The following is a 70987-nucleotide window of genomic DNA, read 5'->3' on the forward strand; positions in this document are numbered from 1 at the left end:
CATTTTAACCCTGCCCTTTGGCATTTCTCTTCTTTCTATTCTTCCATGTTTGTTTTGCAGGTGATCAATTGGAGAAGAAGATGATCAAGACTTACTTTAAACTTTTACTTTTCTTTTTTAAAACTTGTATTTATATTTGTAATATTCTTTTATTCATTTGTAAAGACATTGTATTATTGTGTGAATATCAATAAAGAAATATTTTCCTTGTTGTAGAATATCCTTAATCATGAATTACTTGTCTTTATAAACCTTGTAATATTGGATGATGTAATTAATGTTAAATACTTTATTTATTTTGAGTTTTATATTTTGTTTGATTAAACATGTTGTATGCTATATAATGGTCTAGAATCCAAATTCAAATTCCAATTTCAATTTGAATTCTTATCACTCATATTTGAATTGAATTCAAATTGTGTTCCCCAAAATCAAATAGTTCAACAAAGGTTATGTCGAAGTTTATTGCACTCACGTCGAGTACTAACTCAATTCCACCGACATAAGAGAAACCTCGATCACCTTGATGGGTTTAAGCAAAGATCACAGTGAAGTTTAAAACGCTTAACTTGATGATCTACTTCAATTCCAGCAAGTCAAGTGAAACTTCAGTTACCGTGACAAGTTTTATTTGAAAGCGCGAAAATTCCCTAGATTTTCTATGCATGAATGCAATGCACACATATGTTTCCTCTCTTTTTGTAACCCCAAATCCTGGGATATTACAACATTTTATTTCTCTCGTGTCATTTTGCTCGTAGTATATGGCATATTGTGCACATCAGATATAACTTACTGAAAGTACTAGATGTTTCCTAGAGGGGGGGGGGGGGTGAATAGGGGTTTAAAAACTCTTATGCTGTGTTTGGTTGCGTAGAAACTGGGCTCGAAATTGGAATTGGGACCAAATGGGCAAATTCAGCCGTTTGGTTTGCGCTTGGAATCGGGCCGTGGAAACTGGGCTCAATTCCGAGCCCCCCACCCGCGCGTGTAACGGTTCGCTCCAAACTTTCCGAGGTCGAGACCTCAGAAACGCTCGGAATCTACTCCCCGCTCGCGTACCCCTTCGTCCAGCGACGAAACGCGAGCTAGCTCGCTCGGGCCGCCGCCACCGCGAGCTGCAGAAGCCGGCGCTCCCGTCCCTGGCGCCTCTGGTCCCTGGCCCTGGCGCCTCTCCTCCCTGGCCTCCCTCCTCCACGCCCTCCCCTCCCTAGCCTCCCTCCTCCATGCCTTCCCAGTCCTAGCCTAACCCTAGATCGCAGGCAGAGTATGGCGGCGGGAGAGTCAACGCCAGCGGCGGCTCTCCGCCCCCTCCGAGCCTCTCTGTGGCGTCGTCCTCTCCCCATCTCCGCCCTCCTCCGAGCGTCTCCGATGGCGTCGACCTCTCCCCATCTCTGCCCTCCTCCGAGCGGCGCCGGCGGCGGCGATAAGGGGAACGGCGGGGGATGGTGGCGGGCGACACGGCGGTGGTAGAGGGAACGGCGGGGGCTGGCGGCGGGCGGAGGTAGGAGGAACGGCGGCCTCACCGGCTCCCTGCCTCTCCAAATCGTGAAGGCAGTGAACCTGCTTTTTTTTTAATGTTTGATTTCTTTTTTACCTAAACAAACCCAGAAAATTATTATGTGTGTTCTAGGTGTAGACATAAACTCAACATTAAAACACAAATTTAAATTGCCAAATTTAACGAAACATCAAATTCCATAGTTTGTACATCCAAATAGGATTTGGAATTGGTTACACCCTTTTGATTCCAAATGCAATTTCCATACACATCCAAACAATAGAATCGAATTAGAAGCCAATTCATTTCTATCTTGGATTTGGAATCTTTGTCAAATTCAATTCCATGCCAACTTTCTACGCAACCAAACACAGCATTACAGATTTGGCTTGTAAGAATGCTGAATTAAACTAACGTTTAGTTTACAAGCACAACCCCTAAATATGCTAGGCTCAACTAAGTGCAACAACACCTAGAGCTAAGCAAGATAGGCACAAGATATATGTAGCACAAGTGATAGCAAGATATATGTACTTCAAGCACGATGACTATTACAAGGAAAGAAAGCTCGGGTATAGAAATAACCGAGGCACGCGAAGACGAGGATGTATTCCCGTGTTCCCTTCCTTTGCAAGAAGGTACGTCACGTTTGGAGGAGTGGAGGTCCCACGAAGGATTCCCCAACTCCACGAAGGCTCACCCTATTCTCCGAGCCAAACCCACGAAGGATAATGGCTCTTTCCTTATGGTTAGCTTTTCCTCCACTCTGGAGATGGCAAGCTCCACAACCACTTCACAAGCTCCACGAAGGAGAAGCCCGGGCCTCTTTCACAATCTTCCTTGAAGAGATCACCGGAGCACCAACCGCCAAGCCAACTATGAGGTCTCCCTCCAAGAGTAACAAGCTCACGGTCTCTCACTCGAACTAATCGTGGTGGAGAGCTCAACACTATGCAATGATGCAAAGCAAGAACACTAGAGGTGTTCAAATCCTTCACACTCAAATCCCACCAAAGCAACAAATGCTAGGATGAGATTAGAGAGAAAGAACAAAGAGGAAATCAACAAATGACTCCAAGATCTAGATCTAAAGAGTTCCCCTCATTTAGAGGAGAGATGGATCGGTGGGGATTGTAGATCTAGATCTCCTCTCCTAGATCCCTCAAGAATGAGCAAGAATCATGGGGGGGGATCAAGAGAGAGGGCAAGTTCTTCAAACACAACAATGGAGGAGAAAGAGTGGAAGAACTTATATATCCCAAGGTGGAAGAAGGACTATTTATAGCCCAAGAGCAAATATAACCGTTGGGAAAAAATTGGGATGAGTCAACCGTCGAGGAGGCCGGTCAACCGGGCCTGGGACCGGCCGTCCGGTCCAGGGGCCGGTCAGACCGGGCCGCAGGCCGGACCATCCGGTCGGCACCGGATCGTGCGTCGGGGCGAGTTTTAGGACTTGCAGAACCTGCGTCGGGGAGGCCGGTCCACCGCCCGGTCAGACCGGACGAGGGGCGGGACCCGGCCGGTCCAAACCGGGCCTGTGACCGGGCCATGACCGGGACACTTCTATGTCTTACAGTACATGACCTGGTTGGCATCAGTCCACGGGCCGGTTTGAACCGGGCCGGCCGGTGGGACGGCCGGTCACGCCGGGTGAGAAACCGGGCCAGCAGGAAAAACATGTTATACAAAAACTGTGATAACTTTTGTGTTCGGACCCCGATTGACATGAAACCAATTTTGTTGGAAATATGGAGACTCCTCACAGGATATTTTTAGATGTTTTTATAGAGGGAGTCTCCCACCGTCAAGAAACGGTGAAGATGTCCAAACTCGAAAATGCAATAGAAGATGCATGCGGATTCCGTTTTTGATGAACTTGGGCTTGTTGAAAAGCTAGCAACAAGCTGAAGAACATCTCACAGAGAAACACCAAGAAGCAATAGGGATATGCAAAGTATTGAGCTCCCTAAGACGATGTGATCAAGTTACCCAACCGAAAGCCCCTCTTGATAGTGTGGCTATCTATCCTATAATCCGGTCTCCCATCAACCACCTTGAGACCGGTAAAAGGAAAACCTATCAAGGCCATACCTTTGCCTTGCGCATCTCGCTTGATCTTGATGATAACTCTTCAAGCTCCACTCAAGCCGGAATGCCTCACTTGATCATCGTTACTTCATGAAGACTCACAAATGCTCCCCCATACACTATGATGGGAAAGATCCATTGATGTACATCTTCACATGTCCATTATAACCAAATGGACGACAAGCTTCAAGCATATGATCCTCTCGAGATGCTCAACTTGAACTTGCCCAACTCAACCTTGATGACGATCACTGTGACGCCCCAAAACTGGTACCATGAGGACCCCAGCGACTCCGCCGAAATCCGCACGATATCGATTTTAGGAGACGCACCACCAAGCGCCTCGTACACGCCGAAGCATGCACGCGATGCGGGTGGAATCAATCACGAGCGGTAACATTACAACAGGATTACAATAGAGCCCACAAGAAACATATATATTACAACAACGACTCCAACGAGTCAAGATACAAATATACAATACAAAGATCCAAATCATACAGAAGATCAAATACGTCCGAGTACGGACAAGATACAAATTGGACTAAGAGTCCTGAAGATAACCAATGGCGTCCATAACCCTGCCCATGCCAAGCCGGAAGGGTAACCTTGCTACCGTCGTCATCTCGTACCTGCCAAAGTCGGGCCACCGGTTGCCGACAAGAGGGAGGAAATAGAAGAGAAAGAGAAAAGGCGAGAGTAAGTACCAAGGAACGAACTCCGGCACGTATTTAGCGAGACTAGAAATGGCTATGCTCGCCGGGCGAGTATAAATATATATCGCTTGGGGCTATATGGTAGGTTTAGCGGCAGCAAAACTATAACCAATAGAGACACGCTACCACATCCGTCTACTCAGAGAAGATAAGAGAGCGCACAAGGTAACAGATAAATACTACACAAACATAACCCAGCCGATTACACATATCCCCTTCAACAATTGCGAAGAGGCAATGTAAAAGGCACTCAACGGTGGACAAGTTTTAATAGGTATCGATTGTAGTAATGCTATATTACTATGCAAGTCATTAGCAAATTATTATCAGCAACATAAAGGTGTAAGTTGTTCTATGATCGAGTTAAACAGCTCCAAGTCGTCCATAACCGCGGACACGGCTTATCGATAAGATGTAACCCTGCAGGGGTGCCCAAATGTGCCCACACGCACGCTCAACCCACTTGCGACAGGTGGATATCACGACTCGCACTCTCCTTCACGACAACAATGTCCAGGAAGCCACCTAACCAAGTTGAACCCGAATCGAAGTCCGGCCGTATCTCCGAAACGGACCCAGCTATTGCGTGCACGGCTTTCGAGGGTCAAAACACACACAGGGGCGAATGACCCGCTTCAGCATGCGATAAACGCTCAGGCCGCAAACCTATACGTGCATACCAGTAACAAGGGTTACAAGGCTCACTGGGCTTCCCCAAAATAAATAAGTAACAGGCTGGCATGCACGCAAACAACAAATGGTAAAACATTGCAAACTAGTTGTGGCCACTGGACAAAGCTGTAGATTCCGGCAGTGGTCGAGGGGAGACCCAGAAGCATACCCACGTGTGGTTAGAGCGCTCAGTCTCAGAACAGATAACAAGAACTCGGGATCCTAGGGGACATTAGTGAGTCAAAGTTCCGATGCTTTCGCAAAGGGGCTCACAGATGCCTCTACTTACCATTTTAGTTGTTAACAAACAAGTAAAGCATGTGTATCTCCAACAACTGATATAGCATGTGATAACCTCCCAACAACCCAACATATCCCGATAACAGATCGAGATAAACAACAGATCCTAAACACGCCTACGACTCGCAAGGCTCAAACATCAAGCAACGGCTATGGATAAGGAATGGTGCATATAGGATTAATATGGTAAACAAGTGGAATAGGACACGTGACTCGATAAAGAATCGCAACATAAGGATAGCAGTGCGAGGGAGAGAGTTAAGTAGGTGAAGAGAGAGGGCTCGCCTGTGAAAAGCTGCAGAAGAACTTGTCGGAGAACTCGTCGTATCTCACATCAACACTTCGTGATCCTATCCGGGAAGAAGCAAATGCTGGAACACACAACGGATGCAAATCTTACTACTACGGAATAAGAACCAGCATGATGAAGATGATATGCATGACATGGCAACTATGATGCGGTGCAATGCAACTTATCAATATTAATCGGAGTCGGAACACCGGACAAACAAATTAGGTTGGAGTTTCATATCTATCGGCAAAGTTAAGTGGTTGTTGACATGGTATATCATGGCAAAGGTGCGCTACTTCAATATTAAACAGAGCGGGGAAAACCCTAGTTAGAAATCCGAAATACTCTGCATATATGTTAGGCATACAGGCACAACTATCAACGCGCGTCATGATGCGAGATGCAAACAGATGAATGGATGGCATATTAATGTTCCTTGCATTTTTCTGATCAAAATTGATATATAACACATTTCAATTGGAGTTACCAATTAAAAGTTATTAATAAAACAATTTTTATCAATTTAAAAATAGATTACAGGATTTAATTAATTGGGTAGGACCCAGAAATAATTTTTGTTTGGGGGGAAGGACCCCGGTTTCATTTACAAAACATGGCAGGGGGTTATCGGAAAAACATCCACGCCAGGGGCTGCGGGTTGACCAACGCAAAAGTGTAGGGGGTTAGATGCAAAGCGCCCCAGATCTGGACCTGAGAGACAGTTCTCACCGGGCGGGTTTCTACCCCAGTCGATGACGGGTGGGGCCCAGGGGGTCGACGTGGCGCGCTGAGCTGGCAAAGCTTGCACGACGCGGGGATGCCGCTCGCGTTCCAGGAGACGCGGTCACCGCGGCCGGCACGGATGCGCGCGGGCGAATGGGGGCGTCCCAGGAGGCGAGTGTGGGTGCGTTGGAACCGCCTCGACGAGGTGAACCTGAAGGTGGCGGCGCGCCGTCTTGGGGACCACCGGAGGGGCGCCGACGATGAGGATCTGTGAAGGAGGCGGCCGACATCAACGACGATAGGGGAAAAGGGGAAGCAACGGTGCAGGGGAGGATGTCCAGGAGGAAGGAGACCTCACCAGGAACACGGTGACGCGCTCAGGAGGGACGGAGGAGGTCCACGGTGGCCGGAATCGTCGTCGGAGCGCGGCCACCGTGGCGGAGAATCGGCGACCGTGTCGTCAGCACAGGGCGCCCGAGCTCGATTCCTTGCACGAGGACGTAGAGGAGAGCAAGGCGCGTTGATTGGCGGTGGCGGCGCTGCTTGGGGGGCGGAGATGATGGCACCGATGGGAATTCTGCGGGGCGGCCATGGGGTTTCTCCCCTCTCTCGATTTGGCTTGCAGCAGAAGAAAAAAGAGAGGCGAGAGAGACGTGAGGGAGGAGGAAAGGTGCGGTCCAGGCAGAGATAAAGAGAGGGGGAGGGAGCAGGTGAGGGGGAGAGAGAGGTGGAGGACCACGGCGTGGTGTGGCTGAGAGAGCACGTCTCTCTCGTGCTTGTGGGGAAGACGTCAAACAGAAAGAAAAGGGACGTACCCCTTCGTCCAGGAAAAGTGGGCCGAGTTGTTGGTGGGCTGAGGCAAGAGAGAAAGAGAGAAGAAGTTGGGCCGCCGGAGGGGAGAGGAAAAAGAGAGGGATGGGCCAGGGAGGAGAGAGTGGCCCAGGTTGAGGGGAAGGTGTTTTAGTTTTATTTAGCAAGTCCTTTTCTTTCATTTTTCCCAAACTGATTTGGAAATCAATTTGAAAACAAACCAAAATAGCACCACTTTATTTTGAAATATGAAAACATTGAAAATAATTTTGTTTGTTTGATACCTTTATAGATTAGGGTTTTATTTTAAGAAAAGGACAAGGGGGATGGTTTATTATAAAACCCATATGAGAGGGAAACCGAAATAGTTTGGGTTTGTAAAAATAATTTTATTTATTAAAATCATGGATGATATGATGCATGATGCATGATGATGCACAAAAGGAAAGCACAGACAAATCTAATGTGGGATACTACCCGGGGCCGTTACAATCACCACTTGCCATCATCCTCTCATGGGCATACCACATGACTTCTCGTGGCACATTCTTCATTCTTTGTATTGGTCAACCTTGTATCTTCTCATGCTCTATCATACTATCTTGAGGTGTATAAAGAATTCTTCACTTGAAATCAAGCTGTAAGGGTATATTGCCCCTATGTGTGGTTTTGGTAATTAATGACAACCCCTATGGACTAATGTTTTCATTGAGTTTATATGAAGGAATATTCCATAGGTACTACTTGCTCTCCATGTGTTGGATTCAAGTATGGATGCCATGTAAATAAAGATACATCTTGTGTGTTGGCATCAAGATCATCGATTTGAAGACATATATGTGATATGATCAAGAAGAAGAAATGAAGATGGAGTTATTATGTGGAACTCAATATTAGCCATGCTCTATCTTAAGTGAGTATGAGAAGATACAAGGTTGAGTTGGGTAAGTTCAAGATGAGCATCTTGAGTGGATCACACGCTTGAAGCTTGCCGTCCATTTGGTGATAATGGACATGTGAAGATGTGCATCAATGAAGCTTTCCCATCATAGTGTATGGGGGAGCATTTGTGAGTCTTCACTAAGCAACATTGATCAAGAGAGGCATTCCGGCTTGAGTGAAGCTTGAAGAGTTATCATCAAGATCGAGCGGGATGCGCAAGGCAAAGGTATGGCCTTGCTAGGTTTTCCTTTTACCGGTCTCAAGGTGGATGTTGGGAGACCGGATTATAGGATAGATAGCCGCACTATTAAGAGGGGCTTTCGGTTGGGTAACTTGATCACATCGTCTTAGGGAGCTCAATCCTTTGCATACTTTGCATATCCTTATTGCTTCTTGGTGTTTCTCCGTGTGAGGTTCTTGAGCTTGTTGCTAGCTTTACAACAAGCCCAAGTTCATCGAAAACGGAGTTCGCATGCATCTTCTATTGCGTTTTCGAGGTTGGGTGATTTTACCGATTATTCATGATATAAGGTTCTACCTTTTATATTCATGATAAAATTCCCTTCTACAGATTCTTGAGTTTGCACTTTCTATAAGATAGCATTTGTTGTTATCTTCCAAACAAAATTAGTTTCATTCGAATCGGAGTTCGGGAGCATTAGTTATTAAAGATTAAAGAAAAAGGGAAAAGAATAAAAAAAAAGGAAAAGGAAAAACAGGAGGAGGGGCTGCCGGTCGGCCGCCCGGCCTGCCAGGCCATGCGCCGGCCCAGCCGGCCAGGACCGGCGCTAACCGGACCGGCGCCAACCAGGCCGTGCGCCGGCCCACATCTCCCTAGCCCGGCTCCCTCCCCGGCCCGACCGGCGCCCCACCGGGCCGCCTCATCGCCGGATGGCCCACGCGGCCCGGCGCCCCGTGCGGCCCGGGGGATTCGATGCCCTGTGCGGCGCGCAGCCTTGCCCGGTTGCTAGGCCGGCCCGACCGGATCCCCTGCTGGGCTCCTCAGCGCCTGGGTCGGTCGGCCGGCCTGGCAGCCGGCTGGGCAGTGTTTTTCTGCCCGTTTTTCTTGCCTTTCTCTTGTCTTTTCCCCCCTAACGGTTTTATTTGCTCCTAGCTATAAATAGACCCTTCTTCCACCTTGAGCAAGTTACTTCTTCCCTTTCTCTCACCTCCATTGTTGCATTTGAAGAAGTTGCTCTCTCTCTTGTTCCCCCCCATGATTCTTGCTCATTCTTGAGGGATCTAAGAGAGGAGATCTAGATCTACACTTCCACCACACCATTTTTTCTCTAAGTGAGGGGAACTCTTGGGATCTAGATCTTGAAGTCTTTTGTTGACTTTCTCCATTGTTCTTCCTCTCCAATCTCATCCTAGCATCTGTTGTTTGGGTGGGATTTGAGAGTGAAGGATTTGAACACCTCTAGTGTTTTTGCTTTGCATCATTGCATAGTGTTGAGCTCTCCACCACGATTAGTTCGAGTGAGAGACCGTGAGCTTGTTACTCTTGGAGGTGACCTCCTAGTTGGCTTGGTGATTGGTGCTCCGGTGATCTCTTCAAGAAGATTGTGAAGAGGCCCGGGCTTCTCCTTCGTGGAGCTTGTGAAGTGGTTGTGGAGCTTGCCATCTCCGGAGCGGAGGAAAAGCTAACCATAAGGAAAGGGCCATTATCCTTCGTGGGTGTGGTTCGGAGAATAGGGTGAGCCTTCGTGGCGCGGGGAATCCTTCGTGGGACCTCCACTCCTCCAAACGTGACGTACCTTCTTGCAAAGGAAGGGAACACGGGAATACATCCTCGTCTCCGCGTGCCTCGGTTATTTCTATACCCGAGCTCTCTTTCCTTGTGATAGCCATCGTGCTTGAAGTTCATATATCTTGCTATCACTTGTGCTACATATATATTGTGCTTATCTTGCTTAGCTCTAGTTGCTATTGTTACACTTAGTTGAGCTTAGCATATTTAGGGTTTGTGCTTGTAAACTAAACGATAGTTTAATTCCGCATTCTTACAAGACAAATCGGCAAGAGTTTTTAATTGCCTATTCACCCCCCCTCTAGGCGACATCTCGATCTTACACAAGCACTCAAGATCTTGATCATCCATTGCTTATCACATAAGCTAGAGCATGGCTAATCTTGAGTTCCACATAAGAACTCCATCTTCATTTCTTCTTGATCATATCACATATATATCTTCAAATCGATGATCTTGATGCCAATACACAAGGTATATATTTATCTTCATGGCATCCATACTTGAATCCAACACATGGAGTACAAGTAGTACCTATGGAATATAACTTCATATAAACTCAATGAAAACATTAGTTCATAGGGGTTGTCACTTAATTACCAAAACCACACATAGGGGCAATATACCCTTACACTTACCCATTCCAACCAACATGACAAAGATTTGGTTGAACCAGACCGACATGAACATATAGGCTAGAATTCATATAGGAGTTTCAACTTTATGTTAATCAATTTGGAATTACAAAATTTATACAATGTTTAACAATACCGAAGATTTTTATTCCTGTAAGTAATCCATATGGCCACTTACTGTATTCAACCGTGGTCACATGCTCCGTAAGGATCACCGAGAGTTTTGTGTTTTTTTTGAATGCAATCGTCTGCTGACGTTCGGACATGATATCTACAACCATGGTGGCTCATGGTTCATTAATATACTACATAATGCAAAACCTCGGATGTTGTCAAATTATACATTATGCATTTCTCAGTCGTAAAAAGAATCATAGGATGGTTTAGTGATAGCTCAAGCATGTGTTGTATCGTTCTTATGTTGATTGTCCAAAATTATGGGATGTTTGGCAAGTACTTGTAAAGTTGTAATGGTACAATATAGTGTTTAGCATAGAGTTCATTAGCCTTTCGTAAAACTTTTCTTTTATGGATTAGCCTTTCATACATAAACTAACCAAGACCCATATGTGAGGACCCTAGATAAATTACTAAAGATAACTTGGCAAAGAGAAAGGAAAACCTTTTTTTAGAAACTTATTATCTTTTTTATATATAGAAACAACTAAGAAAACTTGAATATGTGAAAAAATTGTTTCTTTTTCTCCCCTTAGGGAATACTATTCAACATTTTTTCTCACATTTCATTTTGCTCGTAGTATATGGCATATTGTGCATATCATATACAACTTACCCACTTCAACCAATATGGCAAAGATTTGGTTGAACGGGATCGACAAGAACATATAGGCTAGAATTCAGATAGGAGTTTCAATTTTATGCTGGTCAATTTGGAATTCCTGAGATGATACAATGTGTAACAAGACTAAAGCTTTTTATTTCCTTCAAGTGTAATCCATATGGCCACTTAAAATAAGGAAAACGCTTTGGATCCGGCGACCGATCGCGCGCCAGCGATCGGTCGTCCGGCCTCGCTCCCGCGCCGGCTTAATGGACCTTCTTTTTTCGGCCCAACAATGGTTTCGCTGCAAAACACATAAGTGAGATGATGAACTATTTGTTGTAAACAATCCGTAATTTTTGTAGGATTTGTTGTTAACAATTGTTGTAAAGAGATAAAAAAAATTTATGCTAATAACAAAGTGATTTTTTATTTTGTTGTAATTATTTGTGACTTTGGATAAAATAGTAGGTGATTTTTGTTATAATTCTATCTGTAGCAAATTAAATAGTCTATGGTTTTTGTGGATGATGTTTGCGACTTTTGTTGTAAACACCCGAATTATTTGTGGCATGTGTTGCTAATTATTGTTGTAAATATTTTACTGGTTTGTTCTAAAGATATTTCTGAAATGAAAGCAGACTTTTATTGTAAACATCCTAATAAAATAATGTTGGTTTTTGTTATTAATTATTGTTGTAAGTATGTTTCCGATTTGTTGTAAAGATATTTATTGCATGGAAACTGACTATTATTGTAAACACCCAAATAAAAAATATTGTTTTTGTTGTTAATTATTATTGTAAATATATTAATAATTTGTTGTACATATATGTGAAGATTTACTGTGAAAATTTTGTTGTAATACTTTCTATTTTCTGTACACAAAGCGGCGGAATTTTGTTGCTATACTAAACAGCGGGTTTTGTTGTAAATATCTGAAAGTTTGGGGGCAAAGGGAAACACGTGTTCGGTTTAAACTGATAAACTTAGGACCGCGGGTTGATTTTCCAAAAACCAGGGGGTAAAATGCAAAAATGGAAATGCTGCTAATTCTAGCCGGTAGATCGCGATCGGACGGCCGGAACAGCAACCGATTTTCTCTGCCCGGATCGGTCGCCCGACGCTGAGCGCGCGCCTTAAAATAATCCTTTTCGGTTACCGCCTCGGCCCACCCGAAAGCAAAGCCCAACAGGCGTCGGTTACAGCCTCGGAAAAGAATCCTTGGCCGACGCAGAATCCAACTGGCCCGGTACGACAAAGAGTACAACGGAGCCCGCGCCGGCCTGGTGTGGTAGACGGCCATCGTCCCCACTTCCGTCGCAAATCCTCCGCACCGTCTCAAATCCCCAAACCCTAGCCAACCCCGACTCGCCGCGACGATGCCGTCGGCGGCCGCGGGCCCGACGGCGGTGGCTCCGCCGATGCCGAAGCCCTCCGCCCCCGCCGCCCTCCCGTTCGCCGGGATCTCGGCGGACCTCTACCCGACGGAGGACGACCTGCCCTACGAGGAGGAGATCCTGCGGGAGCCGTTCAAGCTCAAGGGGTGGTGGCGCTACCTCGTCGCCCGCGCCGCCGCGCCCTTCCCCAAGCGCGCCGTCATCTACGAGCGCGCGCTCAAGGCGCTGCCGGGCAGCTACAAGCTCTGGCACGCCTACCTCCGCGAGCGCCTCGACCACGCGCGCCCCCACCCGATCTCCCACCCGGCCTACGCCTCCCTCAACAACACCTTCGAGCGCGCGCTCGCCACCATGCACAAGATGCCGCGCGTCTGGGCGCTCTACCTCGCCTCGCTGCTCGACCAGCGCCTGCTCACGCGCGGCCGCCGCGCCTTCGACCGCGCCCTCCGCGCGCTGCCCGTCACGCAGCACGACCGCATCTGGCCGCTCTACCTGCGCCTCGCGTCCCTGCACGCCTGCCCCGTCGAGACCTCCTTCCGCGTCTTCCGCCGCTACCTCCAGTTCGACCCCTCCCACGCCGAGGACTTCATCGAGTTCCTTGTGTCATCTAACCGCTGGCAGGAGGCCGCCGACCGCCTCGCGTCCGTGCTCAACGACGACGGCTTCCGCTCCGTCAAGGGGAAGACCAGGCACCAGCTCTGGCTCGAGCTCTGCGACATCCTCACCAAGCACGCAGATGAGGTGGCCGGGCTCAAGGTGGACGCCATACTGCGGGGCGGGATCCGCAAGTTCACCGACGAGGTTGGCAAGCTCTGGACCTCGCTCGCGGATTACTACGTCAGGAGGACCCTCTATGAGAAGGCGAGGGACGTGTTCGAGGAAGGGGTTGCTTCGGTGATGACGGTGCAGGAGTTCAGTGTGGTGTTTGAGGCATATACGCAGTTTGAGCAGAGTATGCTTGCCGCAAAGCTCGAGGCAGCTGAAGAGGACGACGGGGGTGAGGGGAGCGACGAGGATGACAGGAAGAGTGGGATGGACAAGCTATCCAAGAAATTTCTTGCAGGGTGTTGGTTGACTGATGAAGATGATACTGATTTGAGGCTGGCAAGGTTTGAGCGGCTATTGGATCGCAGACCAGAGCTCCTTAGCAGTGTTCTCTTAAGACAGAATCCACATAATGTGGAGGAGTGGCACAGGTGAGACTTGATCTGGCACATCCATTATCAGTTAGTTCTCTAAAAATGAATACTGTTCAATCCATTCAATGCATTTATTCTCAAGGACAAGCTTAGTAATGCATTTTAGGCGGTCTTCAACTTGATGATGGAATTGGCTAACAGTGCAATAATATGTGCAGGAGGGTAAAACTTTTCGAGAAGGAGCCTGCAAGGCAAGTAGCGACATATGTTGAGGCTGTGAAAACTGTGGACCCAATGAAGGCTGTCGGGAAACCTCATACTCTATGGGTGGCATTTGCAAAGATGTATGAGCAACATAACCGTTTAGATAGTGCTGAAGATATCTTCAAAAAGGCTACACAAGTGAACTACAAGGTAGCGGACCACTTGGCTACAGTTTGGTGTGAATGGGCGGAGATGGAACTGCGCAACCAAAACTTTGACAAGGCGATTGAGCTGATGAGGTTAGCAACAGCAGAGCCCTCTGTCGAGGTGAAGAGGCGAGGTATAATTTATTTTCTTGAGTTGTGTTGATTTCTTGGGTACTCCCTCCTTTCTGATTTAGTCTACATTCTAGAAAAAATAAGACAAACTAGTATTGCATTTATTAGTACTACTTGGATATGTTAACAACCAATCCAAGCTACATTGAAAATAGCAACATCCAATAAAGAGAGCAAAACCACTTCGTTTTCAGTGTTATTATTGACTAAAACCTTAGATTATTTTAGAACAAATTTTGGGGCTAGAGTGTAGAGTACTTCAGAAAGGAGGGGCTGTTTGACAAATCATTTTTGCTAACAATTTGCATTTTCAGCTGCTGCTGAGGGAGATGAGCCAGTCCAGCTGAGATTACATAAATCTCTGAAACTATGGAGTTTCTATGTTGATCTGGAGGAGAGCCTTGGATCGCTGGAAACAACCCGTGCTGTTTACGAGAGAATATTAGATTTAAGAATTGCCACTCCTCAAATAATTCTTAATTACGCGTTTCTTCTTGAGGTAGGATCTTTGTGCGAAGCACACACTTTTGAAGTTTCAAGTAGACTTTATTATATGGATATACAATGGTTGTTTACTGTTTTCTTCCTCTGCAGGAGAACAAGTATTTCGAAGATGCATTCAAGGTGTTTGAAAGAGGTGTAAAAATATTCAAGTATCCTCATGTTAAGGATATTTGGGTTACCTACCTCACAAAGTTTGTAAAGAGGTACCAGCGAAGCAAGCTAGAGCGGGCAAGAGAGCTGTTCACTGAAGCTGTCCAAAAGGTTAATAGAAACTTAACCCTTCTTGAATTTTGTCATTAGTCTACTTGAACTGCCTGTAATTAATGCTATTACCAACTTATATTTGTCAAATTATGCTTCTAATTTATCACTAGTGACCTGATCACAAATTTTGTCTGTGCTTTGTTTCGCTACTTAAGAATATGCCATAGTAGTTCTTGATCAGTGATGCCATAAGAATATGCCTGTAATTAATGCTGTTACCAACTTATATTTGTCAAATTATTGTTCTAATTTATCACTAGTGACCTGATCACAAATTTTGTCTTTGCTTTGTTTCGCTACTTAAGAATATGCCATAGTAGTTCTTGATCAGTGATGTGATTTTATTGTTGCTGCGTGGATTTTGCTATTACCATTTGGCATTTGCACTCGTTGCTTTCTTGTTTTGCCTCGGAACCTTTTGTTGCCGCTTCTCGTTATGTACACTTGCTTATTTAAACATACCCCCTAGGTTCATTTAAACCTTTTTTTCCTGCATGGCATGATCTTCTAAACTATCATGTTCCATATATTGTCTTGTTACTTACATTTGCTTCTTTGTATCAGGCTCCACCGGATGAAAAGAAGGCCTTGTATTTGCAATATGCTAAACTGGAGGAAGACTATGGACTCGCAAAACGTGCAATGAATGTATACGATGAAGCTGTAAGAGCTGTTCCTAACGGTCAAAAGATGAGTATGTATGAAATATACATAGCACGTGCTGCCGAACTTTTCGGTGTTCCAAGGACCAGACAAATATATGAGGTAAGCTTATTATCCTCGTTTGTATTCTTCTTTTCTGTTTCATGCTTTATAGTTTTGGGAACGGTACTGTTAAGTCCCTGTTTCGAGACAATGCGGTATTTTAGCAAAATGAGTACATTTATAGTGATCCCAGCTTCTTAATTATGTTTCTTACTGTTTAGTTGCATTATTAGTTAGTAATGCATGAACCTTCTATGCCCGCTCTAATGACTAAATTGGGGTATAAAGAAATTCACCAGTCATTTATCTGTGCATCACACCCTAGATTTAGCCTGTCAGGCCCTTCAGTATCGGAAAATGTACTTACTTTATTCTGCTCTGCTTCTTGGCATCTTTGCAGCAAGCTATAGAATCTGGTCTCCCAGATAGAGATGTTATGACAATGTGCATGAAGTTTGCGGAACTTGAAAGAAATCTTGGAGAAATCGACCGTTCGCGTGCTATTTATATCCATGCCTCCAACTATGCCGATCCAAACTCTCATCCAGAGTTTTGGAAAAAGTGGAATGACTTCGAGATCCAACACGGTAATGAAGATACGTTCAGGGAGATGCTTCGTATCAAGCGTACAGTGGCAGCTAGCCGCAGTCAGGTATGTCACATGGATCAACTCTATAGACAGACGTCAAGAAGCATCCTTGTATCGTAAACTGATGTTGTAATTATGTGCCATGTGCAGACTCATTTCATCCTTCCTGAGTACTTGATGCAAAGGGACCAGAGGCTAACCATGGATGAGGCGGTGGACACTCTGACACGTGCTGGTGTTCCTCAGGATGAGATGGCGGCCCTAGAAAGGCAACTAGTTTCTGAACCATCCTCGGCGCCAGCTGCAGCTCCAAGCACCAGTACGACTCCCGCTAACAGAATGATGAACTTTGTTAGCGCCGGAGCAGAGGCGCGGGCTGAGAGCAGCACAGAACAGGCTGCTGCCAACAATGAGGACATCGAGCTGCCTGATGAAGAGAGTGATGAGGAGGCGGATGTCCAAATCGAAGAGAGGAGTGTTCCTGCTGCTGTGTTTGGAGAGCTTGGCAAGAGAGCTGCAGAGAACAGGGAGGAAAGCTCTTCTGCTCAAGAGAACGAGCAGCAGCTGGGCGCTCTTGAGAGAATTAAGCGAAGGCGTCAATAGGGTCTCACTATTAAGAATGTAATCCCAGTAACTGGCGCTGAGCTCAATGATGTTGTAGTTGTTACGTGTAATCATTTTCTTGTTGGCGTTTGCTCTTCTTGTACAAGAATTTTACAGGAGTCCAGTCTTGATCAACAACAGTTTTTTGTGTACAAACTAGAACTCTTGGGGTGTCATGCCCATTTTTTTAATGAAAATTTGTTGATTCCAAGGAATGAACATTGGAACTAGCAATGCTTCCGTTGGGCTTTGCAATGAGAAATATACTCATTTTTCTTTAGGAAAATTTAATATTTATTCCTCAAATTTGAATCCAATGAGTGAGCCACTTCGATGTAGCTCACAGATTAGTTAGTAGAAAGCACAAAAGAAATGAAAAGGTAGCTGTAAGAACTGTACAGTTTTCCCTACTACTTCCATCTCGATCCCTCCCATCTTCAGGCATTTTTCACTACTCATTTGCACTACAAACGAATCAATCCTGTTGAAATTACAACCCCCTTGCCAATGATCCTGAACTTGCATCAGAACCAAGAATGCATCACTTCAGGTAATCTGCGCCGTCCAGAAAGCGCGCATACTCTGTCCCGTTGAGTTTGCTGTTCACATCCTCCCAGTTCCTGACAAGGTCTGGAAGCGGACGTGTATGAATCTTCACCTGCCTGCTGACCAGTTTCCTCACTGGAACGCCCAGGAATTCTTGCACCTGGAGTAATGCCTGCACACACAGAGACGCTATTAAAGTAACCTGCAAAGTTATTGATCGGTCACTAGGGCATTCAAATGTGTTCAGTACATTTCTGTTGCTGATTATGTCCTCGTAGTAGAGGATCATGCGCCGTGTCGTGTTGAAGTAGTCCAGGCAATCTCCCATGTACTTCTCAACATCCCTGATGTTTGAAATCAGAGTTGACACGTCCAGTTCTGGTTTGAATTTCGCTAGTATCTCAGCCTGGCCCAGAACAAGATATATTGATCAGATGAATGCACTAGTCAATATGACCAACAGGTTGCATATCAGAAGACAGTTAAGAATGTTGCTCAAAAGAGAAAGGAGTGGATCAAAGCGCAGATCTCAACATTAGTTTTAACATTTGAGAGCGCAGTAAGTAGTTCAGAACCCAAGCAAGGAAACAAGGGTAGCGTTATTTATACGAAAGAACGCATGGCTCATTCCGATATTGCACATATCCATATTTACAAAATGGGCCGAGAGTAATACTAACCCAAATAGAAAAATGTGAGGGAACAGAGCAAAGTTTTATTGCAGTAAATTTATTTGAATTGTGAATAGAAGATACCTCTTCTTCCGAGTGAACATGAGATTTGTGGGTTCCATTCAGTTGCTTTGCATCTCTGTCATAGTTGTTGGCCAATACAGAGATAAGTCTGCGCAATGTGTTTCTCCTGAATAGAAATATCAGAGAGACACCCTTCTTGTTCAAATAACTAAGTATATCATCATGATAGTCCATAAACCCCTGGAGAACACCCTGATATCAGTTAATGGCACACATAATAAAATTATGCATTTGTTACCTGTAGGCACAATTTTGCTAAAGCTAATGGTACAGCCAACAATACGAACATCAACATCAATAATCTTCAATAACCACCCTGGGTTTTAGACAAGTTCAGTGTTGTTAACATGACAGGACGTAACATTGAGAAATGAGAACTACAGGCAAATTACGCTGTGATACATTAAAAAACAATTTAACTGCAGGCTTAGCAGAATCCGAATCCTTGGCCAGGAAACCAGATCATAAGACCACCCTGAACTAGACTAGAGTGCAGGATAAGTAACTACGGAAAGGCAAAGGCTCTGCTTCAAATTGTTCACTTTCTGAAATCATGGTCGACAAAGCAGCCAGACTACCAAAGAAAATCTGAACCTTCAATTTCACATTGAGCAAGAAAACGGTGGAGGTTAAAATACCTGATTTAGCATCCACTTGAACCCAAATGCAGCCGTGCACTCATTTTTTGCCGCACTCGTGAACCAGTCCAAGTTATACAGTTTGTCAAGTGCCTGTATGACAGATGATATATTTTCTCTCCTATCCATTCTGTTAAATATTTCGCCGTTCGAGCTGATGTTAGGGTGGCTATTTAGCAGTGTCTCAAACCATCCACTTCCTGATCTCTGCATCGACACGATCACAAAAAACCGAACAGGAGTACACGAGCATTCCGCCCTACATCAGGAAACAGGACGCGCAGCATGTGTCAGACGAAAATCTGCATATACAATAAGCTGGGAGTGCCAGTAGAGAGTTCATCCATCCAAAGAGGAAACCAACCTGTTATAACCCTCTGGTTTTGGGAAGTGCACATACGGCAGCTCCTCATCAGGAATAACAGGCCTTGTGCAAACATGCCCTGTCTGTTCTTCTGCACCGCTTTCCTCTCCTTTGTTCTCTAGCCTTATCTGGTTGAAGGAGAGGTAGCATACGTAGAGACCGAAGAGCGCGATGAGGAACACGAGACTCTGCCGCGGCGGTAGTGGTGCCACCTTGGCACCCTTAAGCGAGTATGGGTGCTGCAAGTAGCGAAACTAAGTTCAGATATTGTTAGTAACAATGCACAGATACGAAATTCAAAATTCAGAAGCAGCACCTGTACCATTTTGTGCTTGTAGGTTGCAACACAAGAACCTACTGCCGGTTTCTGGTCCTCCTTCTTGCCCAAAGTAAATTAACATGTTGAGTGCTCATGGATACCAGCGACCCGCCATGTGCGTCCTGGTAAATCACAGAGATCCTGCAGTCAGCAACCCTCCGTAGAAAATACAGTCCAGCAGCAAGAACCAGTTCAAAAGGCGCGCTTCAGAAACTTACCAAACTGCAATTGGATGGGGGGTAAGGAAGACTAGAGAACCCTAGGCAGAGAGGAGAGGAGAGAAACCCTGGAACAGGATTTAGCAGCGGCGAGGAATGGCGGAAAAACGAGAAGACGGAGCCGGGCGCTCCACGAAATGCTGGCACGAATCGCCCACCGAGATTCTTGGGGGCGCCGGGAAACCACGAATCCCCTGGTTGGATTTGAGCTCCGGAATGGCGGAGAATCCCACCAGAAAGGAAGAAGCGAAGAAATACCCAAAGCCGGCTGGCTCGCTGGAGCAAGGCGAGGAGAACCCAGGTGAGATTTAGCACAAGACCAACCTCACCAGCTAGGGATATCCGAGAAAGGGGGCAAGATCCTGGCGAAAGGGTCGCATGAACAACCCTTGCCTGGTTCGTCAGCAAATACCGACAGCTTCTTCCTCTCTGTGATTTCTTGGTTTATAATAATGGGAGACGACAGAGCAGGAACGAGTTTGGTTTAGAAGAATGAGCAAGAGATAATCCAAGGAAATGAGTTTGGAATTTAATTATCCCCAGAGGTTTGCAAGATTCGGAAGAGTTGATTGACGACAGCAAGATTGGGAGATTTAGTTATAACGCTGAAGGATTAGTAGGTAAGCAAAAGGGAGCTGCTCCGAAACTCCAAAGTGCAGACGGAGTAAAAGAAGCCAGCGAGAGAAGAGGGGTTCTGACCCCATCGATTAGCTGGACTTGGTCTTTGGTGGACCATCAATTTAAAACACAAGGAGAGATGATGTTGATAATTTGAAACTTTGGATCTGGCTGGTGGTGGAACCTATTACCTATGCATCCAAGGGTTCCCTTTCCCCTTCCCTATCACCCGCCGAGGTTAGGGATTAGAGAGGGTGTGATCTCGATTCATAATGAACTCTATACGAAAAAGATGCACATCGACGATTATTCACGCGATAGATTTCAAGCTTTGTTAATTGTAACTCCTAATTTTTGTGTGTTTATGCTACGAGTATTTTTAGATCAATTTCGGGTGGATCTTTTCGAAATTGGTTTGGCCACTAGTTTCATCTTGTTGTTTCACATAACTCTTATGTTTTAAGCATCAAATAAAGCAAAGTAGTTACAAGTTCTTTGTGGGAGTACATCAACTCAACTAACCGTATAACATGAACTCAACTAACCTATAGCATGAACTCAACTAACCGTATAACACAAACTAAACTGACCGAACTTTTCTCGGTATCATCTCCATGTATGTGTTCATCTCTTTCACCCTACTCTTTCTTGATCCTATTCTCTTTTTGTGTAGATCTCTACGTGGAAAATATGATTAAGTCAGATCAGTGATCAATTCCTTTCCAACCTTGTGTTAAAGAGTTTGTTTGAATGTGTAGTGCATCTCTATGTTCCTCTCTCACATAGGCTCTAAATAATCTTCCTTTTTATCGGTTCATGATAATCTCTACACGAAAAAAGATGCACATTGACAATGCGTCACCAATCGATTTCAAGTTTCGTTAACTGTAACTCTTTGATTTCACGTTTATGTTTTTTTTATCAATTTGTCAAATTCATCACACATGGACAATATTTTAAATTCCTTTGACCACTAGCTTCATCTCGTCATTTCACACAATTCTCACGTTGTGAATTTTTAATTTTAAAGGTCATAGGCAAAGAGATATGAGAACAACAATAATGATGCGTACAACCAAACGTCCCAATTTTGCACCACGTGAGCACACATATGAAACCAAAAAACCTTCTGCTCTCATGGGAGGCAGGTCTAAACTGCCAGCAAAACAAGTTGCATGACATGAATCTTAGCCTGTATGTGTCAGGCATATCAGGCTCCCATAGGCCAAGTTGCTGAAATACCCAAAAATTAGCCGTCGTTGCACCTAGTCTGGGTGGACCATCAATTTAAGCAAGGAGGTGCTGGTATATTCAGTCTTGAATCTGGCCCTTCCGAACTTTAAAAATCACACATTGCTAGATTTCACCATAAGCGTTGCGGTTGTTTTATGGCTATAGTTTGTTGGTTGTTGTCACTGCCATTGATGTGGCAATACTTCACATCTCATAGAGGTGTAGCTTTGCAAAAGTCTGCTGTGATAAAAGAAAATCGCCTCACTTTCCATGGCATGCTACCGTTTAACAATAAAAGAGTGGCAATCAGACAAATATGCCACAAAGCTATGTCCCACTACATTTTAGCAATTTGTGCGTCCAAAGACACCTGGTCCCATGTTTTGCAAAAAAAAAAAGACACCTGGTCCCATATTTGCTCCTGTGTCGGTCGAAAAAAAAAACAAAAAAAACGCAAAGGCAAACTTCCTATGTTTCTTTTATTTTTAAAGATGAGCATAATACCCGTTGCTATGACGGAGAACCATGTGAAACAGGAACGAACACTTCAATGGTGTTGTCGGCGGTGATTTCGTGCGCGCCTTCCTTGGTCATGGCGGACTCCCATGGGACAACATCCAAGAATACAACTTCCTGTCAAGAAATGGAATAACAAACCTCATGATCGTTAAGCTCTATCCCTAGCTAGCTAAAACTCAAGTTCAACTTGATTTGTTACATTCTCTGTCAATGCTCGTTGTGCACTCGTAATAAACCCGAACAATATTTAACAATACCACTATATCATCCCTTATAATTAAATTATTTCACTATATATTCATGTATTTTTTATGCCGTAGCAGAACACACGGGTTCTTTGCTAGTATATCCCTAAGCTTTGAAAACAATAGTCTGTGACCTGAACCTGCCTTTTCTCACATAAACATACCGACAAAGCAGTTCCTGGCTCATACCAACCAGCAGACAAATATAAATAAAAACAAAAACCGCATGGAACAGGGGTCACACCAGTAGGTGGTGGAATCCCAATCACCAACGGATCTCACCATCCATTCTTGTGCCCGTACAAAAGGCGAACATGCATGTGCTAGAGCTAGAGTGCTAGACCAAGGACAAGCTCTGGTGGGTAGTGAGAGCACATATCAGTTGGAGGGTCCAAATCGAAACTAAATGTCCTTCGCAATGGCTGTTTAGCGTCTTTATAGTGGAGACAAAGTGGGCAAACATCCTATAGCAAGCAACATGATCCGCTTCAGGGAAGCCATACTAGAGTCCTTTGCATGGATGGGTAAGAGCAACAGTGGATGGATCAGATTTATGATGATGACATGAAATCGTTTGGATCGGGATGAAAATTTCCTCAACCCCATTATCTGATGAAAGAAACGGATGTTACAGTCAGTAAGTTTGAAGATGTAGCAGCTATAATTAGGAAGCACCATCTTTTTCATTAGTAGAGTAGATACATAGCATTGTTCTAGGGAACACGAAGTCTGAAGGCTCTGTGACCACCATGACATAGTAGAAAAAAGTTATCAGTAGTTTTATTTTGGCACGGTATTTGTTACAGGAAGATAATTCTGATGTCTTTCAGGTTGCATTTCATTTTAAATGTTTTTAACTTTAAATGGAAGAGAGTAATCATATGTTAATAGAGATCCAGAAACCATCAATAATACAAAAATAAATTCAAATTACTGAACCTACATTTTATAAAACATATCGCACTGGTGACTGAAGAATGATGATCTATGGTGTACAACAACAAAAAAATCTTGATAAAGACACTTTCTACAAAACAAGCGGTTGGTGGCAACAACCATTGCTACAAAAATGATAACTATGACAGGTTGCTACAAAGCTGATATAGCACCAGAACAGAAGAACACAAACCAATAACCCCAAAACAGACAGCAAAAAAAAAACATTGAGTACAGAAGTGTCAAATATTTAGGCAGGTGACATTAGAGCAGAACCTTTTTTCAATGTCAAAGCAAAAAATGGCGTCATTCTCCACCTGTCAAGTATCAAAATCAATTTAAGCATTGGAACTGAAAATGAGTTAAACTGGATCAGAGTTTTGATCTCGAAATGAATTTAATTAAACTAAGGCTTCACGAATAAAATTGTACAGTGCCTATTAACATAATTCCTTCCATGAATAGAAGACAAATGTGCTCTCCTACAACTAATTTTTGGGACCTTTTGATCAGACAGCGTCTTCAAGTCATCCAATATATTGTTGGTAGCCAACAAGATCAACTTCTGATTATTAGGAGGTTGGTCTATTATTGAATGCAACTTCTGTTTGATATGAAGTAGTAGGTACTCTTGTTCCGCTTGGCTCGAATGTACATTTTTTTTCTCCAACTGGGCTTCTAACTCCTTTCCACTGCAATAACGGAAATAACCAATCTGTTTACAAAACGGAAGAGGGGAGGAAAACTAGAAGCGAGCTGGGGCAGTAACAGGATGTGCTACACTTCGCCGTCAAAGTGTCCACTATGGGACGAAAACCTGTTGCCACCATCTACACTAAGCCAACTAAACTAAAAGTTCAGAGGAGCAAATCCACATAACAAACACTCACAGGGGGTATCCAACCTTAAAGAAGACAAAAAAAAAAGATAACCAAACACCAGAAGGAAGATAAACATCCATATGTTTAGGATCTGATCTCCCGCACCCAGGAATCAACACAGCCGCCTTGTCAAGCTCCGGACAAAGCCACCCCTGGAAGGATCACCATTTTCCCTTTCCCAGTGGCGAAGCTAGGAGAATTAAGCATTGGGTTCATTTTCATAGAACTATGAGGTCACATTAAGTGATATATGGTGCTGCGTACCAATTTAGCCTGGATTATCATACATTTAATGGGTTCATTTGCACCCATCTCTTACATGCCAGCTCCGCCACTGCCCGTTCCTGGGTCTTTGATCCCGCATCAATGTAGCTGTCGTCTCCATCATCTTTGATGCTCCGAACTGAATTAGCTCCTTGCTCCTTGCTCCTTCTGCAAACCTGCCCAATACATCAACAAAGATGAGGCTAAAAGACTAACTTCACAGGTATTCCTCATTCTATGTTTATCGAAAGTCACTTTGTTTCTTGTTTTCCATATAGCCCAGCATATAGCTGCGATCCCAATCATAAAGTAAGTGTCGCCAAAAGGGAGAAAAGCATGAAACCAGGCCCATGCCTGCCAGACATTATTAGGACACAAATTTGTTCTCAAAATTTTACCAACCACACCCCATGCAATGCACATCTAGCGACTTTACACTGAAAAAGAGATGGTTAGAAGTTTCAACTTGGTTACAAAACGAACAAATAGGAGAGCCCATCCATTTCCTCTTTCTCATATTCTCCCTTGTTAGGACCGCATCCTGAAACAATTGCCATAAGAAGATTTTCATTTTCAGAGGTAACTTAGAGGACCAAATCCACCTGAAGTTTGATCCAACCACAGTTCTCTCCACTGATAGACAGATTTCGTTGAGAACACACCATTCTTGTTCAACTTCCAGGAAATCCTATCTTTTTTGGTTAGACAGAGAAATAGTTCTCACCGCCTCACGGATAGTATTCCACTGTATCAAAGTCTGACCAACCAAATTCCTCCGAAACGACAAATCAAAATCTCTCTCGGCCGCCCATTAACCGTGCACTCCTGATCATTGCAAATTTCAAAACCAAAGGGAAGCAGTGTTTCTTTATAAATCTAGCATTACCTTGCCAGGCATCAAGTTTCTTTATAAATCTAGCATCAATAAACTCCAAATCCTTGTTTCTCAACTTTCTGACAGTCACAGGCATCCCCAAATACATCATAGGCAACACCCCAACTTTGCAACCAAACATAGAAGAATATATATCAGCAATATTATTGTCCCCACCAATCATATATATATATCACTTTTCGAGTAATTAATTTTTAGACCTGACATTAGCTCAAACATGTACAGGAGGAGCTTCAAATTTAAATCTTTTGCATGATCATGACTAATGCATATAGCAATATCATCTGCAAATTGTAACACAGCAACCCCATTTTCAATGAGATCAGGAGCCAAACCAACCAACAAACCATTTTTTTGTGCATTAATAATCATTTTAGTCAAACATTCCCCAGCTAGGTTGAAAAGAGCAGACTCGAATATACATGCTTGGAACCCTACATCAGAGAGACTATAATCATCAGCAAATGGGAACACCATGCATATCACCTAAAACAAATTTCAAAACTCCATGGGTCTGTCAGAACACCAATTTCCTCTCTATCTCACTATCACGGTGGCCACTCTGGAATTCAATTACACTACACACGCAGGAATTGGATCGGAAATTTGTTGAACACTTAATGGGCACAAAGAACAAGAGCAGAGGAATAAAACAGAGGAGACAAATCGAAGGTTCCAGCCCCATCAGTGAGCCACTGGCGTGTGCGGAATGTAGATATGAAGAATTCCACAAAAGGACTGGATCACATTTTTCATTTTTTCGGAGTTTTTTCTTGCAAAATAAGTGTGAAAAGATGACTTGTAGAAAGTTAGGTTACTATCAATCTCTTGCAATGAATGCTTATGAATATACAAACCATGATAAATAATACTCCCTTTCTGTAAGACCACCACACATTTTAAGATAGAACTTTAACTAACAATTTAACCAACATAACATGAGTTATATGTTATAAAAAACAAATAATTGGATTCATATTTGAAAGATGTTTCCAATAATATGTTTTTGATGTTATATAACTTATTTTTTACCGATTAAATTGTTAATTAAAGTTTTTGCACAAAATACCTAGTGGCCTTATATATCAAAACAGAGGAAGTAATTAAAGATACAGAATAATTTAAATGTCATCATGTACAACATAGAGGATTGTGATACTCCTTATTTGGAAAACCATGATTTTTTCTGCTTATCATGCTCACATTGGAGGCCATTGTATTTGGCATTGCGAAGATCATAGCAACATATGTGTGGTAAAGAACATGTTTTGAATGCTAACCAAATTCCAACACACTTTGCCACATCTTAGACAAATTTAGTTAAAAGTGACAAGATAAATAAATTGTTGTTGACAACAATAATACTCTACACGATTAAAGCAGACAAACTTCCATGTAAGGTAATGAACTGTGATTTTAACTGCAACTCTATCCACATAGACAGTACATTAGCTCTCAGGAAAAATTCATGTCCTGTTAATCGATATAACTTGAACAAATACTATGGTGAAAATCCAGTTCACAGATGGGGGCTATGGTTTTTGAAGGGCAGGACGCATGAGTAAGTGACATACTTTACACTGTCAATCAGGACTACAACAAATATACGCGACAATGACTTCGAAGAGATCCTCCCATCAGCGTCCTCTCTTGGGTCAGCCAAGACAGACACCACCACAGATGAAGCTGGCTTATTTCCCGCAAAGCTCTCGTTCTCGGGGTGCGCTTTAAGGTGATCGGTATGGTTAGATGTTGAACCTTGTACAGGAATGGCCATGGAGTGTAAAATCCTCCTGGTCTTGACCTTCTGAGATGGAACATTTTCAGTGAAGTTATGTGATGAGTTGGACATAGCACTGGAGTAGACAGGAACAATGCCATTTGGATCAGCCGACGTCGGAGATGTATCAAACTGGAACACTTCAGTGCACATTCCAGAGCTCAACATAGGACCTGCAGAAGAATCATGAATAAACACTTCAGACAACAGCGGTTAATTACATGAGAGTAATTAAATTGAACTGCACCAAAATAGCATACAGTACTTTCCCTACACGAAAACCCCCCAATGTGAAGCTACAAGTAAATTTTCTAGAAATATATATGCATAACTGTACAATGGTAACCAAGATAAGATAGCACATCACATATGGCCAATTCAAACATTTTAGACACATGTCATGATACCCAATTAGATGTCACAAAGACATACACAGAACGGCTGGAACTTCAGCAAACCAAGGAAAAACATGGGTCTACCAAGTTCAACGAATCACTTTCCATTGTGTTATTCAATTTTTTCTAGAGCAATGAAGTTCTTCGGGACAAGTGAAACGTATATATGTTGATCAAGTCCATAACAAAGTAAAACCACATGTTAACACAAGTACCAAAACTGTGTAACTGATTCAAGATGTCATATGTACCCAATTAGCAATTGTTCCAATAACACAAGTCGATGACACGAAGAAGTTACACCTTTGGACAAGTCACCTAACCATATTAGCTCATGATTGCTTAGCTGTGCACACTTCAATGGGTAACTATTTTCCAAATTGTATACTGACCCGAAAAGAGGCATATATTAACTAGAATATTAGAAAATAAAGTAATATATGCAAATTGACCACTCCTAAGCGCACGCTTAAGCGCGCCTAGGCAGAACCCCTAGCTCTTAATTGCGCTTAAGTGTGCACTTAGCGCTTTAGACCTTCAGAAAAGGGAAAAGTGGAGGCAAAACGCTTGCTCAGCGCTTAATAGAAGCTTGGTTTCATTCAAATTACTCCATATTTTTAATTATTCACAAAGCACTTCATAATATCTCCAAGGAATCGTCACCCTTATATTAGCCAAGTTATTTGCAAAAATGAAAATTATATAGTATTAGCAAGGTATAGCAGCTAGGTATTGCTATGTTCATGTTCACACCACCAAATGTCACAGTATCAGAAACAGACATTGATTCGACGTGGCACAAACAAAAACATTTCTATTTCAAATCAACTGGAGTATGTAGCTTTTTTATGTAGCATTCTTACCAGACATTGCTTCGCTAAACCATTGTGGCAGCAACTCATCATCCTCCCTGTATATGCTGCTTCCATCTCCAGGAGGCAAAGCAATCAGTTCATTTGTTATTCTCTTAGCAGACTCCACGACTTCCACAGAACCCAATTTAGCCACATGGCGAGGAATCGCCAAACCAGTCTCGTCATTCCCTTGGTTAACCGGACTCTTCCCGTCAGAATGAGGTATACGCGAAGAAGCTTTCTCACTGGCAACAACGGACTTGATAACCAGATTCCCATTGATCTTGACATGCTTCCCATTCCTCGGAATATACAGCAGTGCCGGGAGCGTCTCACTTGCATTCGGTTGTAGGTTTGTATCAATGCCTTGGGATACACCGCTCCGAGGCCCGTCGACAGCCAGAATCCTCCCATGATGGGATTGACCAAGAACAACTGCTTCTCCGGAATCAGCCGTACCATACATCCTATTTACCGCAGGAAGCAAACACCCGCAGAGCATCGTCAGAAGCAGCAGTCCAAGGAGGCTAACACTCGCAACCTTCTTGGTCTTCTTAGCCTTCTTGGCCGGTGGCTCTGCGCCGGCAGGAGGAGCAGGCTGGCGGGTTTTGAGCCGGGGTATCGGCATAAGTGGGACTTGAGACCCCCGCATGGCGTACGCGGGGTGGATCCACGGTGGCGGCAGAGGGTACAACCCCGGGTACATCGGCAGCGGGGGCGGGGTGCCGGTACTGGTGGCGAGCTGGTGCTTGAGGGCGGCGTTCTCGGCGGTGACGCAGGAGATCCGGGCGGAGAGGTCCGCGATGGTGGCCTGCATGGCCTTGACCTTGGCCTCCAGCTCGTCCAGGTACTGCTTCTTCCGCTGCCGCGACAGGTGCGCGCTCTCCCTGTTGCGCACCAGCCGCGCGCGCCGCTTGTCGTCCCCGTCCGGCGTGGGCTTGCCGTCGTTCCCGGCACTCGCGCTCCTGGAAGAGGACTCGGAGGACTCGTCGTTCTTCGGGCTGGTTTCGACGGCGGAGGAGGAGGAGCCCCCGGGAGGGGATCCGGCCGAGGAGGAGGAGCCCCCGGCGGGGGATCCGGCCGAGGAGGAGGACGGTGGCGGCGGGGACGGGTGCTGCACGTCGTCCGTGGGGAAGAGGTCGAGGTCGAGGTCGAAGTCTAGGTCGTCGAGGTCGAAATCGTCCAGCGCGAAGGCGTCGTCGACGGAGTGCGGGAACTCCGGGAGGTCGTCGGGGAAGGGGAGGTCGGCGAAGAGGGCCGCCTCCGCCGCCATGTTGTGGGCCGCCGATCCGGTCACGGCGAGCGCATGCGCGGCGGCGGTCGCCGTAGCGTGAAGAGTTTGCGATGCGATGCGATGGAGGGGAAAGTCAGAAACTGATTTGGTCGGAGTCGTCGTTGGTTGCCTTTGCCGTGGTGGAGACGAACGAACCGACCCCGCCGTGCCCGGCCGCGTGCGTGACGTGGCGCGCCGGACGCGTCTGGAACGTTCCCGTGCCGCCGTAGTGGGCCTGGGCCTGTTTGGGCCGGTTTGGGCCGAAGGCTGGACGTACTTTTGTAGGGTACTAGTGAGGCGCGAGGCAGGCCCAACTGAAGCGGCGACCAGTCCAGGGATGGCGACGACGCTCGCAGCCCGCCGCCTGCTCCTGCTACAGCGATGCGCGGCCGGCCGCCGGCTGCTCGGCACGGCGGCGGAGGCCTCGGACGCGATCTACGTGGGGAAGCCGTCGCCCGTGGCGACGCGGGACGAGACCTCGGTGGCGATGCCCATGTCCTTCATGACGGGGTCCGTCGTGGGGAAGCGCTTCTACCGCGACGCCACCGTGCGGCGCGCCGACGACGGCAACGGCTGGACCGTCATGCTCGACTACCGCACCCTCAAGACGCCCGCCAAGCGCCAGCTCAAGCTGCACTCGCGCGCGCTCGCCATGGCCGTCGCCGCCGAGTGGGAGTTCCAGGTCCGGATCCCCCATTGCTCCTCTCCTCCTCCTCCGTTCGCATTCTTGTTCTGTGCTTTGGTTTCACCCCGACTGTGACTTCAACCGAGTTCTGAATTATGGTTCGTGTGGCTGTATGCTAGCAACTTAGCAATTTTTGAAAATCGTTCGAATGGAAATGATTAGCGCTTAGTTTGACCTTGATCTCGCAGATTTAGTTTGTCCACTTGCTCTAATTTCGTTCTAGTTTACATTTCGTTCGAATGGAAATGATTAGAGCAGTAGTGAATTATGAGAGGATATCATGATCGTTTCGTTCTACTTTACATTTCAAATGGAATGTATTGAATCTAGGTTTTTATCATATGATTTGGTGCCGCTGATGCGCTGACGATGTCTAATTAGGTTGTAACATTCTTGTTTCTGTATTGTTAATTGTGTTATGGCAGTTCTAATTTACCAGAATGGCTGTTTGGCTGTGAGTAACCAAAACGTAGTCCAGGTATGTCATCCTCGAGTGAAAGTTACGCCAACTAATTTGGAACGGAGCGGAGGCAGTATAAACTAGCAGTCGCATTTGTTCAGGCCAGTTAGTTCATTGCCATCTGTCAAGAATAGAGCACCTTAGACTTGAATTTTCGCTTCTAATCTCTAGAGAGACAAGAGAGTCTGAAATGAAAATAAAGCAAAACTCAATACGGCTGATGGACAGTGGCGGAGAACTCGGTAGGGCGACCACCCTAACTTGAAATTTTTCAATCCCGCCATACACACAACATATATACTGCAGATCTGCCGGTTGCCGTGAACGGAAGGTTCCCGAGCAGTAGTGAATTATGAGAGGATGTCATGATCATTTTGTTCTACTTTACATTTCAAATGGAATGTATTGAATCTAGGTTTTCATCATATGATTTGGTGTAGCTGATGCGCTGATGACGTGAATCGCATGACTAAACATTCTTGTTTCTTTATTCTTAATTGTGTCATGAGAAGTTAGAATGGTTGTCTGGCTGTACGTAGAAGGAAACAAATAAAGGGTAACCAAAACGTAGTCCAGATATGTTCTTGAGTGAAAGTTATGCAGATGGGTCAAGGCTGTTCTAGCCCATTTTAGTCTAGTACTCTGTCCATTACAAATTAGTTGACGCAGCTTTTTCCAAAATAAGCGAACATACACACTAAAACGCGTCAAGATACATTTGTAACTAGAGCAAAGCTGTGTCAACTAATTTGGAATGGAGGCAGTATAAACTAGCGTTGTCCCTGGTGTAGATCTGTTCCATTTGTGCAGACAGTTAGTTCATTGCCATCTGTGGAGAATAGAGCATTTTAGACATGAATTTTCGCTTCTGATCTCTAGAGACAAGAGAGGCTGGAAATGAAAATAATGCAAAACTCAATATGGCCGATGCACTGTGGCAGAGGACCTTGAAATTTTTCAATCCCGCCATACACACAGCACATAGGCTGCAGATTTGCCGGTCTCCATGAACGGAAGGTTCAGTCTGTCGCCCTGTCGAGAGAAAGAAGACGAGACATAGGCTGATCGAAGGAACCGATCCATGTGCTGGTATTGCTGTAGCGAAGGGGTACATCGGTCCTCTTTTCATTTTTTTTTCTGAACTTTGCCTGACTCAACCAAGTCAAGTGAGTTGAGTCGTAAGAGCTCAGCTGTGTCCAACTAAAGCAACTAGTGACAGTCATACGATTGCGACCCAACAGTACTAGCCTGTTTCAATCTCCAATAGAAATAAAATCAAGAAATGAGAATTGGTATCCCTAAAAATAAAAGAAGAATGGTACGCAACTGCCATTGTGTGGGTGACGCCATTAAAGCTACATTTTGGGGAGTAGTTTTCTTGCTATCGCTTGAATATTATATGCTTTATATCCATCAGTATGTTTCTCAAGTTAATTTTCATTGAAGTGGTGAGATTTTATGATTTTGTACTTGTATACAAAAAATATTTGTGATTAATTGTATATATATTTTTTGTATATACTAGTAATCTTGCACGTGCAATGTACGTGTTTTGCAATATTTCACAAATTGAATATAGATTTGTGTTCTCTATGAAAAATTATATAGTCGTAGTACGATATAGAAGAGGTAAATCCCAATTACAGTAGGGAGCAATTAGCTCTAAGATTGAATTGATTATTTGACCATTTTATTGCCAGGTGTCTATCATTAAAAGTGAAAATGTTATGCTGGTTATGTCATTGCAGCAAGGTGAAAATTTTCTAATTGTGAAGATAACTGAAAAAGACATGACTTTATTCAAACTTTTATGCAGTTTGCCAAAATTTGCCTACTCTTGGTTCTCTATTAGAAAAATTATGTTTATGACATTGCAATTTTACTATAATAATTTGCTTGCCGTAACTTAGCACCACAAGTGCTCCCCTAATATCTCCGTCTGATCAAACCAACACACATATGGCGGAAATACTTTGTTAGCTCATGGGCGTCATCATCCGGAACTTTGGAGTTCTTCCGTCCACATTCACCTTCTCAGCGATGACTTCAAACCAAACAATAAAGTCAACACCATGCGTTTTGAGAGAATAGTTCAGAATGAAACTGCTCTGCAAACAAAAACAAACAAAAATGTCTAGACATTAGTTAAGACCTAAACAAAAAATCAGAAGAAATACATAGGAATATTTAGCCAGTAACTACATCGTGTTTCCTTCTGTAGATTTTTTTTTTAAATGTGTTTCCTTCTGTAGATGATTTAACAGGCCAAACAAGATCACATGAACCATTGGATATTTGGATTCAATTCAACTTTAGCAGTTGGTCTACACGGTGACTTAGTGTGGAGTAGTGCAAACGTATACAGTGATGAAACTGTAGACAAAACATAGCACAACCACGATCACCTTAGTATGCACAAACCAATATGCATGTGAGGTCAGAAAATTAGAAAAATCTTAGGATTAGACTACTCCCAGTACGTTGATCTTTGGGATTGTGAAATAACTCCTTCACATGACCTTCCAGAGGCAGACTTTTGGTTTCCTTGCCTCAACTGTAGAGAACATTTGTTAAGTCAACATAATCTTTTGAAATGATTGAAATATGTATATTCCAATATTGATGACCTCACAATATAGCTAAGAGGTTTTTTCTATGGATAGATACATCAACCAATATTAAAGAGTGAACAATAAGAAAGAGGAATGGTGTGGAGTACCACTATATTCCAATTCCAAAGACACAGTAACATACAGAAATTTGATCTGCAATGGAAAAACAAAACAAGGTACTTTTTGAAGAAGGTAGAAATCTGAATCTCTTCAACTTTGGCAACATGTATTAAAGCAATTTGTAACTCAAGCATCGAGATTATGGATGATTACACTAAAAATCCAGTCTGACTCCCCATGTCCAGAGAAATAACTCATGTCGTACATCTAATGCATTCTCGACATCCAGCAATTATGAGTTCCACTCTGGTGCATGCTTGTTTCCATCTTGTGCAGGTGATAAGGAATCATAACCAAAAGAATGTAAAAAAGGATAAATCTGGTGTGTGTGTCTGTACTTTGCATGTGGCAAATATATAGCCAGGATTTGAAACTGAACTTAATGAAATATTGTCTGTTGGTACCAAAATCCCAAAGTTGTTTCAGGGGAAAAAAAAAATCGCTAGCAGAGCATAATATGTAAGAAGCGTTGTTTGATCTGAAAGCTAGAGACAAGAGAAACTCTATTTTCTACAATGTTTCTATTTTTATACATGCAGCAAGCATTTTAAGTAAAATATCAAAACAAAAGAATTCATCATATGGTTCGTCGGCTATTTTCCCGCTGGAATTTGTGAGAGCAGAGGATGTCAGTGCAATACACTGGAAATTCACATCACCTAAATATGCGCACTTTACATCAGGGAGTAGAAATTCACCTAGAGAGTGAACGCCGCATGCACCAACTGCCCTTCGTGCTGTCGGGGCCGTCACCGCGACGAAAGGCAGTGCTTCCCGCTGCCATGACGGGCATCCTACAGGGCGGCTTTTCCGAAGATCCGACCTGCTGCCGAGCTCCAACTCTACATGTTATTCGATGCGCTCGTCACGCTCGCGCGTGCGTCGGCGCTGCGGGAACGCGCCCACTTCTCTGTGCTTGTGGCGGGCAGTCCGGCAGCGGTGGACACAGTCGCGTGGTGCCCTGCAGGACGCCGGCAGCGTGCGGCGTGGCAGCGGCTGAGGGCGAGGCGGTGGCAGCGAGCAGCGCAACGGCAGCGGAGGGCAGTGCTCTGTGCTCGCGAGATTGGTTGGTCGAAAAAATGAGGGGAATTGATTAGCTCGGTGCGGTTCAGAGTTCAGACTTGATGAGGCGCAATTTGTGCGAGGGCCCGTGACGGAACGGGACGGACACTGTTTTACCACGAAACTCGGGAGTGTCAGTCACCGTTGGATATTCGTTGAACGGTCAGGATCTGTTGGATCTGCCCCCTCTGTGTCTTTTTATATTGGTATAGATGGACTATTCGATTTTGCATCAAACCTTTTCTATTCTATTGACTCCGCCCTACCTCAAAAAAATTCCGTCCTCCGCCACTGCCGGTGGACCCTCATATGCTGCAATGGATGAATCTAAAGAGTACTAGTAATTAGATGGTACTTAATTAGTTATGCAAATCTATGTTTTTTTTTGCATGGCTGAGTTGTTGCCTTCAAATGCTCTCTACTGTATTAAAACTTGCTAGCTACATCAACTTGCTTTATTTGGTCTGCTGCTCATCTACCACTATTCAGGACTGCAGTATTTTATCTGAATTAACTTCTATGAAAAAGAAGGCTTCCTATATTTCTTTCTTAGTTTCTCGATCAATGAGCACTGGTACTGAAAGTTCCGTATTGTCATAGGAACAAGATGGAATCCGGCCTTTTACAATGCCTCTTATGAAGCTTGCTTGTACTGCACTGGAGAGAGTTCCGTTGACACGAGCTAAGATAATTAACAATTTAATGCAAAGATTCCATCAAGATTTGGTATTTTGCCGCTCACCTGCCGATGATGAACTTACCAAAGGAGTTTATGGTAATGTGTCAATTGTTTCCCTCATAAGTTGGTTCATTTATTGTGGTCCAACAAGAAATGATCTGGTTTCAGGCTACTTAGGTCCATATAATTACATTACCAATGCCTTGTGTTATCACCTCCAACATTATGATTTCTCATATTTTCTTATTATTACGTGCAGAAAAACAGAAGGAGAAAATCGACCCAATACTGGACTGGGTCAACACAGAGTTTGGGGTGAAGCCTGTTGTATACACAAGTTTTCTAGGGGGGAAGCAAGATGAGCGGCTAGCCAAGGCTGTAGAAACCGTTTTGAAGGATGCAAATGATCGTGAATTGGCATCTATTGATGCTATGGCTTCAGCAGCCCATTCCCTGGTCATCCCTCTTGCAATATTTAGAGGAAGGTTGGGAATTGAGGAGTCCATTGAACTGATCAGGCTTGAAGAAGATCACCAGGTGTGATACTGCAACTGTTTATTTTTGTTAATTTTGGTCATTTTTCTTGGGATATTCACTTTGGCTCATAGGAGCATTTACTCCCATTGTGTGAATCAACATTTCGAAGTGTCAAAAAAAATTTAAACTAAAAAATTTCACGTACATCTACACATTTTATGTTCGTACACAAGTTTTCAAAAAAAACTATAAAAAATTGTGGCTCCAGTAAAAAAGACAAATTTTGATGCTATAACACGACTACGTACAGGACATTTTTTTATCTTTTTTGTACACGCCACATAAAATGTTGTTTCTTCATGAAAACTTGTGCACTAACATAGAATGTCACGATGTACAACAAAAAAATTATGTCAGAATTTTTTGACATTTTTAAAATTGTTTTAAAATTATTTTGTATAATAGGAGCATTTGCTCCTATGAGCCAAAACGCCACCTCCATTTTTCTTTCCTTTTTGTATCTTATGATCTTTATTCCTCAATATCTCCAGGTCGATAAATGGGGCTTGGTTGAAGGAGGCCATGATGTTGATATTGCTGATCTTAAAGTGCAGATGTCATCGGCTGTTGTGTTTCTTCATCTCTCACGACGACAGTAAAAACCTTTCGATCGATGATCTATGAAATGTTTTCTGTTTGTTGTTTATTTTTTAGCTTGTCTAAACTTGTATGAAGGGTTGTAGAATAATAATAGCCCACGATGGTTAAGATAAAACAAAGCACCAGTATGTGCGGATGTTGAGTTTTGGCTTCAATTTAGCTTAACATGTTACCAAGGGGGCATAGAAACCCCGAGTCAATGTGGGTCCCAGTGATTTCTGGTTTTCTGTGCAATAGCAGATTGATGAAGAGTGTCATAGCAGAACATTTTTGTGGTAACTAGTTTTTGGGTGATTTTGTGGTTCAGGATGATGAAGAGTGTCATAGCGGAGCCTTTTTGTGGTAACTTTTTTTTCCGGTGATTCTGTGCTTCAGTACGGTGAATTGTCATATCAGAGCAGTTGTGTGGTAACTAGTTCTGCAGTGATTTTGTGGTTTGATGATGAAGAGTGTCATAGCATAACCATTTTTGTGGTAACTAGTTTTTTGATGATTTTGTGCTTCAGTAGGTGAAGAGTGTCATTTGTGGTAACTAGTTTTTTGATGATTTTGTGGTTCTGTAGGTGAAGAGTGACATATCAGAGCATTTTTGTGGTTGCTAGTTTTGCAGTGATTTTGTGGTTTGGTAGAATGAAGAGCGTCACAGTTGAACTTTTTGTGGTAACCAAATAGAGATTAGTATGTTGCTAAGGGGGTATAGAAACCCAAAATACATCTAGTGACTAGTGATTTCTGGTTTGTTATGAACTTATGATACTGCAATAGCAGATTTTGGTATGACACTCTTCATCACTATGAACCAGAAAATCACCCAAAAAAACTAGCCGCCGCTATTAGCAGTAGGTGCTTGAATGCTTCACTATCATAAAGAAACTCTATGTTAAAAAAAAAAGAAACTGGTCCGATCCTTCAGCCCCTATTAGCAGTAGGTACTTGAATGCTTCACTATCAACGTGTCCGTCGTGAACAGTTGAGTTCGGCGGGAAATCTTCATGGCCGGTCGCGTAGCGTGTCATGCTAGGCAACTCTGTTACTGGAGCTGCCCACATGTCTGCACGATTCCAAACCAAAACTTCAGAGCGGTCTTCACGACGGCGATCGGCCAAGGATCGGAGTTCACATAGTTGCAGATAATACACTCCACGTACGTATCTGATCAGGTCAGTCAAAATGAGCCAAATGCAGCAAGCGCGGGTAAATGATGGAGACGGGGAGCACGAGCCAAGAAATGGAAGCTCGCGCCAGCCTCCCGCGGCCCTCGCCGCCGGTGCTACCGTGCGCGGTGCAGCTGCAGGTCACCGCGTTCTCCGCCGGCATCGACGCCCTCAACCGCCGCGACGGCACCGTCAACCGCGGCGTCTACTCCGTCGCCGACCGCCTCCTCCGCGTGCGCGCGAATCCCCGGCCGGACTCCTCCAGCGTCCGTTCCGCCGACTTCGTCGTCGACGCGTCCCGGGGTCTCTGGGCGCGCGTCTTCTCTCCTGCCGGAGCTGCCGCCTGGGCCCGGCCGTCGCTCCCGGTCGTCGTCTATTTCCATGGCGGCGGCTTCGCGCTGTTCTCCGCGGCCCAATGCTACTTCGACCGCCTTTGCCGCCGACTCTGCCGCGGCATCGGTGCCGTCGTGGTCTCCGTCGAGTACCGCCTCGCTCCCGAGCACCCCTACCCCGCCGCATACGACGACGCCATGGACACGCTCCTCTTCATCGACGCCAACGGCGTCCCGGGCCTGGACGACGGCGTCTCCGTGGACCTCTCCAGCTGCTTCCTCGCTGGGGAGAGCGCCGGTGGCAACATAATCCACCACGTGGCCAACCGCTGGGCTGCAACCAGCACTACCTCCAAGTCCGTTCGCCTAGCCGGCCTACTGTCTGTGCAGCCATACTTTGGTGGCGAGGAACGGACGGAGTCGGAGCTGCGGCTGGACGGCGTGGCGCCGATCGTGAACCTCCGGCGGTCGGACTTCTGGTGGAAGGCGTTCCTCCCGGCGGGCGCAACCCGCGACCACCCGGCGGCGCACGTGACCGACGAGAACGCCGTGCTAGGGACGGCGTTCCCGCCGGCGTTGGTAGTCGTCAGCGGCTTCGACCCGCTGCAGGACTGGCAGCGGCGGTACACCGACGTGCTGCGGCGGAAGGGGAAGCAGGTGCAGGTGGTGGAGTTCCCGGAGGGCATCCACGCGTTCTACCTCTTCCCGCAGCTCGCCGCCAGCGCCGAGGTCATTGAGGACATAAGGGCGTTCGTGGAGAGCAACAGGGCGTCGTCGTCGACGCCGGAATCCTCCACGCGGTGAACAGAGGCGACCAAGTTGCATTCTGCGAAGAGAACGAAAATGTGTGGAGATGTACGTCGAAAATATATTTGCTCAATGCGTGGAGCTGTCGAAAATATATCATCCACACGACCAAGGAAATACAACAAAACTTACGCAGTTTAATTGCACACAACTTAAATTGTACTCCGATCCGACCCGTACATGAGGACTTGGGGCTCTTTGATTTATAGAATTTATGTAGATTTTATAGGAAAATTTCGTATACAAGTTGTTTGATTCGTAGGATAATCTTGTAGTAGTGTAATTCTTATAGAAAAAAACATTAGGTCATATCGCACGGAAAAAATTCATTTGCTACAATCAAACCCACTTCATCTTCTAATAAAATTAAAGTATCAATAATATCCCAAAGCTATGATTTTCCTATTTCTATGTTTTTTCTATCCTACGAACCAAAAAAACCCCTTATTTCAGCGAGTAGAAAACTGTAGGTTTAAAAACTCAAGTATACTTCAAAACTGTATTTTTCTGCATTATTAAAAACTTCAGTCCTAATCATTTTTCTCTAAACTGAAGTATTTGTGCTATTGTACTGAAATACTTTGATTTTGGAATACTGTGGTTTTAAAAAACACTGAAACAAAGTGAGTTTTAAATCTCGTTGAGTAAACCATCTGTTGCTTGCTGACGATAGTCTTATTTTCATCGGTGCAAATGTTAAAGTGTGGTTAGACTCAACGAAATTATGAGGATCGGGGAGTGTTTTGGTCGACGGGTGAATAGGGAAAAGAGTGCCATATTTTTTCACCCCAAATACTTCAGAGACTTCTATGCTGGGTATGAAAAATACCTTGGGCATTGTTGTGGAGGCTTTCAGTGAGTGATACCTTGGGTTTACTTGTGCGTAGAATCAAAAGTGGTACTTCCCATCATATTGGTGATAGATCGAGAAGTAAAATGCAAGGCTGGTCAGAGAAGTATCTAGCGTGTGATAAGAGAGAAGTTCTACTGAAATCATACATACAATCAATTCCAATTTTTAGCATGATGTATTTTCTTTTGACAAGGAAGGTGTGTAAAAGCCTAGTGATGTCTACGCACGCTTCTATTCCTGTAGATAGTGTTGGGCCTCCAAGAGCAGAGGTTTGTAGAACAGCAACAAGTTTTCCTTAAGTGAATCACCCAAGGTTTATCGAACTCAGGGAGGTAGAGGTCAAAGATATATCTCTCAAGCAACCCTGCAATTAAGATACAAGAAGTCTCTTGTGTCCCCAACACACCTAAAACACTTGTCAGATGTATAGGTGAACTAGTTCGGCGAAGAGATAGTGAAATACAAGTAATATGGATGATTATAAGTAGTAATTGCAATCTGAAATAAAAATGGCAGCAAGCAAACATGTAGCAGAACTTGTTGGAAACGGTGTTTCAATGCTTAGAAACAAGGCCTAGGGATCATACTTTCACTAGTGGACACTCTCAACAATGATCACATAATTGAATAAATAAATGTTACTCTCAAACACTCTCTTGTTGGATAACAAACACCATTCATTGTGTAGGGCTGCAAAAGCACACCTCAAGCCGGAGTAAACAAGCTCCACAACGTCATAAAGGAATCACACACGATGCGCACACTGTCACCATCACACCATGGAGAGTAACTCCGGAGTTCATATTAAAGTAACCTCTAGAGTGCATAATAGACAAGAGCAACATCTACATATTCAACTAGATTACAAAGCTCATGATCACATAAAGATCACACCATGGGAGAGAGAGATGAACCACATAGCTACCGGTAGAGCCCTCAGCCTCGGGGGAGAACTACTCCCTCCTCATCATGGGAGACAACAACGGCGATGAAGATGGCGATGGAGTCGATGGAGATGGCTCCGGGGGCACTTCCCCGTCCCAGCAGGGTGCCGAAACAGAGACTTCTGTCCCCCGAATTAGGGTTTTTGGTGGCGGCGGAGCTACGGAACTCTTCTGGAGAAATCGTCGATCGTCCTAGGGTTTTCGCAGCAGGAGCTTTATATAGGCGAAAGGGCGATTGAAAGGACACAGATGTCGCCTAGAGGGGGGGGGGGGGTGAATAGGCGATTTAAAACTTTTACGAGATGGGCTTAACAAATGCGGAATAAAACTAGCGTTTACTTTGTCAAGCCCAAAGCCTATATACTATGGTTCACCTATGTGCACCAACAACTTATGCTAAGCAATACAAGTAAGTATGTGATAGCAAGATATATATAACTTCAAGCACGATGGCTATCACAAGGTAAAGTGCATAAGTAAAGAGCTCGGGTATAGAGATAACCGAGGCACGCGGGAGACGACGATGTAGCCCGAAGTTCACACTCTTGCGAGTGCTACTCTCCGTTGGAGCGGTGTGGAGGACAAGTCACTCCAAATGCACGAGGGCCACCGTATTCTCCTCGAGAATTCCCACCAAGAGGGATGTCCTCGATCCACTATGTAACCTTAGGGAGGTTACCGAACCCGCACAAAGATTGGGGCTATCTCCACAACTTAATTGGAGGCTCCCAACAAATTGCCACAAAGGCATTGCCCTTGAAGAATCTCCACAACTTAATTGGAGTCCCCAAGAACACCACTAAGATGCCACAAAGGCCTTGCCCTTGAAGATTCTCCACAACTTAATTGGAGTCCCCAAGAACACCACAAAGATGCCACAAAGGCCTAGAATCCGTCTAGGGTTCCAAGAACCCAAGAGTAACAACTTTCTTGCTTTCACCTCCACGAATCACCGTGGAGAACTCAAACCGATGCACCAAATGCAATGGCAAGAACACCACAAAGATGCTCAAGTCCTTCTCTCTCAAATTCCAACAAAGCTACAAAAGCTATTGGGGGAATAAGAGAGGAAGAACAAAGGAATTCACAAAGAACACCAAGATCAAGATCTAGAGAGTTCCACTCACAAAGAGATGGATTTGATTGGTAGAAATGTAGATCTAGATCTCCTCTCTCTTTTCCCTCAAATGGGGGCAAGAATCATGGAGGGATTGAGAGATAGTGCAAGCTTCTCTAGTTCAACAATGGAGGAGAGAGAGAGTAAGAGAAGCCCAAGCCCAAGGAGGAAGAAGGGGGTATAAATACCCCTCTCCAAAATCCAGCCGTTGGAGCTTCCGGGGGGCCGGATAATCCAGCCTAAGTTAGGGCCGGATAATCCCCTCCCCCCGGAAAATCCGGCCTCAGGGACAAAACCTGGCAAAAATCCGGCCAAAAGTCCGGCCCCTATACAGAGCTGCTTTTCTTCAAGTCCTTAGCCGATTTCGAGGGGGCCGGATATTTTGGAAATATCCGGCCCGGAATATCCGGCCCTGGGACAAATCCGGGCAAATGTCCGGCCAATAATCCGGCCCCTGTCCAGGGAAGTACTGATCCGAATGGACTTGAGTCCTTAGCCAAAAACAAGGGCCGGATATTTGGCAAATATCCGGCCCGGAAAATCCGGCCTAGCAAACTTGTAAAATCAATATCTCAAGATTGGTAGCTCCGAATGGAGTGAAACCAATTTTGTTGGAAAGAGAACGACCAAGAGCTACCCAACACCTCAATATGATTTTTAGAGGTGCAACACCTCAATATGAGAAATCGAGAAAAACACCAAACTCGAAAACGCAACAAGAGATCTATGCAAAATCCGTTTTCGATGAACTAGAGCTTGTCATGGGAATAAGCACAAGCTCTAAAACATCACATGGATGAGATCCAAATAACAACCAAGATAGATGATGCAAGGATGCAAAGGTTTGAGCTCTCTCCGAACGATACGATCGAGTTACTCACTCGAGAGCCCTCTTGATAGTACGACAACTAAACTATAAACCGGTCTCCAACTACACCATGAGACCGGTGAGAAAGAAACCCTATCAAGATCAAACCTTAACCTTGCGCATTCCACTTGAGCTTGATGACGACGGTCTTGACCTCAACAAGATGGAACGCCTTTCTTGCTTGTGCTTGCTTGGCGAAGTCTTGTGGATTGCTCCCCCATAATCCACCATGGGAGAGCTACTTCTTCGGCGCATCTTCACATAACCATGACCACCATGTGGATTGCTCCCCCATAATCCACCATGGGAGAGCTTCTTCTTCGGCGCATCTTCACATATCCATGATCACCATATGGATGGCAAGACTCAAGCAAAGGATCTCTTCGAGATGGCTCATCTTGAACTTGCACTTCATTTCTTCATTCTTCATCATGTTGATGTCTTGAAGTAACTTGAGGGCTCACTTCATCTTCATCTTCAAGACATACTTGACACTTGATATCCTTCATCAATGTCTTCTTATTGCAACCTTGAAGCCAACAAATGGTTCAAGAATTGCCTATGGATAACTCCTACAAATATAACTCAATGCAAACATTAGTCCATAGAGATTGTCATTAATTACCAAAACCACACATGGGGGCTCCATGCACTTTCAATGTCCCCCATTTTGGTAATTGATGACAATCTCTTTGAGAGGGTTTATATAAGGAATTTAAGTAACAAATAAGTTAAATATATAGAGCAAACTCCCCCATAATATATGCATGTGTGAATGATCTTGACTTTCATTGCATATATTGGCATTCAAAGCCTAGTGGAGTTTCCTCTAAATATTCAACTATGCAAAGCAACAAGATGCAATGCAATAAAGGCACATGCTTAAGCACAAAGCAAAGACATAACCAAATTCCCTTAAACCCTCCAAACTTCTCCCCCATTGGCACCAATTGCCGAAATGGGTGAAAAATTTAGAAGGCCAATATAGTGAGAGTTCCTCCATAGCGTGTGCATTTCTCATAATTTGAGTGGAATCAAATGCACATATCCAATGACGAATATTCGGAAGGAATCACACTATAGATAGGATCAAAGATTGCAAAAAGATAACAAAGTCAAGAAGCTTCAACAAATGAAGCAAGCAACCAAATGAACCACAAGGAAGATACCAAAAGAAAGATAGATATTATGATAAGATCAAGAAGATTGCTCTAAATAATATGAGTAAGCTCCCCAAGGTTTGTGCACAAAACTAGACAATTTGCATTGGAGTATAAAGTGCACAAACATGGAATCATCACTCCCATAATATCATTCAAAAACAAAAGATACCAAGTGAATTAAACTCTAATGATCACCACAAGATAGTGTTCTAAAACAAATGAGGAAGCTCCCCAAGGTACATGCATAAAATAAAATGTTGCATTTGAATACAATATGCATAACATGGAATCCTCACTCCCTCATTTAAAACACAAACATTTGTAATATATCATAGATAGAAAAGTAAGCTAAACACTTGCAACAAACAAATAGTTGAGCAACAAGTAAGAGGCACCATAATAAAAAGGCTCAACCAAGAGGATATGTGAAAGGCAAGATAAAGCATATTATAAGACTATTACAAGGATGAGCAAAAAGCATCATCATAGTCTTCAATGAATTATATTGCTTAGCATGACCAATCAAACACGCAATAAATAAATAAGATATGAAAAGGAGATGTATCATCTCTTATGTGTATAAGTTTCTCTAAGTGGGCAATATCACAAAGATATTTATCCACAAAGAAACAGGCACACATAAAATAGATACGCAAGAAAAATAGTATGATATCCAAGGCGAAGTCATGCAATATACCAATAAGAATTTTTGCTTAATAGCATGGCCAAAGGCTCAATTTTATCTTATTGTACATTCATGAACTTCAACCACAAACAACTAAAATACATCACAAATATCAACAAGGGATAGAAGATAGTTGGGATGCATTTGAGAAAGGCAACAAGTATCACAAACGGGGATACCAAAAGAAGTAACTAAATTTGCACTTTCATCTATATTGCACATGTGAGAGCCTTGAGGAATTGATATGCAACAAAATTGCTAGATAGGCATAGTTGGGATGGATGAATCATGAGCATGATTTAAAATACTTCCCAACAAATGCACTCATCTCAAATTACTCACATTCACAATAAAGAGGTTTCATTAAGACTTTTGCAAGAAGCACAACATTTTCAAATCAAGAGATTCATGCCAAAAAGCAACCATAAGGTTGGATACAAGAAAAGTATGCATGAGAAGATACTTGTTACCAAGATAGCATTGGTGTGGATGTAGTAGATATGTGTTTGTTGACCATCCTAGCTTGCCTCAAGTTACCATTGAGTCACCACTTCTTTCCAAGAGTGAGACAAGCATTCAATGCATATCCATGTACCTAACACAAATGTAAGTACAAAATGGTCCCCAAACTAATTGGGTCCGAAGTAGTTAGACACACTACAACATAAAGGACAAACTCCACAATTCTATGTGCATATAGATATGAAATTGAATTTCATGCACATCTTAGCCAAATTAGGATTTGATGGAGTTTACCCTATATATTGGATCAAAGAAAGTGACACATGCCATAAGATATACATATATTAAATATGCATGCACAATACTTTCAAGAACCAAAGGAAGATACAATTTGGAAAAAACACCAAATAAACCAAGAGACAATGGTTGTCCAAATTATATTCAAAGAATCAAATCAACACAAGATTGACTCCAAAGACTTATCTCATTATAAGAAGCTAATTAAACCTAAACACAAAGGAATGAGATAACCAACTCCCAAGAGAGCAAGGTTCCAACAAATAAACCAAACCCTCGACACTTTTTATGATGGCACAATGTACCAAAAAGAAAATTTATGTCTCCCAAAACCAAATTTTTGATAATGATCAAGAGAAGTTTAAGCATTATAACAAATATAGGAGAGCTCCCCAAGATTAGTGCATTATCTAGGATTTAGAATATGGATACAAAATGCACAAAACTAGGATCATCACGCTACCTATATCTACTAAAAATGCTAAGAAAGTTTGAATAGACAAATTAGATCCATGAGATGCAAGGAAGACACATGGGAGTCAAAGAACAACAAATTCATGGCAATAAATAAGGCAATTTTAAACACAAGAGCCAATGTAGATATGATCAATAAATATCTACCTCATAATTGATTACCAATTGTCCTAAGACAAGAGGTATTAGGAAATATTTCCCGGTGGTAGTTTGTAAGTATAAATAATATCATATTTACAACGAACAAAGCATATGGTAAAAGATAAGAGTTAACCATCATTCAAAGATAGTTTCTTGATAGCTTCATTTAGTCATACCAACATGCAAGGCAATTAATAGTATTCATACCAACATGCAAAGCAATTAATAGTATTCATACCAACATGCAAAGCAATTAATAGTATGACTTGAAGCACATGGTTTTCCAAAAATTGTATTGAGGGACATGTTGTGAAAAACCATGCCAAGAAAACTTTCACAAATAAGATCCACAAAGATATTAGCAATGAAGCCATTTAAGCAAATTGGAGCTTGTTTGAGCAAACATGCCACATAGGAGAGAGATAATTTACGGTATCAATTCTAAGTGACACAACCTCAAATGTTCACATTTTCTAGGCTTGTAATATGCACAAAGCTTATTACTCCCCCATAATGTGATAAGGAATTTATTTTTACAAGAGGCAAATAAGATCCAAGTAGAGATATTAATGGACATTAGAATTTGAATTTCTCATGAATATGACATACCACATAGAGACTAGATAATCTTGCAATATCAATTCTAAGTGATATTCCTCATGTACACACATTGTTAGGATCATGAAATTCCCAAAGGAATATCACTTCCCCAAAATGGGATAGTCCATTAATTGCTCATAAGAGCCATATAAGATACAACAAGATGCAAAGAGGCTCCAACACAAACACAAATACATGGTGTGCAACCCAACATGCATAGACTTGATTTCTCAAGAAAAGCAAGTAGGAAGCACAACATATACAAACACATGTTAGGAACAAAACTAACACATGCAAAGGGGTGAGTAACTTTCAATATAAATGAGTTGAGAACATGTTACCGCAAGGAGGAACATTGGATATATGATAGTAGCAAGATAATCAAAAGACTTGGCTTGATATAATATAAATGATGAAGATCCCTTAATTCTTCATGATGTAGCCAAGTCTCCAATGCCCTCCAACAAGCACCTATTGATCAAGTTGTGGATTGTTGGTCCCCAACTAAGTTGGGTCCTAAGAGGTTAGTCACAATAGGCTTGGCAACCCAAATGGTTCTTTTCTTGACACCACTTTGAGCACCAACATATTTGGCAAACAAATTGCCACCCTCATCCTTACGAAGAGAATAAACATCATGGTGATAGAGTTGGATGAGGTACCAATAGTGCAAAAGGAGGAGATGTGGCCCTTCTCACGGCATATGTAGCAAGTTCTTTTCTTCTCCTTCTTCTCACTAGATTTCTCCACAATGAGAGCATTGGCTTGATTCTTCTTGGGAAATGGCATTTCTTCAACTTGAGGTTGAATATGAGTTTGAGCTTGAGGCCGCTTCCCTTTTTGCTTCTTCTTCAAAGGGCAAGATCTAACATGATGCCCTTCAATTTTGCACTTGAAGCAAACAATCTTGGCTGGGTCTTTGACTTGTACTTGGCCCTTCTTCTTATTGTTGTTCTTGGACTTGTTCTTGTTGTGGGAGTTGAATCCAAGTCCACTCTTGTCATTGGGGGATTGTTGCACACTCAACATCTTGTCAAGTTTGCATTTCCCTTCATGACTCTTTACCAAGTTGTTCTTCAAAGAAGAGACTTGGGCCTTGAGCTCTTTGATTTCCTCTACATGGTTAGTAACAACACAAGTACTAGAGGAAGTAGAACCTTCATTGTTAGAGCAACAAGGCAAGGAAGATAATTCATCACAAGATTTAGCAATATTATGAGTGGATGAATTACTAGGACTAGCACATGGCAATATAACATTTTGAGTAGTGGTGCTAGTACCCACATGAGGCTCATAAGGTGTTGCCTTAGATATTATAGCCTCATGAGCTAACTTTAGCCTATCATGAGAGGCTAGAAGATCCTCATAGGAGCTAGAAAGCTTTCCATGATTTTCTTCCAATTTCCCATAATTGCTAGTTAGCAATTTAAGTTGAGCCCTTAGCTCAACATTCTCCTTCAAGATAGATGCTTCACAAGAAGTAGAGTTAGTAGCACAAGCATCATTATTAATAGAAATGGGAGAAGGCAAGTTGTCATGCTCTTTTAGATAAGAAGCTTTAAGTTGCTCATGCGACTCGGTGAGTTTGGTGAGCGCACTCTCAATAACCCTTGAGCCCTTTTTGAGTTGCTCAAAATCCTCAAGGAGTTTAGCATTAACAAACACAAGCTTATCATTTTTTAGCTTTAGTTCATTTGCCACCTCAAGAGCTCTATCATGGTTTTCCTTTTCTCTAGACAATTCTAGAGCAAAGGTTTCCTCAAGAGCTTCCTTGGTGGTTTGTTCTTCTTCAAGTTCATCCTTTAGAGATGCCACATCATTGGCATACTCTCGTTCAAGAGCACCCATTTTATCAATGGTGTTCTCATGCATCCAAATAAGTTTTTGGCTCTCAATAGCGGTAGTCAAGATTTCAAAGAAGTGAGTGCTAGCAATTTTATCTTTGCAAATAACCTTGAATACGCTCTTACCCTTATCGCGTAGAGAGACAACCCAATCCTCTTCTTCATATTCATCCTCATCCTTATCACCACGAGACATATTAGGTTCCATGGTAGGAGGTACCGTGGAACCCTTGCCCATAAGGCATATATGAGGACCGTGAGATAAATATGAGGAGTTACTTGAGGCTCCTTTCAAGATCTTGTCTTGACCAATAGAATCTTTGGTTTCCTCTACATTGTTAGACACACAACAACTAGAGGAAATAGAAGCATTTTTATCATGGCCACAAGACAATGCAAGCATATCGTCATTAGATTTATTCAAGCAACTTACACATGATATGCAAGGACTATCAACACAAGCATGTAAATCATTTCTAGTGCTAGATGTGTTTGAGTCCGTAGATGAAGCATTGCAATGAGATAGAGATGAAGAATCATCAATAGTAAGCTCAATATCAACATTGCAATTTTCATCACCACTCACCATATCATTACCTTGTGTCTTGACACACTTTGGTGAAGTGGATGAAGATGAGAACTCATCACGGCCGGAAGTGGAAGCAATACAATCATCCTCAATAATATTGGACACATCATATTTATATTGAAGCTTTGTCCATAATTCATGAGAGCTCCCAAAAGGCATGATTGACGAAGTAACTACATTGCTCATAACAATGGAAAACACATGAGAAGCAAGAGCATCGAGGCAAGAGTTTTTCTCCTCCTCAAGAGATAAATTTTGAGCATCCTTAGGAGAAGAAAAACCCATGCCATGATATCGCTCCATGTCCGGGGACATCCCTCGTAAGATTTTAAGCACATAAATTTTCCATAGATTATAATTTGTGCCATCAAATATAAACAAGTTATTGTGCGCTAATCCCCTAACCGACATCTTTACTCTCAAGGCGGTGAAGCCTAAGAATGAGAGACCTTGCTCTGATACCAATTGAAAGGACACAGATGTCGCCTAGAGGGGGGGGGGGGGTGAATAGGCGATTTAAAACTTTTACGAGATGGGCTTAACAAATGCGGAATAAAACTAGCGTTTACTTTGTCAAGCCCAAAGCCTATATACTATGGTTCACCTATGTGCACCAACAACTTATGCTAAGCAATACAAGTAAGTATGTGATAGCAAGATATATATAACTTCCAGCACGATGGCTATCACAAGGTAAAGTGCATAAGTAAAGAGCTCGGGTATAGAGATAACCGAGGCACGCGGGAGATGACGATGTAGCCCGAAGTTCACACTCTTGCGAGTGCTACTCTCCGTTGGAGCGGTGTGGAGGACAAGTCACTCCAAATGCACGAGGGCCACCGTATTCTCCTCGAGAATTCCCACCAAGAGGGATGTCCTCGATCCACTATGTAACCTTAGGGAGGTTACCGAACCCGCACAAAGATTGGGGCTATCTCCACAACTTAATTGGAGGCTCCCAACAAATTGCCACAAAGGCCTTGCCCTTGAAGAATCTCCACAACTTAATTGGAGTCCCCAAGAACACCACTAAGATGCCACAAAGGCCTTGCCCTTGAAGATTCTCCACAACTTAATTGGAGTCCCCAAGAACACCACAAAGATGCCACAAAGGCCTAGAATCCGTCTAGGGTTCCAAGAACCCAAGAGTAACAACTTTCTTGCTTTCACCTCCACGAATCACCGTGGAGAACTCAAACCGATGCACCAAATGCAATGGCAAGAACACCACAAAGATGCTCAAGTCCTTCTCTCTCAAATTCCAACAAAGCTACAAAAGCTATTGGGGGAATAAGAGAGGAAGAACAAAGGAATTCACAAAGAACACCAAGATCAAGATCTAGAGAGTTCCACTCACAAAGAGATGGATTTGATTGGTAGAAATGTAGATCTAGATCTCCTCTCTCTTTTCCCTCAAATGGGGGCAAGAATCATGGAGGGATTGAGAGATAGTGCAAGCTTCTCTAGTTCAACAATGGAGGAGAGAGAGAGAGAGTAAGAGAAGCCCAAGCCCAAGGAGGAAGAAGGGGGTATAAATACCCCTCTCCAAAATCCAGCCGTTGGAGCTTCCGGGGGGCCGGATAATCCGGCCTAAGTTAGGGCCGGATAATCCGTCCCCCCGGAAAATCCGGCCTCAGGGACAAAACCTGGCAAAAATCCGGCCAAAAGTCCGGCCCCTATACAGAGCTGCTTTTCTTCAAGTCCTTAGCCGATTTCGAGGGGGCCGGATATTTTGGAAATATCTGGCCCGGAATATCCGGCCCTGGGACAAATCCGGGAAAATGTCCGGCCAATAATCCGGCCCCTGTCCAGGGAAGTACTGAGCCGAATGGACTTGAGTCCTTAGCCAAAAAACAAGGGCCGGATATTTGGCAAATATCTGGCCCGGAAAATCCGGCCTAGCAAACTTGTAAAATCAATATCTCAAGATTGGTAGCTCCGAATGGAGTGAAACCAATTTTGTTGGAAAGAGAACGACCAAGAGCTACCCAACACCTCAATATGATTTTTAGAGGTGCAACACCTCAATATGAGAAACCGAGAAAAACACCAAACTCGAAAACGCAACAAGAGATCTATGCAAAATCCGTTTTCGATGAACTAGAGCTTGTCATGGGAATAAGCACAAGCTCTAAAACATCACATGGATAAGATCCAAATAACAACCAAGAAAGATGATGCAAGGATGCAAAGGTTTGAGCTCTCTCCGAACAATACGATTGAGTTACTCACTCGAGAGCCCTCTTGATAGTACGGCAACTAAACTATAAACCAGTCTCCAACTACACTATGAGACCAGTGAGAAAGAAACCCTATCAAGATCAAACCTTAACCTTGCGCATTCCACTTGAGCTTGATGACGACGGTCTTGACCTCAACAAGATGGAACGCCTTTCTTGCTTGTGCTTGCTTGGCGAAGTCTTGTGGATTGCTCCCCCATAATCCACCATGGGAGAGCTACTTCTTCGGCGCATCTTCACATAACCATGACCACCATGTGGATTGCTCCCCCATAATCCACCATGGGAGAGCTTCTTCTTCGGCGCATCTTCACATATCCATGATCACCATATGGATGGCAAGACTCAAGCAAAGGATCTCTTCGAGATGGCTCATCTTGAACTTGCACTTCATTTCTTCATTCTTCATCATGTTGATGTCTTGAAGTAACTTGAGGGCTCACTTCATCTTCATCTTCAAGACATACTTGACACTTGACATCCTTCATCAATGTCTTCTTATTGCAACCTTGAATCCAACAAATGGTTCAAGAATTTCCTATGGACAACTCCTACAAATATAACTCAATGCAAACATTAGTCCATAGGGATTGTCATTAATTACCAAAACCACACATGGGGGCTCCATGCACTTTCAGCGACGCGAGGGGGTGCCCGAGGGGCCCACCCCATAGGGCGGCACCACCCCCCTCCTGGCCGCGCCAGCTGATGGGGAGGAGGCCTTGGGCCTCCTCTGGCCTAGCCCTTGGCTCCGTGGGTCTTCTGGCGAAATAGAATTTCTATGATTTTTCTGGATTTTTCCGAGCACTTTGGTTTTGGGCCTTTTCTGCAATAAATAGACATAATAAATAGAAACTGGCACTGTGGCATCTCATTAATAGGTTAGTCCAATAAATGTCATAATATGATACTCCCTCCGACCCAGGGATTAAGGCGTTAATTTTTTTTCAATTTATCCCAAGGATTAAGGCGTGGGTTGCTGGCTAACGAAACCTTTCCGGTTTTGCCCCCTCGTCTGGCTCCCTCTCGTGGTCGAGACGTCCTCGTCTTCCTCAAAACGCGGCCGAATAACTCCATCGCGCGATCCTTTTTCCTTCGACTTCTGCGCCGAATAACTCCGGCCGATCTCCAATCTTGCTGCTGTACATCATGGCGGGGAAGATAAAACCGACCTCCTGCACTCCTTCACTTCGTCCTCCCCCTCTCTCTTTTCGTTTCTTCGTGCGTCCGCCATGGTGATGATGTTCGGCGGGAGGATTAGGGCTGGCGGCTGGCGGCTGCTTGGAAGCTGTTCCATGGCGCTGGCAGCTGTTTGGATCCTTTTCCATGCCGCTTGTGCGATGAACAACGGCGGAAGCTCGTCTGATGGTGCCGGCATGGGCAGCAGCCTCCCAGCTCGATTCACCTGCATGTCCATATTTCCTGCCTGTTCATCGTCGCTACTGTCATCTGCTCAAAAAACAAAACCCGGTAAGAATCAATGAACTTCAAAGAAAATAATGAGAAGAACCAAAGAACGGAATCGACCAAGAAAATTAACCTCCATCGCTTTCCACCTCAAAGAAAAAATCGCCAGCAAGTTCCCGAGCTTCCCCATCGAAATCTTCCAGTTCATCCTAGTTGATTGGTTCATTCAAATCAAGATGTGCCATGACGATGAACACAGGGAGAAGAAGAGGAAGAACCAGAGGTAGAAGATGACGAACTGGGCGTCCATGGCGCGAAGCTCTTATAGGAGCTCGAATTTTCGGAATTGAAACAATCTCTGCCCCATCTTAGCCTCTCAACTTCATCTTCACCGTCTGATTTCAGAGTGATCCGTGGCAATGGATTCTTCCCCAATCCTTGATGACCCTTTTCCCCTCCGATTGGGCACAATCGGTTACCCTGGATCGTCCACTCCATTGAGGGCGCGTGCGCGGGGAGAAGCACGAGGGAGGAGACAGAGAGCGATGGCGGCGTCGGTTGCGAGAAACGAGGAGTTGAGAGATCGTGCGGGATACTACACCGCGTGCATGCAGGGGCAAGTTTGGAAACCTTCCGATTTTTACTCTCCACCGATCCTTTCCTTGATTATTGCGCTGAGATTTTTACGCCCTAATCCCTGGGTCGGAGGGAGTATAAAGTGCATATAAAACATGTAGCTATTGGCATAAAACTAGCATGGAACATAATAAATTATAGATACGTTGGAGACGTATCACCTAGCTTCGGTGATGCCCAATTATCGGAGTAGTTTGTTGGATATAAAGTCCATCCATTGGGTTTCCTAGAAAAACTAGGCTACATCAATAAAGATAAAGAGCAGAATGGGTTTTCGAGACCAACATTTATTCAACTTGGCGCTGCTTTGGAAGCATGGTTGGGGAGTTTCATGAGAAATACAAGCTTATTATGTGCTAGGATTTTGAAAGGACGTTATTTCCCCAATTGTGACTACTTGAAACTTGGAATCTACTATTCCTCATTCTGCATCCGCGATTTGGCGTGCGATCGTGGAAGGTAGTCTTTGCAAACGAGTTTGATAAGAAAAAGGGTGTGAAAGGCAGATCATCATTTACAATATGGACTAACAAATGGATTCTTGAGTCATTTTCTATGTCCCCTATTATGAAACCTGTTGACCCTGAGCTAGTAAAGCTGAGTGAATTGGTAACGGATAGTCAGCTTATTTACGGATACAGATAACTGGATTTGATTAGGCCGGTGTTCGTGGCACCAGATGTAGAGGCTATTCTCAATATACCTTTAATGGTGGTGGTGAGAATTTTTATGCGTGGAACCATGAAAGATTGGATGTATATACTCTGTTAAATCAACGTACCATGCTCTAGCCAGGGAACAGAAAAAGTGTGCCACTCTAGGCGAAAGGATGGTGATTGGAACCTCAAAGACAAAACAACAGATGTGGACATCGCTATGGAAGTTAAAAGTTGTGCCAAAAATTCGAGTGCGGGTGCTTTGTGGGATTTTACTAGATGAATGCAATTTTAAATATCAGCATATCAAGGACTCAAGCAGATGCAATGTCTGCTTGGCACTAGATGAGAACCTATTGCATGCCTTAATTACATGTTCTCATGCAAAAGGATTTGGGGATGAAGCTGCGACATGGCTAGACATCCATCTAACTCGACCACATCCATACACTTGGGCAAAATACACCCTTTGTGACCTATTGTTTTCGGCTCAAGGGCTAGCAAAAATTATCACGGTTATGTGATCGATATGGAACCTACAAAATAGATGGAAACATGATGAACAGGCTATTGATCTAGTGTTTTCTGTGAAAACGAAAAGGGAGGCTCTAGCTCTCTTGAAATTCCCTTGAGGGCTGGTCTTGCCAGGTCATGGATGGCGACACGTCATGAAGTTTTTACATGGTTAAGTCAATGCCATGGATGACGACGGTGGTGTGTGTGGTGTCACAAGATCTTCCCGTCATTTTATAGGACCTTAGAGCAAGCCGGTGCATTTGATCATGAATCCGATGATAGAAGGGTGCATGTCCTTATGTGAAGGTGTTCTCTCCACTAAGGTCAGAGGCCTCAGACATGTGATCACGGAAACAAATTGCCTAGACGTAGTAACCCTCTGGAACAACCACTGCAATTCTCTTTCAATTGTGGCTCCTATTATGCTAGAAGTTGGAGAGCTAGATAGCACATTTTTTGCTTTTACTATTAATATGTATTGATGACATTCAACTACCCGGATAACCTGTGTGCAAAAGTGCAAGCACATTATATAGCGATTCCAAACAAAGCAATCCTCACGAGTCGAGAACGCTGGATGCCAATGAATGGGTGGTAGGGCTCTTCGTGGTGGTTGAAAGAACATGGAGCCCGCATGTGTGGTTTTGGTAATTGTTGATAATCCCTATGGATTAATAGTTACATTGAGTTTCTCTTATAGGTTTTGTCCAGAAGTAATTCTTGAACTATATGTTGTTTCAAGGTTGCAAGAAGAAGCAAATAAAGAAGACCAAGTGCAAAGTATGTCTTGAAGAAGAAGGAGCGATTTCTCATGTACATCTTCAAGACAACAATAGTATGAAGAATGAACACGGTGGAGTGCAACGAAGAAGAAGAGGTTTGAAGAAAGGAGGCATGGAAGTTTCAGCAGGCTGGATGATCCGGCCCCCTGTGTCCTGGCGTATGCAGAAGAAAAGGGGGCCGGATGGTATCTTCATCCCCCCTCCCCCGAGTTTTCTTTTCGTCCGAGGCGCAACAGAAGGTTCACCACTTTCGAAGTTAGTGCGGGAAGAGGGAATCTTCCTCCACCCCTTGGAAGGACATTTCATCCAGGTGGCTCGGATCATCCGACCCAACTTAGGTCGGATCACCCCCCAGGCTGGAACTACTCCAAAAGGAGGAGCCTTCTTCCTCCTCAAAGGTAAATCTGACCAGCATTAAGAACATGAACATATGCCAAGGAAGTAACTTTCCCATGATGGTTTATGGGGGAGCAATCCACAAGACTTCATCAAGCAAGCACATCCAAGAAAGATGTTCCATCTTGAAACGGTCAAGATCATCATCATCAAGATCAATTGGAATGCGCAAGGTCAAGGTTTGTTCTTGATAGGTTTTCTCTCTTACTGGTCTCTTGTTGTTGGGAGACCGGGTGTGTAGGATAGTTGGCAATTATATCAAGAGGGCTCTCGAATGAGTAACTTGGTCATATTGCTCGGAGAGAGCTCAAACCCTTGCATGCTTTGCACCATGTTTATTCGTCGTTCTTGGTTCTTATCCATGTGATGTTTTAGAGCTTGTGCTCATTCTCATGACAAGCTCTACCTCATCGAAAACGGATTCCGTATGGAAAACTTGTTGCATTTTCGACTTTCAAGGTTTTATCGGTATGCCTTTTTAGATAAACCTCTCCTCATTTGTTTTTGTGTTGTGTTTTTGAACTATGATGGTTCCCTGCATGATTTTGTAGAGCTTTTTGCAAGATTCAAAACGAGCCCAAGATCATTAGGATCGCAGTCCGGATGCTCAAGTTATGGTCGTTTCCGTTTCGTCGCTATGCCAACCTTCTGGTGGGTGGTGGATGTAAATTCCATCCGCCCCCGGGATGGTAATTTTGTCTGTCCCGGATCAGAAGGTTGGTAAAATGCGCGAAAAGGCCCGTTTTAATGGTAGGGCATACCATCCGTCCCCAGTACCCCCGGACCATCCGCCCCCCCCCACGAAAACCACAACGGTAAGTTTTCGGGGGGGGGGGGGGGTGGGGGCTATTTAAGGGGTCCTTCTTTCCCGATGGTTCCCTACCCCTTTGACAAGTTCTTGAGCACATTTTTTACCTGCATTGTTGACCCTCAATCTTGAGCTTCGTTTCTCCTCAATCCCTCCATGATTCTTGCATATTTTTAGGTAAAAGAGAGAGGAGATCTAGATCTACAATCCTACCAATCAAATTTCACTTCTAGTGAGGGAATATTTCTAGATCTAGATCTTGAAGTCCTTTGTGGATTTCCTCCCTTGCTCTATTCCATTGTTGTTCATCTTGAGAGGTTGAAATCTTTTCTCCCACGTTCAAATCTTGTTGCCTCTTTTTGGGAAAATAAAGAGGAGACGTAGATCTACTACTGTACCAATCATATTCCTCTCTTTGTGAGGGAATACCCGGATCAAGTTCTTGGAGATTTATTTGGTGTCCATCCATCTTGTTGTTCTTTCTCCCTTATTACCCCAATATCTTGTGTAGCTTTGTTGAAATTTGGGAGTGAAGGACTTGGGCATCTTAGTGGTGTTCTTGCCATTGCATTAGGTACATTGGTTTTCTTTCTCTACGGAGATTCGTTCCTATGAGAGTTTAAATTTTGGAACCCTAGACGGCTTGTACGCCTTTGTGGCGTTGTTGTCTTATTGTTTTGGTAGCCTTTGTGGCGTGGTAACCTTTGTGCCATTGTTGCCTTTGTGGCATTGTTGCCTAGTGGCATTGTAGCCTTTGTGGCCTTTTAACCTTTTGTGGCCTTGTAGCCTTTTGTCGCGTTGCAGCCTTTGCGGACATGTAGCCATGTGTGAAGGTGTTATTGGGATCCTCTAATTGTTGTGGAGTTTGCCTCAAGCTTGTTACTTGGCTTATTTCCCCAAGCTTGTACGGGTTTCGTGACCACCCTCAAGGGTCTCTTAGTGGATCGAGGTTTTCCCTTTCGATGGGAAGGCTTGAGGAGAATACGGTGGTCTTTGTGGCATTTGGAGTGCCTTGTGCCTCCACACCGCCCCAACGGAGAGTAGCATCCGCAAGGGTGTGAACTTTGGAATACATCGTCGTCTCCGCGTGCCTCAGTTACTACTCAACCCGAGCTCTTTTACTTGTGCACTTTACTTCGTGATAGCCTCAATGCTTGATGTTATATATATATTGCTATCACCTTGTTGCTTATCTTGCTTAGTATAGGTTGTTGGTGCACATAGGAAAACCCTAGTTTATAGGCTTTGTGCTTGACAAGTAAAACATAGTTTTATTCCACACTAGTTCAAACCCCCTAGATAAAAGTTTTGAAACCGCCTATTCACCCCCCCTCTAGGCGACATCCTCGGTCTTTCAGTGGTTGCTTCACAAACCACCGCCACGGAGTGGAGCTCTCAGTCGTGCCTAGTCCTCTTCTCTACACATTCTAGCTAGGTGGGCGCGACAAGGCTACAGATTTTGCTTTAGTGAGGTGAATTACAAGAAGGCACCAGACTCGATCCGGAGTGATGATCTAGCTATTGTTACATCACAGTGTTGATGGAGCGCTGATAAGCAAGTGCACCAGGACGATGAAATAAGAGAGTGATGGCTTGTGGCTAGGTCCATATAATTCTTTCTGCGGGGTGAGCCTATCAGATCAAACTGACGGAGCTCCACGGGGTAAGGTGCTGAGGCATACATCTTGACCGGGAAGACAGTTGACCTATCTTCTCCCATAGACATGATTCGAACAGAGGGTAACAACGAGTAGAAGCAGGAAGACAAGTGCCACAATCTGCTTCTAAAATCTTTTCCAAGATCCATTGATACGTCTCAAACGTATCTATAATTTCTTATGTTCCATGCTTGTTTTATGACAATACTCACATGTTTTATATACACTTTATATCATTTTGATGCATTTTCTGGCACTAACCTATTAACAAGATGCCGAAGCGCCAGTTCCTGTTTTCTGCTGTTTTTGGTTTTAGAAATCCTACACAGGAAATATTCTCGGAATTGGACGAAACAAAAGCCCACTGTCTTATTTTCCACGGAGCCTTCCAGAAGTCCGAAGAGGAGACGAAGAGGGGCGACGAGGCGGCCACACCCTAGGGGGGCGCGGCCCCACCCCTGGCCGCGCCGCCCTATGGGGAGGGCCCCTCAAGCGTCCCCCGACTCTGCCCCTTCGCCTATTTAATCTCTCCGTCGCAAAAAACCTAGTACCAAGAGCCACGATACGAGAAAAGTTCCAGAGACGCCGCCGCCGCCAATCCCATCTCGGGGGATTCAGGAGATCGCCTCCGGCACCCTGTCGGAGAGGGGAATCATCACCGGAGGGCTCTACATCACCATGCCCGCCTCCGGACTGATGTGTGAGTAGTTCATCCTTGGACTATGGGTCCATAGCAGTAGCTAGATGGTTGTCTTCTCCTCTTGTGCTATCATGTTTAGATCTTGTGAGCTGCCTACCATGATCAAGATCATCTATTTGAATGCTACATGTTGTTGTAGTGATTCGTTGCATAGAAAACAAAAAAATTTCCTACCGCGAGAACGCAATCCAAGCCAAGATGCAATCTAGAAGACGGGAGCAACGAGGAGATGATCGAGACTCACCCTTGAAGATTTCCAAAGCCTACAAGATGAGGCTCTTGTTGCTGCGGTAGACGATCACTTGCCGCTTGCAAAAGCGCGTAGAAGATCTTGATCACGGTGCCACTATCGGGCAGCACCTCCGTACTCGGTCACACGTTCGGTGTTGATGAAGACGACGTCCTTCTCCCCGTTCCAGCGGGCAGCGGAAGTAGTAGCTCCTCCTTGAATCCGGCAGCACGACGGCGTGGTGGCGGTGGCGTTGGAGAACTCCGGCGGAGCTTCGCTAAGCGTGCGGGAGAGGTGGAGGAGAGAGGGGGCGGCTAGGGTTTGGGAGAGGGGGTGGCCGGCCTCCTTAGGTGCGGCCAAGGTGGGGTGGTTGTGGTGGCCGCCCCCCTCCCCTATGCCCCTCATTATATAGGTGGATCCCCAAGTGTTGGACTACAAGTCTTCGAATAAGACCCCAACACAAGAACCTTCCATGTAGTAGGGAAACCTACCCAAGGTGGGACTCCCACTTGAGGTGGGATTCCCCCCTTCCATGTGGGGGGGTGGCCGGCCCCCTTAGGTGGAGTCCACCTTGGACTCCCCACTATGGTTGGCCGGCCATGGGGAGGTGGAGTCCCTCCGGGACTCCTCCTTCCTTAGTGATTCCTTCCGGACTTTTCTAGAACCTTCTAGAACCTTCCGTAAAATCACCGGATCATTTTCAAACTTATAAAATGACTTCCTACATATATGAATCTTATTCTCCGGACCATTCCGGAACTCCTCGTGATGTCCGAGATCCCATCCGAGACTTCGAACAATACTTCGAACTCCATTCCATATTCAAGTTCTACTATTACAACATCAAACCTTAAGTGTGTCACCCTACGGTTCGCGAACTATGTGGACATGGGTGAGAACTCTCTCCGACCAATAACCAATAGCGGGATCTGGAGATCCATAATGGCTCCCACATATTCAACGATGACTTTAGTGATCGAATGAACCATTCACATACGATACCAATTCCCTTTGTCACGCGATATTTTACTTGTCCGAGGTTTGATCATCGGTATCACTCTATACCTTGTTCAACCTCGTCTCCTGACAAGTACTCTTTACTCGTACCGTGGTATGTGGTCTCTTATGAACTTATTCATATGCTTGCAAGACATTAGATGACATTCCACCGAGAGGGCCCAGAGTATATCTATCTGTCATCGGGATGGACAAATCCCACTGTTGATCCATATGCCTCAACTCATACTTTCCGGATACTTAATCCCACCTTTATAACCACCCATTTACGCAGTGGCGTTTGATGTAATCAAAGTACCTTTCCGGTATAAGTGATTTACATGATCTCATGGTCATAAGGACTAGGTAACTATGTATCGAAAGCTTATAGCAAATAACTTAATGTCGTGATCTTATGCTACGCTTAATTGGGTGTGTCCATTATATCATTCACATAATGACATAACCTTGTTATTAATAACATCCAATGTTCATGATCATGAAACAATGATCATCTATTAATCAACAAGCTAGTTATACAAGAGGCTTACTAGGGACTCCTTGTTGTTCACATAACACACATGTATCAATGTTTCGGTTAATACAATTATAGCATGGTATGTAAACATTATCATAAACTCAAAGATATATTATAATAACCATTTTATTATTGCCTCTTGGGCATATCTCCAACAGTCTCCCACTTGCACTAGAGTCAATAATCTAGTTTACATTTGTAAAGATATAACACCTTGGCCTTCCGGTGCTTTATCATGTTTTGCTCACGAGAGAGGTTTTAGTCAACGGACCTGACATGCTCAGAACCGTATGTATTTTGCAATTCATTTGCGTCTTCACGCATCACTCATTTTTCAAATGAGTCGGCATTTAAATATGTTTGGTCTTGTGGTGGAACCTTAATTCCTTGGTCTGAAATAAGTCACTAATATTGTCACACACAATATAGCTTCAAAGTTCTGACACTATCGGAACTACACCAAGTTCTCAAAGAACTTCTTGACTTTAACATCCTCAGTCATTGTCAAAACAATGACATAATCTGCCTTCGTTTGTAGAATCCGTCACAACATTTAGAATTCATCTAAATCTAACATAGATAACTTCTATCTCATTGTGCTACCTTTTAAACAACACTTAGTCTAATTTGAGATTGAAATTTTATTTTCATATGTGACAAAACAAATATCGGTGCAACACCTTACAGTGATTTGTTTGTCATTTCTCCATACAAAACTATATATATATATCCTTGGTTCTTCTTAAGTACTCAAGAATATTCTTTACTGTTTTTCAATGATCATCACATGAATCATTCTGGTATATGCTCCTAACTCTTTAGAGCACAGGTGTCAACACCCGGATTTTTAAGTCCGAATGCCTATTATGTCATACATCGCAATCCCAGGAATATTGTTGTTACGAGGCATAATAGTTAAGTATCACAGTCATCATTCATTACAACCCATAATGTCTTACAACTTGGAATCACATCATCCATATTACACGAATAGTTGATCTATTGATCAATGAACAAACACAAGTTCATAGCGGAAGCGTAAGATACAAGGACTCTCTAGTCCACAGGCCAACGCTTGACGTCAGAAGACTCCTAGTTGTCGTAGGTGTCCTGCTGATCATCTCCTTGTTCATCTTCATACTCTGGCCATTTGAATAGCCAGGGACAAAGCCGTGAGTACTTTAAGTACTCGCAAACTAATACTAATGTAAGTGCTTGACATTCTAGTAAGGTTTGCTAAGCTCTAGTTTATTCGCATAAAGCTTATTCAAGTACTAACTAACTCGAGTGGGAACATTAGTATTTGAGAAAAGCTTATTCAAGTACTAACTAACTCGAGTGGGAACATTAGTGTCATTCCCACCATTCAAGTGGTGATTTCAATTCAATTCACCACAATTCATTTCACCATCTTCTTTCAACATCATTTTCAAAGATATGACATCGGAAACTGTATGGCCTTTCAAACCGTCCGTAACCGTGGACGCGGCTATTCGAATAGATTTACACTCTGCAGAGGTTGCACACTTGTGCCACAACAGTTGATTTCATCCGTCGGGATTACCCCGAATCATCGTAACACAGTACGCGGATCATCAACCATAACCTTTCACTTATAAATCCTAGTATGAGCACCTCTCCCCATGAGCTTGGCCTCCCAGTGAAGACCAACTATCAACCTGGGAACTGCACAGGGCTTGGCCGTACAATTCACCTCAATTTCACATCATTTCTCAACAACGGAGGCAGCCTCAAGCATAACCCCTATGACGTGTGTTCAGAGGGAACCCATACTAAGATGTATAAACTTCCAGTTAAGCCCTACCCATAATCAGGTATTGTGGGGGTACTTACTAATTGGAAAGGTATCGCATTCAAACCAATATCATGTTTATCAAAAATCACTATCTTCTCTTGGTCATATTCACCTTCAAAAATCATTCAATGGAATGCTTCACCATTCCAAGGTTTCAAATTTCAATTCAGATCACATTGTTCCCATCTAGAGTAGTCAAGTTTTATTTCATTAGCACTAGCTCTAATTCATGCGGGGTGCTATCTTGCTTTGCTTGATTGAGAATAACTTCACTACTCTAGTAACCTCTTGTACTTTGACCAAAGTTAACTATAAAAGTAACTTCTTGAGAAAACAAGTAAAAACTTGTAATGTATAAACTTGGGATAGGCTTATGTAAGAAAAGGTAAGATTCATGGTGCCTTGCCCCAAGGGGCTTTGCACTTTGCAAGAATATTAGCTTGCCTTGGTAGTTCTCAAAGTTCTCTTCCTCCTCCTCCTGGTAGCAACCTTCTTCTTCCGGGTACTCTCCGGTGCTAGCGTCTAAATTTGAATACGAGTATAATTACTCAGTAATTCAATGGCTATTCCATGTATCACATACAAACACACAAACTATTCTATGCACACAAATAATCTAATTAGGGTGCATGGGTTGTGTTGCTTGAGGAGAATTCACTTCTTTTTATTTAATATGTAAATGATAGTTTCCATAGGGTTCTTGAGAAATAATTTCCTCTCCTTGAAATCTTCTTAAGATTTAATTTCTCAAATCATCATAGATGAACTTATATTGACCTAAGTCAAACATTCATCATTATCATTTGAGAAAATGATTTAAATGAGGTAGACCACCTCATACTATTTAATAGTGCTACATATGATTTAAATCTCCAAGTAATTCATATAAGTGAGTTTGGCCAGGGGTCCAAACATCACATGAATTCATTTGAGACAAGGTTTAAATTAAGTATAAGACTTCATATAATTTACTTAATAGTTTTGGACAATATCAACTACATAAACTAGCCATATTCTCCATTAATTAAACTAGGGCATGATCATGCAAAGTGACCACACCATTTTATTGCATAAACAATTAGTGTAAGTCAAATGTGAGCTATTAGAGTTGGAATTAACTTAATATCTATTTTAGTTGATTTTTAATAATTATTTGAATATGGAAATGTCCCTGCCTTCTTCTTTTTATCAAATTAATTCTACAAGTAATCTGGTCATGGGACCAGTGGCATTATGTATATCTTTTCCATAGCTTTCCAACCATATAAAATTCATTGAATTTGGTTAAGCCAAAATGAATCTATTGAATTTCAAAGTTTGGGCAGTATTGAAACTATTTGGAAATGTTTAAATCCAGTTTGAATTAAAAAGGCCAGCGGGAAACGAAACTGGGCCGAAACGAGTTAAAACGGCCCAAGGCCAGCCCATCACGTGTCTGTGCCCGCGTGGGCTGCGTGACAAGGGGCTCCACCCGTCAGCGACGTTTAAACGCCGAAGTGGTATGGATCAAACTCACGCGTTGGATTAGAACATGATCGAACGGCTCTGGTTCATCGTCTCGCCGGCGAGATGCCGAGGGTCTGGCGGTGAGCCTAGGGGGTCGGAGAGCTCACCGTGGCTCCAGCAGCGGTGGCCAGTGTGCGTGGTGAAGTTGTGGACGACGGCGGAGCTCCTGGTAGCAGTGGCGTCGCCTGAGGTGGTCGGGATCATCGGCGATTGCTGCAGGGCTTCCGCGGCGGTGATCTTCCGATTGGCCTTGCTCCGGCGACGATTGAGGTAGCTACTGGTGCTGGGCGAAGCGGTGGTGAGTGGTGATCGTGATGGTGTGCTTGGTTCTGTCCAGGAAGGTCTCTATTTATAGGCGCGAGAGGGTGCTGCGGGGCAGGGAAGAAGTCGACATGCTCGCGGCTTCTCCGGCGAGCTAGCGAGCTAGGTGAGGGCGTGGCGCTGTTCTGCGGTTCCTGGCGAAGCGTTTGGCGGCGACAGCGTGGTCGGGCGATGGCTAGTTTGGTCTCTTTGCTTCCATGTCTGCCGCGGCGTTCACGGAAGCAGGTCGTCGTCTCCGGCGCCGGCGGTCACGGGTCTGGGCTGCGCGCGTGTCTGGCGGCGTCGCGGTGGCATGGTGACGCTCAACGTGCTCGCAGGGGGTCCAGGGCGTGCGTGTACTGGCGGGGTGGCGCGTGGCCAGTGTGCGTCCGCGGCGCGCATGGTCGCGACGCGAGCGGCATACTGGCGGTTTTGGGCGCGCGTCGTCCGGCGTGTGGTCGCTGCTCCTTCGACCATGGCGGGTGTAGGCGGTGCTAGGAGGTGAGGTGGCGTCGTTTGGGCACGGTGGCCAGCTCTGGCGACGGAAGAAGAGAGGGGAGGGGCATGCACGTGCCCATGGCCGGCATGGCCATGGCTATGCCATGTGTGCCCTCCCTCTTAGGGTTACTATGTTGCATTTAGTGTGAGAGGGGGCAAGGGGACCAGATAGGGTGGTTTGGGGTAGATTAGGGTGGGATAGAACACTATTTGAAATAGTGTGTAATAGTTACATAGATGCCATTTTTGATTTTTCTCCAAATTTGATTCAATTCAAATTATTGCAAGTTTTGAATTGTAAGTATCTCATTGAGTTAGAAATGATCAGAGGAGGTGAAGTGTGGTGGTGGCATTGTTGAATTCAAGTTTTTGCAAAATTGGCTAAGTGTGAGATTGTTGCATATGTTAAAATGTTGCAACTTTAGTTGAGCATACGGCGGCGAGCTTGGCGAGACGCTTGGGACACTCGTTGGAGTAGTGCCCCACTACACCACACTCATAACAAGTGATGGTGGCCTTGTCCTGCTTGTTCGCAACGGGGACGGCGTTGCTTCCGGTTCTGGGAGCGGTGTTGGTGTTGCTGTTGTTGTTGTTGGGGGCTCTGGGCGGAGCGCGGTTGTAGTAGTAGTTGTTGTTGTAGCCTCCTGGCTTAATGTTTCCTCCACTCCGGTTCTGATAACCGGGGCGCGAGTTCTGCATCGGGGGTTTGTTGTTGTTTCTTGGAGTGAAACCTCCGCTTGAGCTGGAGCGAAACTTCTGGGTATGGCTAGACCCACTTTGATTCGCCATGCGGCGCTTGCGGTTCTCATTGGCTTGGTTCAACTTGCCCTCCATCTGGATGGCGGAGTCAACAAGGGCTTCGAGGTCGGCGAAGGGGATGTTGACGAGGACAGTCTGCATCTCATCATGCAGTCCGTTCAGGAATCTCAACGGTGTCGGTCTCATCAGGGGCATACCTCGACAGTGTGAGAAACTTGTCGCGGTATTCTACCACCGTCATGCGACCTTGTTTCAGTTCACGAAACTCATCCCTCATCTTTTTGATCAGACCCGGGGGTACATGGTACTTGCTGAACTTCAGCTTGAAATCCTCCCAAGTCATGAACTGACTTCCGTTCATGGCACGGGTGCTTGTCCACCAAGCGCGGGCTGGTCCAGCGAGATAGTGGGTTGCAAACAAGACTTTCTCGTTGGCTTCTACTCCGGCTACTTCCAGGTTGTTCTCCATAGTCTGGAGCCAGTCATCTGCATCGAGGGGTTCCTCGGTCTTGCTAAACACCGGAGGGTTGGTGTTCTGGAAGTTCTTGAGCTTGGATCCAGGGTGGTCATGATTTCCATGGCCTTGATTGGCGATGTTCTGCAAAGCGTTGAGGTTGGCTTGGCGTTCGGCTCTTTCTGTCTCCCTGTCGGCAAGCAAGGTTTGCAACAGTTGCATCATCGCGTCGTTGGTGCGATTGGGAGGGGCCATCTGAAGATATAGAAGATCATGAGATAAGAGGGAACATTCTATGGTTTATTTTGGTTAAGTTTTGAAAACATTTGAAATTTGTAATCTTTTCATGACAAACATAACATTCATTCATTCAACACCTAGTACAAGCTAACACACTCATACTCCAATGGTTTTAAGAACCATTCTCATGCTACGATACAAAGGACGGGATACAACTCACACCTACATAAGTGAAACTAGTGCAACTACTCCTCATCCTCGACATCGATCGGGACGTAGTCATCAGGTCCTGCCTCCAGGAACTCGTAGTCCTCCTCCTCGGTGAACTCGTCCTCCTCAAAGTCGTCGTCATCGCTCAGGAAGGCTCCTCCTCCCTGAAGGTCGATGCCTCCGTCGTCATCCTCCAGCTCTCTAATCTGATCCTCCTGGGCCTTGACAGTGGCCTCAAGTGATGCGATCTTGGCGCGAAGGCGCACAATCGTAGCGTCCTTCTTGGCACGCTGCTGGCGAAGGCTCTTGCGGTCGTTGTTGAGTAGCTTGATCGCCTCACCCTGCTCGATGATGTGAGCATGGGTCTGGTTCGCGTAAGCGCGAGTGGCGTCGAGGTCCTTCTGAGTCTGATAGAGCATGAAGTCCAGGTGCTTAGCGTGGTGCCTCAACTCCGGGTGCGGCTGCAGCTCCATGGGCACTCCCATGGCATCACGCCTCACGAGATGCGCGTAGCGCGAAGCGAGGATGCGCACCACGTTCTGTCCACAGAGGCGCGCAAGTGCCTCCTGAAGGCCACGTGCGAGTCAATCGAGCCAGTTGCTCCCGCGGAAGGAGAAGAGGATCCTCTCCGAGGTGGGAGGCTCCATCTTGCCCCTCAAGTCGGCAGTGATCACCCACTGCAACTCCCCTCCGGGCGTGTCGTCCAGCTAAACCCCGTGGAACTCGGGGTGTGGGCGCCCAAGGAAGTCAGAGACGGTGTTGAGGTCGTGCTCGAAGATCAAGCTCCCTCCGTTCCCAAGCTGGTAAAACTTGGTGTTGATGGGTTCATTCGGATCCATCTGAAAGAGAATTGGATGAGTAAGTTAGAGAGTGCAAAGTGTGGCAAAATTTTAAGTAGATTCAAATAAGATAGAACATGATTCATCAAATTTTTGGCAAAGTCTCAAAGACAAGAGTGTAAGTAAATTTTCACAAATATTTCTTCATTTGATTTTCAAAGTTAAGTTTTTCAGAACGCCCATTCTAACTAAGGTCTTCTAAGGTCAAACAATGGCTCTGATACCAACTTGTCAACACCCGGATTTTTAAGTCCGAATGCCTATTATGTCATACATCACAACACCAGGAATATTGTTGTTGCGAGGCATAATAGTTAAGTATCACAGTCATCATTCATTACAACCCATAATGTCTTACAACTTGGAATCACATCATCCATATTACACGAATAGTTGATCTATTGATCAACGAACAAACACAAGTTCATAGCGGAAGCGTAAGATACAAGGACTCTCTAGTCCACAGGCCAACGCTTGACGTCGGAAGACTCCTAGTTGTCGTAGGCGTCCTGCTGATCATCTCCTTGTTCATCCTCATACTCTGGCCATTTGAATAGCCATGGACAAAGCCGTGAGTACTTTAAGTACTCGCAAACTAATACTAATGTAAGTGCTTGACATTCTAGTAAGGTTTGCTAAGCTCTAGTTTATTCGCATAAAGCCAGTTTTAGTTCACAAGTATTTGAGAAAAGCTTATTCAAGTACTAACTAACTCGAGTGGGAACATTAGTGTCATTCCCACCATTCAAGTGGTGATTTCAATTCAATTCACCACAATTCATTTCACCATCTTCTTTCAACATCATTTTCAAAGATATGACATCGGAAACTGTATGGCCTTTCCAACCGTCTGTAACCGTGGACGCGGCTATTCGAATAGATTTACACTCTGCAGAGGTTGCACACTTGTGCCACAACATTTGATTTCATCCGTCGGGATTACCCTGAATCATTGTAACACAGTACGCGGATCATCAACCATAACCTTTCACTTATAAATCCTAGTATGAGCACCTCTCCCCATGAGCTTAGCCTCCCAGTGAAGACCAACTGTCAACCTGGGAACTGCACAGGGCTTGGCCGTACAATTCACCTCAATTTCACATCATTTCTCAACAACGGAGGCAGCCTCAAGCATAACCCCTATGACGTGTGTTCAGAGGGAACCCATACTAAGATGTATAAACTTCCAGTTAAGCCCTACCCATAATCAGGTATTGTGGGGGTACTTACTAATTGGAAAGGTATCGCATTCAAACCAATATCATGTTTATCAAAAATCACTATCTTCTCTTGGTCATATCCACCTTCAAAAATCATTCAATGGAATGCTTCACCATTCCAAGGTTTCAAATTTCAATTCAGGTCACATTGTTCCCATCTAGATTAGTCAAGTTTTATTTCATTAGCACTAGATCTAATTCATGCGGGGTGCTATCTTGCTTTGCTTGATTGAGAATAACTTCACTACTCTAGTAACCTCTTGTACTTTGACCAAAGTTAACTATAAAAGTAACTTCTTGAGAAAACAAGTAAAAACTTGTAATCTATAAACTTGGGATAGGCTTATGTAAGAAAAGTTAAGATTCATGGTGCCTTGCCCCAAGGGGCTTTGCACTTTGCAAGAATATTAGCTTGCCTTGGTAGTTCTCAAAGTTCTCTTCCTCCTCCTCCTGGTAGCAACCTTCTTCTTCCGGGTACTCTCCGGTGCTAGCGTCTAAATTTGAATACGAGTATAATTACTCACTAATTCAATGGCTATTCCATGTATCACATACAAACACACAAACTATTCTATGCACACAAATAATCTAATTAGGGTGCATGGGTTGTGTTGCTTGAGGAGAATTCACTTCTTTTTATTTAATATGTAAATGATAGTTTCCATAGGGTTCTTGAGAAATAATTTCCTCTCCTTGAAATCTTCTTAAGATTTAATTTCTCAAATCATCATAGATGAACTTATATTGACCTAAGTCAAACATCCATCATTATCATTTGAGAAAATGATTTAAATGAGGTAGACCACCTCATACTATTTAATAGTGCTACATATGATTTAAATCTCCAAGTAATTCATATAAGTGAGTTTGGCCAGGGGTCCAAACATCACATGAATTCACTTGAGACAAGGTTTAAATGAAGTATAAGACTTCATATAATTTACTTAATAGTTTTGGACAATATCAACTACATAAACTAGCCATATTGTCCATTAATTAAACTAGGGCATGATCATGCAAAGTGACCACACCATTTTATTGCATAAACAATTAGTGTAAGTAAAATGTGAGCTATTAGAGTTGGAATTAACTTAATATCTATTTTAGTTGATTTTTAATAATTATTTGAATATGGAAATGTCCCTGCCTTCTTCTTTTCGTCAAATTAATTCTACAAATAATCTGGTCATGGGACCAGTGGCATTATGTAGATCTTTTCCATAGCTTTCCAACCATATAAAATTCATTGAATTTGGTTAAGCCAAAATGAATCTATTGAATTTCAAAGTTTGGGCAGTATTGAAACTATTTGGAAATGTTTAAATCCAGTTTGAATTAAAAAGGCCGGCGGGAAACGAAACTGGGCCGAAACGAGTTAAAACGGCCCAAGGCCAGCCCACCACGCGTCTGTGCCTGCGTGGGCTGCCTGACAAGGGGCTCCACCCGTCAGCGACGTTTAAACGCCGAAGCGGTATGATCAAACTCACGCGTTGGATTAGAACATGATCGAACGGCTCTGGTTCATCGTCTCGCCGGCGAGATGCCGAGGGTCTGGCGGCGAGCCTAGGGGGTCGGAGAGCTCACCGTGGCTCCAGCGGCGGTGGGCAGTGTGCGTGGTGAAGTTGTGGACGACGGCGGAGCTCCTGGTAGCAGTGGCATCGCCTGAGGTGGTCGGGATCGTCGGCGATTGCTGCAGGGCTTCCGCGGCGGTGATCTTCCGATTGGCCTTGCTCCGGCGATGATTGAGGTAGCTACTGGTGCTGGGCGAAGCGGTGGTGAGTGGTGATCGTGATGGTGTGCTTGGTTCTGTCCAGGGAGGTCTCTATTTATAGGCGCGAGAGGGTGCTGCGGGGCAGGGAAGAAGTCGACATGCTCGCGGCTTCTCCGGCGAGCTAGCGAGCTAGGCGAGGGCGTGGCGCTGTTCTGCGGTTCCTGGCGAAGCGTTTGGTGGCGACAGCGTGGTCGGGTGATACGTCTCCGACGTATCGATAATTTCTTATGTTCCATGCCACATTATTGATGTTATCTACATGTTTTATGCACACTTTATGTCATATTCGTGCATTTTCTGGAACTAACCTATTAACAAGATGCCGAAGTGCCAGTTGCTGTTTTCTGCTGTTTTTGGTTTCAGAAATCCTAGTAACGAAATATTCTCGGAATTGGACGAAATCAACGCCCAGGGTCCTATTTTGCCACGAAGCTTCCAGAAGTCCGAAGAGGAGACGAAGTGGGGCCACGAGGGGGCCACACCCTAGGGCGGCGCGGCCCCCCCTTGGCCGCGCGGCCCTGTGGTGTGGGGCCCTCGTGTCGCCTCCTGACCTGCCCTTCCGCCTACTTAAAGCCTCCGTTGCGAAACCCCCAGTACCGAGAGCCACGATACGGAAAACCTTCCAGAGACGCCGCCGCCGCCGATCCCATCTCGGGGGATCCAGGAGATCGCCTCCGGCACCCTGCCGGAGAGGGGAATCATCTCCCGGAGGACTCTACGCCGCCATGGTCGCCTCCGGAGTGATGTGTGAGTAGTCTACCCCTGGACTATGGGTCCATAGCAGTAGCTAGATGGTTGTCTTCTCCCCATTGTGCTATCATTGTCGGATCTTGTGAGCTGCCTAACATGATCAAGATCATCTATCTGTAATTCTATATGTTGCGTTTGTTGGGATCCAATGAATAGAGAATACTTGTTATGTTGATTATCAAAGTTATATCTATGTGTTGTTTATGATCTTGCATGCTCTCCGTTACTAGTAGATGCTCTGGCCAAGTAGATGCTTGTAACTCCAAGAGGGAGTATTTATGCTCG

The 70987-nt window shown here is 44.3% G+C and overlaps 5 protein-coding genes and 1 long non-coding RNA gene across 8 annotated transcripts; 3 read left to right on the forward strand and 3 right to left on the reverse strand.

Annotated features, from left to right (window-relative positions):
• Nucleotides 1-4005: 4005 nt before the first annotated feature.
• On the reverse strand, nt 4006-5721 carry LOC139835143 (uncharacterized). Its single transcript, XR_011750864.1, has 2 exons — nt 5563-5721; nt 4006-4221 (listed from the first exon to the last, which is right to left on the reverse strand). It is a non-coding gene; the product is annotated as an uncharacterized lncRNA (long non-coding RNA).
• A 6770-nt stretch (nt 5722-12491) lies between these two features.
• Nucleotides 12492-17191, forward strand: LOC127331884 (uncharacterized). The gene is made up of 7 exons (XM_051358111.2): nt 12492-13806; nt 13968-14293; nt 14606-14790; nt 14886-15056; nt 15624-15824; nt 16165-16416; nt 16504-17191. Exons 1-7 carry the CDS (start codon nt 12593-12595, stop codon nt 16954-16956), a joined length of 2802 nt encoding a protein of 933 aa, XP_051214071.1. The 5' UTR covers nt 12492-12592; the 3' UTR covers nt 16957-17191.
• Nucleotides 17192-17266: 75 nt separating this feature from the next.
• Nucleotides 17267-20453, reverse strand: LOC127331885 (uncharacterized). Of its 3 annotated transcripts, none has more exons than XM_051358112.2 (7): nt 19797-20453; nt 19582-19700; nt 19260-19513; nt 18896-19154; nt 18258-18437; nt 17753-17908; nt 17267-17674 (listed from the first exon to the last, which is right to left on the reverse strand). In XM_051358112.2, exons 2-7 carry the CDS (start codon nt 19582-19584, stop codon nt 17498-17500), a joined length of 1029 nt encoding a protein of 342 aa, XP_051214072.1. In that variant the 5' UTR covers nt 19585-19700; nt 19797-20453; the 3' UTR covers nt 17267-17497. The 3 variants fall into 3 exon arrangements, with proteins under 3 accessions (XP_051214072.1, XP_051214074.1, XP_051214073.1); XM_051358114.2 differs by having other exon boundaries at nt 19260-19498; nt 19797-20452; XM_051358113.2 differs by having other exon boundaries at nt 19260-19498; nt 19576-19700; nt 19797-20452.
• Nucleotides 20454-26798: 6345 nt separating this feature from the next.
• LOC127331886 (bZIP transcription factor 60) lies at nt 26799-29801 on the reverse strand. Its single transcript, XM_051358115.2, has 2 exons — nt 28426-29801; nt 26799-27340 (listed from the first exon to the last, which is right to left on the reverse strand). Exons 1-2 carry the CDS (start codon nt 29687-29689, stop codon nt 26907-26909), a joined length of 1698 nt encoding a protein of 565 aa, XP_051214075.1. The 5' UTR covers nt 29690-29801; the 3' UTR covers nt 26799-26906.
• A 197-nt stretch (nt 29802-29998) lies between these two features.
• Nucleotides 29999-36644, forward strand: LOC127331888 (uncharacterized). The gene is made up of 4 exons (XM_051358117.1): nt 29999-30371; nt 35229-35403; nt 35567-35844; nt 36336-36644. The coding sequence occupies exons 1-4, from the start codon at nt 30027-30029 to the stop codon at nt 36441-36443; spliced, it is 906 nt and encodes a 301-aa protein (XP_051214077.1). The 5' UTR covers nt 29999-30026; the 3' UTR covers nt 36444-36644.
• Nucleotides 36645-37218: 574 nt separating this feature from the next.
• On the forward strand, nt 37219-38971 carry LOC127331887 (probable carboxylesterase 18). Its single transcript, XM_051358116.2, has one exon. It carries the CDS (start codon nt 37643-37645, stop codon nt 38732-38734), a length of 1092 nt encoding a protein of 363 aa, XP_051214076.1. The 5' UTR covers nt 37219-37642; the 3' UTR covers nt 38735-38971.
• The last annotated feature ends 32016 nt before the right edge of the window (nt 38972-70987 follow it).

The sequence above is a fragment of the Lolium perenne genome, chromosome 2 (assembly GCF_019359855.2).
Source record: "Lolium perenne isolate Kyuss_39 chromosome 2, Kyuss_2.0, whole genome shotgun sequence".
Classification (NCBI taxonomy): domain Eukaryota; kingdom Viridiplantae; phylum Streptophyta; class Magnoliopsida; order Poales; family Poaceae; genus Lolium; species Lolium perenne.

Excerpts from the sequence above, each read along its gene's own strand:
- LOC127331884 (XM_051358111.2), top strand. The coding sequence starts at position 12,593 with ATGCCGTCGGCGGCCGCGGGCCCGACGGCGGTGGCTCCGCCGATGCCG. Across the intron at positions 14,294-14,605 it reads TGTCGAGGTGAAGAGGCGAG|CTGCTGCTGAGGGAGATGAG; the intron begins GTATAATTTATT and ends TTGCATTTTCAG. Across the intron at positions 15,825-16,164 it reads GGACCAGACAAATATATGAG|CAAGCTATAGAATCTGGTCT; the intron begins GTAAGCTTATTA and ends GCATCTTTGCAG.
- LOC127331885 (XM_051358112.2), bottom strand. Across the intron at positions 17,909-18,257 it reads ATGTTCACTCGGAAGAAGAG|GCTGAGATACTAGCGAAATT; the intron begins GTATCTTCTATT and ends GTTCTGGGCCAG. Across the intron at positions 17,675-17,752 it reads ACATAATCAGCAACAGAAAT|GCATTACTCCAGGTGCAAGA; the intron begins GTACTGAACACA and ends CTGTGTGTGCAG.
- LOC127331886 (XM_051358115.2), bottom strand. The coding sequence starts at position 29,689 with ATGGCGGCGGAGGCGGCCCTCTTCGCCGACCTCCCCTTCCCCGACGAC. Across the intron at positions 27,341-28,425 it reads GTTTAGCGAAGCAATGTCTG|GTCCTATGTTGAGCTCTGGA; the intron begins GTAAGAATGCTA and ends ATTCTTCTGCAG.
- LOC127331888 (XM_051358117.1), top strand. The coding sequence starts at position 30,027 with ATGGCGACGACGCTCGCAGCCCGCCGCCTGCTCCTGCTACAGCGATGC. Across the intron at positions 30,372-35,228 it reads CCGCCGAGTGGGAGTTCCAG|GAACAAGATGGAATCCGGCC; the intron begins GTCCGGATCCCC and ends GTATTGTCATAG. Across the intron at positions 35,845-36,335 it reads GGCTTGAAGAAGATCACCAG|GTCGATAAATGGGGCTTGGT; the intron begins GTGTGATACTGC and ends CAATATCTCCAG.
- LOC127331887 (XM_051358116.2), top strand. The coding sequence starts at position 37,643 with ATGATGGAGACGGGGAGCACGAGCCAAGAAATGGAAGCTCGCGCCAGC.